Raw genomic sequence first — 66455 nt, 5'->3', positions numbered from 1 at the left:
AGAAATCTGTCCTCAGTGCAATTGGCATCTTAAAGCACCTACTGATTTATGGAGGGCGAGTGCCCCAGAAGATCAAGGTCATGCCTGGATTCCCCACCCAGCGGTGTTCAGGGGCAGGAAGTGATGGTGCTGGGGAGGGTCTCTGTTGAAAGTAGGAGAGGTTTCAGCCTCCCACCCAAGATTCGGATCCATTAACCATCTCCATCTTGGCCATAGCAACCAGGGTACCAGAAGGGACACCCTTGGGTTGGTCTTAAAAACCAGCGTCTTCCCATCGGGCTTGGTCTCCCTGCTTGGCCAGAGTGCGTCGCCACACTCCAGACCCTCCCCACCCTTGTCTGGTGCCTTGGTGTCTCTTCTCAGCTCCTGTCCCCTCATCCTGGATCCTCCTGGCACTGGGCAGTTCAGTCCTCAGGGATGTCCTGGCTCCAGCACCTCATCTGAAGGCCTGAGGGTGCTCAGTCTGCAGACCCCACAGGGAAAAGCCTTCATAGCAGCAGACCTTTCTGGGGCTCAGGGCAGTAAGAGGGTGCTTCAGCCCCCTGCTCAGATCCTTCTGTCTCCAGGGGCAGGGGTGAAGTGGGGTGAAGGTGGGGGTCGGTGAGGCCAGGTGCAGGCACACCTCAGCCCTGCCCTGCTCACACCTGCCTTCTGTGGAAAATACCAGAGAGCCTCGGGACTTCTCCCCAGGGCAGCCCCAGTGCCCACCTGCCGAGAGGGCAAAGAGCCAGATGCGAGGCTTGTGGGAGGGACACTGGGCAGGTGCCGGCCCTCCTGCGTCCACGGTGTCCCCCTGAAGGCATCGGCTCCCGGGCTTCCAGCACCAGGCAGCCCTTCCTGGGGGGCGGGCTCCACAGCAGGGCTCCGGGCTCGGGGAGGAGGCTCTGTCCTGCTCCGTGCCCCCCTCCCCCCCGCCGCCGACCCCCAGGCCTGCCTGTGCCAGAGGCCTGGGGAGGAAGCGTGGGCGCCAGCAGCCAGGCTCCGGGACATGGTCCCCGAGACCTTGACCTTGAGTGTTCTCCTGTGTCACACCAGAGCTAGGCTGTCTGGCCAGAGGAGGGTGGCGGGCGGTGGTGTGCGAATCCTGAGGCGTGGGAACGCAAAACCATTTTGGCTCTTACCTTGGCCCTCAAATCCCTTGCCCTGGGGAAGCCAGGCACCGCACGCTGAGGGAACTCAACCCCACGGCGAGACCCACGGGGAGCAGAACAGGCCTCCTGCCAAGAGCCAGGCCCGACCTGCCAGCTGTGTGAATAAATCGCTTTTGAAAGTAGATCCTCTGGGCTCGGCCAAGACTTCAGATGATTACAGCCTCACGAGGGGCTCCGAGCCAGAGCTGCTCAAATTGCTCCTGAATTCCTCACCCACGTAAACCGTGACATACACACACAGTCACTTTGAAAGCTGTGGAGTTTGGGGGCAGCTTGTTACGCAGCCCCAGTAACTACTACAGCCCCTCGGCAGCTCTGGAGGGAGTTTCTCCGCTCGGACTCTGGCTGTTGGGCTGGAAGGTTTGCTCTCCCTCCTCCCAGCACCGCCCCACCCCACCCCACCCCGGCCAGTGCTCCCTGAGCACGGCTAGAAGGGAGAGACCGCACACGTGATTCCGGATCAGCCCCAAATCAGACAGCAGTCAGCCAACATCCATTTTTGTCTCCATTTTAATTAACACTTTACAAAGTACAAAATATACTGTCTTTTTTGGGGAACATTAGGTACTTTTTTTCTCTCCGTCATACAGTACATGAATCTCGAGGGTTTTGTGTGTCTTCAACACAGAGGGTAGAAGCGTGAGGGCCTTGGGGCGTCGGGGGGGCCCCGTGCTCCCCCTCGCCCATACCTTGGGACAGATGTAAGTGCCACTGCTGCTACTGCTGGTGACCTGGGGCATGCCAGGTGAGGGCCGGACCCCAGGCGAGGCCCTGGGCAGGGCAGAGGCCCCTCAGAGCCCCATAACACACCCGACATCCACTCACCCCCATCTCAGGATAACGGAAATAATTTTGGCATAGAGCAAGAGGAGGACTTGGGATTCTGTTTGTCATCAGCCCCTTGCCGCCCCCACCGCCCCCCCAGTTTTGGAGCTAACCCTGCTCAGTTCCTCCTGGGCCATTTTCTGAATAGGTAAACTGAGGCAGAGGACAGGAAAACGCACTGGGCTTGACCTCTTATCTTGGAACCCAAACCGGGCCCTGTTTTTCATCCACCATGCTCTTTGCAGATGAGCACGAGTCGCTGGGAGGGCGCCAGCCCCCGAAACCTCTCCTGTGAATACTGTCTTCAGGACTGGATGCTTCTGAAGAGTTGGCTCGGCTGGGCTCACCCCCTGGGGCTGCCAGGCCTCTGTGTGGTACAGCAGAGACTCCGCCAGGGACACCACTGTCCCTTCAGAGCAGCTTTAACAAACTCTGGAGAGGTGGGGGGGTCCTGCGTGCGAGGCCTGCCACCCACAGTCAACCCTACTGCACGTGGCCCACAGGTGACAATAGTTATATTCAGGCTCCCGAGGCCTCAAAATACTGAACTTACACGTGTATGTGTACACAGGCTCACAGCCAAGCACGACCCCGTCCTGACTCCCAGCCTCCCCCGGCCCCGACCCCCTGGAGCCATCGGCCCAAGGACAGCAGGCTGCCTCGGCACGGCCCCCGCCTGGCCCTCCCCTCTCCCCAGGGCAGGCCTCACAGGACGGCATGGACGCCAAGGCTGAAGGCCACACAGCCCACCCCGTGGCCTCCTCCCAGCGTCCAAGGAAACGGGAGGAGGGACAAGGGCACTGGCCCTTTGATTGCCTCTAATTCGAAAACAGAAGAAAGAAGCTGGGATGAGCTCGGAGACTCGGACTAGGTAAGTAGCCAGAGGGCAGCGCCCCGGGGCCGCCGGGCCTCGCTGCCCACCGCGCTCGCTGGCCGGACGCACCCCCGCCACCCGGCCACCCGGCCGCCTCTCGGAAGCCAGGGCGCCTGCCCCTCCAGGCCGAGCCCGCCCTCAGCACAGCACTGGGGAAACCTGAAAAGCCGACGCTCGCGTTTGTGGGGGAAAGGTACGGACACCATCATCCTCCCCCGCCCTGAGCTCTGCTCCCCACGCCAAATGCCTGCTTCGTTTCCCAGTGGCCCCGGCTCACAGGGGGACACAGATCCACTGGGGGGCTTCTCTCGACCACCCCCTCAGAGTTCACTCAGGACGACACCAGGGACCCCTGGGTCAGAGCATGGGAGCGCTGTGCCGTCACCCGGGAGACCCACAGGGTCCCTCTTAGCCCTGGCTGGGCAGGGCCCAGGGCGTCCCCACGTCCAGATCCAGAGGCCCAGCGAGGTGGCCCGGGGCCTCCTCAGTCAGCCTGAGAAATGCGGCCAGGAGGGGCCGCTCGCGGTGGGCGGGCAGGTGCATCTTGGACTCTCAGGCCAGTGGGGTCCTTGGCTCGGGACCGGGGGCCGCACCCTGCCGTCCAACCAGAGCCTCCTCTCCTGACCTCCGTGTCATCCTGTCACCTCACGGGGCACAAGCCTCCCTGGACCACGTGTTTTCTTCCGGACACCATGCTGGTCACCAAGGCCTTGGCAAGGGGAGAATGCTGGTGCTTGGGAGACTCCGGACCCCCTGAATCCTGGGCCGGGGGGTCCGCACAGCTCTCCAGCTGGGATGGAAAGCATGTGCCCGGAGACCCCCGTGGACGGAGGTACAGAGCGGGCACTGCCCATCCCTGCGGGTCGGGACGGGGCGCCAAGGGAGACAGGAAGGTGCTTCTCGGGAACCAGAGGAGCCCATGCGGAGGCCTCAGCCACGGACACAGATCTTAACAACCAGGCGTGAGGTTGGAGGGGGTGGTCATGCGCCCCCCTCGCCATCCCCTCTGGAGTGCACAGGAGCGGGTGTGAGCTCTTCCCACACGGTACGGAGGCAAAGATGCACCCGCAGGGCCCAGGCAGCAGGCCCAGGGCCGCCGCTCACCCCCACCCCTCAGCCGCCTCCCTCAGGAACCCCATTTCTCTGCCCAGGCCACATGCCTCCCCAGCCAGAGCCAAGACAACCGCGGCCACGACGGTGCGTTCCTCAGGCCGCTCTGGGGGGGGGGGGGCCTGGAGACCCCCTGCACCCAGCAACACGGGGGGGGGGCATCTTGCCTAGAACCAAACCTATGACTACATTCGTCACAGACGCGCAGCGGGAGGGGAGGCTGGGGACCGGAAGACCCAGGTGGCAGCTCCCGCCCAGGCCCAGCCCTAGCCGCAGCCACTCCTGGACGTGAGGGCACGGGCTTGGGGCCTTCTCCTCCTGGTTGGATGGGGCCGATCTCCAAGAGGAGGCCTGGGAAAAGAACCTGAGGTCTCTACGCTTGCGGGTGAGAAAGATGCGGGAACAGCCACGTGGGGCTCCGGGGGCCCCGGGTGGAGAGCTGGACGGGGACCACCTGCCCAGGTCCTCGGGCTCAGGGCAACGGGAAGAGGGCCTTTCTGCTCCAGAGCAAGACGGGATTCCAACGCCCCTCCCTCTGTACCCCCGTCCGCCAGGGCAAACGAGGGTGTCCGGGAGCCTTGGCCACAGAAATGAGGCTGGATCCACTTCCAGGGGAGGCTTGGGGGGCCCTGGGGCTCTGCTCTTGGGATGCTGGTTTTTTTTCTCTCAAGTCAGGGCTTCTCTAATAATGTATTGCCTATATACTTGAATTAAAAATATATGGTGGCTCAAATGGTGCCTGCGTGCACAGCAGGCCCAGCGGGCGGAGGCCCTCACGCCCACACACGTGCACACACAGTGGGGTCTGCGTCCATGGACTGTGCACACACGCGTGTGCGTGCTCACACAGTATATATTAACATATATATTGCTCAAGTATATATGCTATTTACAGTATATATCTATATCAACATAAAACACAGGTATTTATAAGTGTGTACAATAGATACGTTTGGGGGGGTCTGGGTAGCACACGTCTCGGGTCATGGGGCCGACAGGCTGGGTCGGCAGGGAGGGAGGGCGGAGAGGTGACACCACCGGGGACCCGACAGGGAGGAGTCTGGAGGGGCACGCCACGGAAAACCCAGGCCTTCCGAGGAGACGAAGGGGACTCAGGGCTTCGGCGCTTCCCTGCCCGCTCGGCCAGCAAACAGTGGACGCGTTTTGGTTGCTTGGGAGTTTTGTGCAAAATGAGTTAACTTAAAAAAAAAAAAAAAAAAAAGTGGGTTCCTAATCAGTGCTTGGGTCCTGAGCGTCTGTGAGGATCCAGACCCGCGGCTCTTCCATCTGGTGGGTTTCCGGGGCTTGGAGGGTTGGTCCCACAACGCTGGGAGAAGGGGGGCATGGGGCTCACACAAGCCCCTCACCTACTAGGAGAACAGCCTTTCTCCTCTGAGCTTCTCAGGAACAGCGCAAGTCAGCCTGAGAAAGAGCACCAGGGGAGGCAGGAGCCGCTGGGGACCCCCCGGTCCAGCCCCAGCTGCAGAGGGCATGCGGGCTTCACCCCACGCTCCCTGCTCGGCCTCCAGGGGTACGAGACTGCCGCAGCCTGCCTGCCGCCTGGCTGCCCACCGCCCTGTGGCCTGCGGGTCCCCTCTGATGTTCAGAGAGAACCACGGCAGCCTGGGCACCTGTCCGTGGGGCTTGTATGGCTCTGGGTGGGGTGCCCTGGGGGACCCCTGTCTCGTGACGGACCTCTGCTGCCAGCTTCCTGCTCCAAGAATCTGCGACACCACCTGATTCTCCTGCTGATCCCTGCAGCCACAGGGCGCCAGCCGAATGATGCTGAGCCTCTGGGCCCCCCGAGAGAACTCAGGAGGCCCCGTCCCCTCAAACTGCCGCCGACCACAGCCTGGGCGCAAATATATTAAATAAGAAACTAAAACGTACGGTACAGTTTTCTCTATTAAGGCTCAGATAAGCTGCCCCCCAGGTCAAGTACTCATGAGTGCCACAGGCCCCAGCTGAGGGGCAGGCAGGCAGGTGAGTCGGGGGCAGAGGCCTTCCACATCCCCCACAAGTGGGGCAGGGGAGCGGGGGGGGGGGCAGGATAACAGGGGAGCCCTGTGCTGGTCTAATCAACTGCTGGGGGTGGGGGTGACCCAAGAAACCCCAGGTCCAGAATGCTGGGGAATGCCCCCACCCGGGGGAAACCAAGGCTCCGCTTGCCCAAGGAGGGTCCCGGGACAGCAAGAGGGGTCAGGAGCTTGTGCCCCAGGCTGGTGGGTTTCCTGGGAACCACCCCCAGGAGTGAGTGCTTACGGTGGGGGGCGTCTGGACAGGGTCCCCTTGGCAGTCTTGCTGGGAGTCGGGGCGCAGGCCCTGTGGATGGCAGGCGAAATTCTGGGTGGCGCGGGTCCTCCCCAGCTCAGGCCTCCCCTCCCGCCGTGCTCGGCAAAGCCTCCCCAGCACGTGGCCCGAGGGCCGCCCACTGGCCTCCACTCGGCGGGAACCAGCCCGGAGCTGATGGAACCAGAGACCAGCGACCACACGTCCAGCCCCAGGTCCTCACGGGGGCCGCCCCGGGCTCCGTGAACTCAGCCCCACTCGGCCAGTTCCCCGAGATGACACGAGAGTCAGAACACCACGGTCTGGCAGGAGGCACCTGCTTCCTTCAGCATCTGTCCCCAGGTGTGGGCAAGGCCAGATGGGAAGGCGGGCGGGCTCGCCAGCTCCCGGGGCCTCAGACATCGTTTCCTGGAGTAGGGGTGGGGCGAGGAGGAGGTTGGGGTCTTCTGGAGGGCCTGGGGCCTCCAGGAAGGCAGGAGGGCACGGGGAGGCCTCAGCTCGGGCCCCAGGCCTGGCAGGGGGAGCAACTGGGGGTGTCTCCCAGAGGCCCCTTCTTGGGGACCCTGGGGCCGATTTTCCAGTCTGTGAGAAATACTGTGAGAAGAATCTTCAGGGTGGGGGCCGGGCCCGGGTCTGGGGGGCAGGAAGGGAGGAGCGGGAGAGGCTCTCCTAATGCTTCTCTGCTTGGCTGACTTTCAGGGCGCTGATGACGGCACTAATGTTCTCCTCTGGTACCTGCGGGGGGCGGCAGGAGGCAAGACCCGTGAGCCCCGGCCCGCACCCCTCGCCCCCCGGGCCGGTGCGGGACACTCACCAGCGCGTGGTCGAACTTGAAAGTACTGATGTAGTAGGCGGGGATGTCCGCGGCGGCCAGGGGCTCGGAGATCTGGGCCACGATGCCACACTCATCTGGGAACAGAGGGGGGGACCACGCTCAGCACCCCGGCCAGCCCCCCTCCCTACGCACACAGAGCCTTTCCCAGTGCACCTGCCCCTCGCCCTGAAGGCTTGGCGCCAAGGCCCCCTCCACCCGGGAGCCTCCTCTGACCCCCGGGCTGGCGTCGCGCTCCCCTCGGCAGGGCCCAGCTCTGTCCGGCTTTGCGGGCCCCTCCGGGGCTCCCAAGCCTCCTTCTCTGCCATCTCGCGTGTTCTCTGAGACAGAGCTGGAGGCTGCGGGCCCACGGGAGGATGGGGGCTCAGGCCCTATTCCTGTTGCCCTTAGACTCTCTTCTAGCCAGAAGACTGTGGTCAAGTCACTTCCTCTCTGTGAGCATCGGTTCCCTCATCTGAGTCCCCGCCGGCTAATGACCTCGACTTGTCCTAAAAGTAGTGCCAGGCATTTTTGGGGGCCCGGATGGGGCTTCTTTTTCCCTCTAGACCCTCAAAAGCAGAGGTGCAGCCTCTCCTCACCCCTAGCTCTCTGCCTGATTTGAAGGCACTACTCAAGGCTTCCTCCTCCAGGAAGACCTCCAGGATCTGAGGACCACCCTGTGCCACCAATACAACCCCTTCAAAGTTTTCAGGTTGTTTTCCCCAAAGCCCCTCTTCTGATTTTGACGGAAATCAAAATCTTCCGATGATGACTTTTCCAACACTGTCCCTGACTGGGTGGGAGAGTACAGATCGGCTCATCAGCCACCACGCAGGGAATCCACCCGGGTTCCACCCCTGCAACGCCCCAGCGTCACTGCCATCCAGCATCTCCTCTGCTTCTTCACTCTGTCGCCCTGGTCCTGCTATTGTCAGCCGCACCTGGACCTGGGTGGTGACCCCGCAGGCCCTTTTGGTGGCTGGGCAGGCCTGGTGTCTGCACACCTGGTGACTGTGGCACCCTGTGGTGGAGACTGGCCGTCTTCTAAAATCCTTTCGCTATGGACACAGCTCTTCTGATAAAAACGGGGATAGGAGATGAGAGTCTAGAATGATCTCTCTCTAACTTGGGCTGGGGCCCACGTGTCCCATCAGTTTGGAAGGCTGGTGACCAGCACTTTATAAAATTGTACGACAGCTAAGGGAAGCCCAAATGGCACAGCGCAGAGCTCGAGCCAGGACAGTCTTGTGAAGGCGTAGCCTGAGCAGTGTGCGTGTGCACGCCGGGTTAGGATGGAAGATACGTTTACTCCAAACCACACTCAGAAGCATATAGAACCTGTGGGTCTAGAATCGTTCAGGTTCTCGGCAAGTTATTTTTCTTGCAGGGCTATTCACAGCTGTAAGGGTGGCTTTAAACCCCGCGCCGTCCTGGGGAGGCAGCTGCAGGTTGTGGTCCGCGCCCTCCCCAGGCCGCCCGCCCACAGGGCCGCCCCAAGCAGAACAGCCCGACGGCAACGTGCACACCTCCGCCCACCGAGCGACGTTCTGAATTCCATTTGCCAGCCCCTCTAGTTCTCCATCATTGGGACATTTTGTTTTTGTATTACAGAGTGTATTCTGATTAATTCGGAACCAAAGCTGGGGGTAAAGACAAGCCGCTGGGCAGGTCCTCCTCCTTGTCGCCCGAGTCTCTGGGTGGCCTTGGCTGCTTGCCTTGGCGGCCAAAGCTGTGCCAGGTTCCCCACTTTCAGGAAGACCCCTCGGTCTGGCATCAGGACTCTGCCCCGCTGCTTGTGGTGGCCCGGCTAGGTCCTATGCTTTCTACCCTTTGGACCCTGCACCCTGGGCACAGCCACCTGGAGTCACATGGGTGCCACATCATACTCTTGCTGCTAGTACTGCCCTCCCCTCCCCACCTGTCACCTTCTCTGGGAAGCCTCACCCTTCCTGACCCTCTCCGAGCCACCTGGTATATGACACGAGTGCTTACCACCCGGAGGAGGCAGCTACCATCCTCCTCATTAGGATGGCAGTCAGGGAACCGAGGTGCACCTGCCTGTGGTCACGCTTGTTCCTAACAGCCTCCTTCGTGAGGAGTTCTTCTGGCGCTCAGTCCCCACGACCCTGCACCGGGCAGCAAGTGTCAGCGGGAGACATGCTGGGGTCTGTGGCAAAGGAGGCCCTGAGAGGCAGGTGGGCCCCAGGGTCCTACCAGGAGCCTTCAGCGTACATTTCTCAGCATCCACAGAGCAGCCCACTGTCCTGCCCCCAGGATAGCTCTGGCTTTGGCTGTGATGTGGGCAGAGTTGGGGGCACTCGTCTCGTCCTGCTAGTTACTGTCCCCTGCAAGCTCATCCATAGGCAGGGGGCTGTGGCTGGCTCCCTCACTGACCCTTTGGCCTCAGGTCAAAATGCCCGGCCACCTCCATCTCCCGTCCCAGGCGTGGAGCATCTGGGGCCGACATCATGGTCCCTGGAGCAGTCTGAGCTTTACCTGGAACATTCTTCACTCTGTCTGTGGGAGATCAGGGTTCACCGATCCCACCAGGGCTTGTGGAAGATGCTTCCTGGAGACGACCAGGAGCCTCTCCCGGGTTCCAGCTTGGGGGTCTAACAGGTTTAACTGAAGCCAATCATTTCTGATGCTGCATCGCTGACAGTGGGACCAGCAGCCTCCATCAGCTCTGGGCAAATCGGTGCCACTCGGCCCTGCTAACTACCGAGAGCTCTGAACCCCGTGGGCCTGTGGAACATAATCGTGGGCAAACCTCACGCTGTTTGGGCAGCTATGGACACCGAGGCTAGAGAATCTTAGGGAATCTCTGCGGATGTCCTCCTGGGGGATCAGGTCATCGAGACCATGGAGAAGCTGCCCCTTCCCAGGACAGAAGAGGTGAGGTACGTAGGGGTGAGTGCTGGGGGTCTAAGTCTGACTGCAACTGCATTTATTTCTGTGAGGGACACTCTTTAGAACAACAGCCATTGCCTGTGAGCAGCTGGGACAAAGGAGTGATTTTTTTTTTCTAAAGTAGACCCCATGTCCAGCACGGAGCCCAAAAGCAGGGCCCAAACTCAGAACCCTAACTTCACGACCTGAGTGGAGATCGAGAGTCAGCCGCTTACTGACTGAGCCACCCAGGCACCCCTTCCTTTTCGATTTTTATCACACCCCTGATGCTGTACTAATAAACAGGTATGCAATTTCTAGGGGGACAGAAGTAAGAGTGTTTTGGTTGTAGGCGCTCCTCCCATCCTCTGGAGGCCCAAGCCTCCTGTCACTCGCTGGTCCAGGGCCCAAGGCTCCTGAAGCCTCCACCTCCCCATCTGTACCATGGGGTGAGTGAGCCCAGATGGCGATGCTAGCCCCCCCCCAACCGGTGTGGCACCCCCCAGAGCTCACCGAATCCCAGGGGCTGTCCTCCGATCCGCACCATCTTCCAGAGCTCTCCAGATGCACTTGTGAACAACAAATTACTAGGGAACCTGAATAAGGAGAGAGAGAAATACCCCAGAGGCTGACCTGGGTTGTGATCCCGTGGTAGGAACTGTGGGTGTCCTCAGGGCTCTGGTGCTGGGCCAGAGCAGGGAGCTCAGGAGGCTCCAGGCCCCCTCCTGAGCCCTCCTCATCTGGGGGGGAACAGGAAGGCAAAGCTGGGAGAGGGCTTGGGAACAAACGCCCTCCCTCTGCTGATTGGTAAAGGACGCTGTCGCCACCACCCAGCTGCAGAGAGGGGACAGCCCTGATAACCTGGGCCTTCATCTCTCTGAGTGGCTGTCATCTGTAGGATGGGGCCAGCTCAGCCACGAGGCAAGCCCTGACTGTGGACAGGGTGCGTGTGCCACGGAGCCCAGCCCACCCCAGGCCCAACTCACCTCTGCTGGGTCTGCACGTCCATCACCAGGGAGATGTAGCCCTCGATGAGGGAGAAGGAGAAGAAGCGGATGTGGCCACAGTCCTCACCGGCAGCCATGGGGTCCTTCACCCTGGGGGCCGGGGGGTGGGGTGGTGAGGGGTGCGGGGGACCCCTGCTGTACCCACCCGGCCTGCCTGCTGCTCGTCGGCCTTTGCACAGGGTGCTGAGAAGAGCAATGGCCAGGAACATGGCCCTGATCCTGTCCTGGATGACTTGCTGGGTGACCCCGAACCTCTGTCCCCACCCTCGGTCTCATTGGAGGGGCGATGAGCCCACAGAGTTCACGGAGGTGAGCACCACACATCACAGTCCCAGCCGGCCCTCTGTGCACTGTCCCTGCACTGCCCCACACCTCAGGGCACAGTCTGTGGTCACTCCAGCTCACGGGCCTCTGGTCTCACCCCACCTAGCACCTGAACTTACAATCTGCTCTGAGGAAAAATGCAAAGCCTGTTGTCTGCTGAGTGAAAACCCTCCTGGCTCCTCTATGGACTGGACCTGCCCTTGGGGCTCAGGGAACAGTGAATGGGGTATTTATCCCACTAACATATGCATGCCCCTGGGGCTTCACCATGTTTCAGGGGTTCCCAAGGAATGATGTCTCCCCTCACAGAGTGTGACTTTTGGGTAGAGCTATGATCCACCCCCACCCTCGGACCAGCTTCCAGGGCAGGTGGCAGATCTGTCTCCCCACTCAGACTGGGGCTCCCTGCGGCCTCTCACGTTCAAGGGGGACGTACCCGTTGGAGTAGAACATGACGTCCATGAGGAGCGTGGCAACTGCAGGCAGCGTGTCAGGGTCCAGGCTGGTGACACAGAACCTATTGCTTGGGCTGGACAGAGGGTGGATGACAGGCCTCTGGACTGTGAGAGCAAAAAGAGCGGGTGCTGAGGCCGGGAGGAGCGGCATGGGGCGGGAGGAGGACCCGGGAAGAGGAGTGGGGTCAGCTGACAGCTGCTCCAGGAGACCTGGTCCCTGCTCCTTCTGCAGCCTCTGGTACCACCCACAGCTCTCCTGATTCTCCAGGCTCACTTCCAGACCCCCGGGCCTTAGCACATGCCTTGCCGACTGCCTGGAGTGAATGGCCTTTCCAACCTTTTCCATCTGGCTGAGCTCCTACTTGTGCTCCAAGCTTCAGTTTGAGAGTCGCTGCCTCTGGGAGGCCCATCCTGATACCTCGGGTGGCTGAGGAGTGGCTTCTAGCCATCACCGGCCGTGTCCATGTCCCCTGCCCTTGCTAGACCTTGAGAGCAGGGTCTGACCAGGACTCTTACCCTGTGTTATGTCTGGTGCATCACAGATACTCTGAGATGTGGCTGCTCTGGGGTAGGACCTGGTAACTTCTTGAGTTCTCCCCTGCACAGAGCCTCCTCAACTCACCCATTTTGGGCTTCACGAAGCCATTGGTGATGCCGAGGTTCTCAGCCGCTACCGTCTCGCCATTGACGACTCTCAAAATGGTGAACTCTGATGACAAGGTGTGAGTGACAAAGGGCAGGTCCCGTTCACGTACCTGGGAACAGGGAGTCAAGGATGTGAGTGTCCCTCGGGCCACTGGGGGATTCTGCTCCCAGAACCAGCTTCCCCATGCTGGGGGGAACGGGCACCTGGAACCAGGTACTTGGGCCTCCCCGGGGGTGGCAGGGATGATGCAGGGGAGACAGGACTCTGCAGAGGGCTGGGGGGTATGCCCCTTCTCACCCTGCAGGGCTATGCCTAGACCTGTCCCCACCCCTCCAAGGCCCAAGCTCTGGAGGGTGGCCCCACCTGTGGGAGGACAGAATGAACGGTGTAGTGGCCAGGATCCGCCATGGGCCCTGTGACCAGACGCTCTGGCCACCCCTGTCCGCACGTGCTCCCAGCCCTCACATCCTGAGCTCTGGGTCACACCAAGCCTGGCCCGCAAAAGGCAGGTGGTGTGTGGGGCTGGTCAGAGCCCCGCAGTCCTGCCTGGGCCATGCTGACACTTGACCCATGACCCTAAGGTAGTCCTGGCCTCTGAGCGAATCGCGCAATGGGGGCCACAGCTCACCAGGATGAAGTCCGTCTGGTAGGTGGAGAGCATGAACACGGAGATGTTCTGGTCGGCCAGCGGGGCAATGACCGACTTGGCAATCTTGGTCACGCCGATGGGCTGCGAGCTGGAGAAGCTGCCCCCGCCTGACACCACGTTCAGGGCCAGCCAGGTGGCGTCCGCCACGCTCAGGTGCTCTGAGGAGGGCAGCTCTGTGGGTGGGGGAGACACACAGAAGGCAGGCCTGTGACTGAAGGGTCCCGGGTCCTCAGGGCAGGGGGCAGGGCAGGCTGCAGGGATGGGGAGAGAGGCGCGGGCCAGCTGTGGGACCCTGGCCAGCTCTGGCCCCTGGGCCCCGGCACCCTCATCTGTCAAAGGAGGACAGGATCGGAGGTCCCATCCTGGGAGGACCAGGCAGGGAAGGCCCTCAGAGGACTTTGGACGTGCCAGGCGCTTGGCAGGGCAGGAGCCTGGGTGACAAGCGGCTGATGTGTGTTGGGTTTCTATTGCCTCAGCCGTGAAACGATGGGTAGTCAGCAGTGAGTAATGATTTTGTTATTTCCAGTTTGCATTACCCTTCTGGCGGTCAGGGGCTGCGGCCACGGCCCTCATATGGGTGGAACAGGACCCATTTTACTTTTTATTTCTTTTAAGATTTACTTATTTAAGAAAGAGTGCACAGCAGGGGAGGAGGGGCAAGAGGAGAGAATGTCAAGCAGACTCCCCGCTTAGCAAGGAGCCTGGATCCTACAGCCCTGAGACCATGACCTGAGCTGAAATCAAGTCAGACGCTTAACTGACTGAGCCATCCAGGTGCACCCCCCTCACTCCCCAGTTTTCATAGAGGTTCCCGGGAACCTCTCAGGGGGTTGGGAGTGGAAGAGAAACCAGGAGACAGGGTAGGGGGGCCTGGGATTTCTCTCCTGGTTTCCCTCAGCCCTGCATTATGGGAGAACACACAGCTCCACCTCTGAAATCCTGAAGGGCTTGACCCTGGGGGGGGGGCAGCACTGTGAACCCCCCAACCCTGCCATCATCTGCACAGCCAGCCCCCGGAGCCACCAAGGGCCAGGGATCCTGATGGGCCAGCTGTGTGAGATGGTCAACCCAACACTTCCTGTGATCCTGACAGTGGGCAGCCATCATTTTAATATTTAATGATGAAATCTTGAAAATGCCCCTTCCGGGATCCCTGGGTGGCTCGGCGGTTTAGCGCCTGCCTTTGGCCCAGGGCGTGATCCTAGATCCCCAGGATCGAGTCCCACATTGGGCTCCCTGCATGGAGCCTGCTTCTCCCTCTGCCTGTGTCTCTGCCTCTCTCTGTATCTCATGAATAAATAAATAACATCTTAAAAAAAAAAAGAAAAGAAAGAAAATGCCCCTTTCATGAGAGCAGGATCCCTTTGGCCTTCTTGGGGAAATTCTGGAAGGGTCATTTATGTCTTATGTTGCCGCATGCTAATACAAGCTTTTGCGAACCAGCCCTCTGCCCCCCATTCCAGGCTTCTTCAACCCAAACCCACCCAGCGGCTCCCTGCATATCTCGGGTAAAAGCCAAAGTCCTGGGGCACGTGGGTGGCTCAGTGGTTGAGCGTCTGCCTTCAGCTCAGGGCGTGATCCCGGGGTCCTGGGATCGAGTCCCGCATTGGGCTCCCCTCAAGGAGACTGCCTCTGTCTCTGCCTCTCTCTGTCTCTCATGAATAAATTAAAAAAAAAAAAAAAAAAGCTGAAGTCCTTTCTCAAAAAGCTCTCAAGGAGCGCTGTCGTGGGAGCTTTGTGCAGGGATGGAGAGGCTCTACACCTGTGCTTGCCCAAAATGCTAGCAGCTCACACGTGGCTAGTGCAACAGAAGAAACAGGACTGTAAATTGTTTTTTAAAGATATATATTTTTTAAGATTTTATTTATTTATTCATGAGAGACACAGAGAGAGAGAGAGAGAGAGACAGAGACAGAGACAGAGACAGAGACAGAGACACAGGCAAGGAGCCTGACAGACTTGATCCCGGGTCTCCAGGATCACGCCCTGGGCTGAAGGCGGCGCTAAACTGCTGTGCCACCCGGCTGCCCTAGGACTGTAAGTTTGATTTGTGATTCCTTTCATTTCTGGTGGCTGTGCAAGGTGAGCGGCCACCGTACCTCGGCCAAGCTCTTCGAATACTCGGCCCACCCATGGGGGACGGGGCAGGACGCTGCCCGTCTGCTCGTGGACGCACGCACAGAAAGCTCTGGGCAGTCAGCCCCCCTCCAGGTGACAGTAGGTGGTGGGGGTGGAGGCGGGGACACAGGATCTCAGGTCAGTCCAGCTGTCTGGGGAGCGGGTGGGCGATGGGCTCCTGGCTCTCGGCCCTGGCTAGCACCCACCGACCGTGGTCAGCTTCAGACCAGCGATCACCCTCTGACACTGCCAGGAGGGCGCGCTTTGTCAGAGGAGCAGGGACCTCAAACGCTGCTCCGGCACTCTGCACGGGGCGAGGGAAGGCCTGTGTGGGGCCCGTCCTCACCCCCCGCCAACGCCCCCCCAGGTTGGGGCCGTGGGGATGAGCTGCCAGAAGGCTGACCAGGAGGCAGCAAGCCTGCCCTTCCCTAGAGGAAAAGTGGACCCATTCCAAGACAAAAATGGATTATTTCTGTCACCACACATAGTACAAGACCCTAAAAATAGCCTCTCAGAGCTGCGTACGCTGTGTGGTAGTAGAGGTTAACGGTGTCTTGTCACCTCCAGCCACAGAGGTGGGCGGCTCTGTGGGGGGTGGAGCCGCCCCTCCTGCCCCCTGTGCTGCCCTGCTCTCCGTACCCCCACCCCAGGCCTCCTCTGTTCCGACTGTAGGACCCTGCGGTTCCCTGAACTACACAGAAGCATGCTCCCCATTCAGCCTGTGCTTCTCAGGCTTCTCCTACCCTGCTCGCAGCAGGGTCGAGAGTCCTGGGGTCAGGCGGGAGGGTTTAATCCTGTCTGTACGACTTTGGGCAAAGTCAGCGCCCCTTAGTTTCTTAACTGTAAATGCAGAACGATGAAATCAGGATCAGCTCCAGAAGATGCTTCGAGGATTAAATGAGATAATCCCCACCAAGCGCTTAGCTAAGTGCCTGGCGTCCAAGTGCTCACCAAATGCCAGAGCCTTTCTGTTAGTACACTGCTGGTGGTGCTTTTGCTGGCTTCCCGATCACAGTTGGCCAACACATATCAGGAGTTTTTTCAACGCGCAATTTCACTGTAAAGGAGCAGTTAACACGTAGGGCAAAGACAAGACTCACGGGCAAGTGTGTGACCCAAAGGGATTTAAAACCAACACCTACCTGGGTGCTCCCTAAAATCTAACGATGGGGCCAGGCAGATGAACCAGTTTATCTACGACAGAATTCTACACATCTGCTTAAAAAACACAGTTCCCAGCTATAAAGTAAATTTTTGGATAACTGAGGAGGGGAGGACGTATGTTATACAGAGTAAATGTCTCATTCCGTAGATGTGATAAATATGATGGAGGCCGGGGCAGGGGGGAGCTGGGGTGTCATGGGAATGGCGAGGACTCTGCAGGGGGAGGCACTCAAGGCCCACCCCTCCCCTCCCCAAAATGCAATCTCAGCTCCAGGTTATTTTACATAGTGTGGGCAGAGCACGGGGGACAGTCCAAATACAAGTGGGCACCACCTCCTGTCAGTGCTCCCTGGGAGGACCGGCTTCAGGGGGACAGTCAGCACTGGCCGACTGGGACCTCCTGGCGCCTCCCGCTGGGGGCACCGCTCTGTCCCCTAGCTTTGCTGACATGGTCAAGTACAAGCCACAAGGCGGGTGGCAGGAGCTCACAGCTCTGTGGGCACAGCCCTCTGACACGCCAGCTGACACGCCAAGTGCACACGGCGACCCCTAGTGCCCGCCAAGCACGCGCATGCTGCATGGTCGCGAGTGTGCCTACAGAAGGGACAGGGGATCCTGTGTTTGGGATGAGGCCCTGGGAAGCTGAGCAGCTTGCCCAGAAATCACCAGCAGTGACATTGGCAGAGCTGGATCCGAACCTGGGTCTTCCCATCCCTGCCGGGGGTGAGGCTTCTCAAGGACTCCTCCCTCCACCTCCTGCACACTCATGCCCCCCCCAGCGCACCCTGCCCCCGTGTGGTAGGGCTCACACTGCCGGACACGATGTGCTCGCTTCGGCACATGGGACCCACAAGCACTGGGCCCCTCTAAGCCGCAAACCTCAGACTCTGCCCACCACCCAGAGGTCAGGGCAGGTACTGCTGCTCTCATTATTTTGCCTGAACCTGTCTTTCCATCTGCGTTTTGGATGTGGTTTCTGCACTTGCTCATACGTCCCCACCTGACATGCTCTCTCCCTCTTTAAAGGCAACAAAAATCGCCTCCTCCAGGAAGCCTTCTGTGACTACGTAAACTCCCCAAGAGTGTCCTCTTCTGAGCTCCCCAGAAAGGGAAATGCAGGAAGGCTCACCAGGTCTTCCAGACCCAAATACAGTGTGAGGCTCCCTGCTGGGCAGCCTTTTTTCCTGCAGCAAAAGTCCCAGGTCAATCCGGAGTTTGACTCTTTCTTGATCCCTGCTCTGTCCTCAGAGTACCAGGCTCCTTACTCGGCTCTCTCCTCCAGGCAAGCCCTTCAAGATCAGGTAAGACCCTTCACTGGCTCCCCCTGCCTCTGCCTCTCCTGGCCTTCCTCATCTGACCTCTTTCTGCTCTGTCTTCTCACCTTCAGTTCTCTGGGAGTGCCAAGCAACCCTCCATTCTGGAAGCCTCCCCGCTCCCAATTCCACAGGTTCCACCAGGTAGGCTCTGTACTCATTTAGTTGGGTTTGTCTCAAGCACTGCCTCCTCCAGGAAGTCCTCTTGGACTGCACATCTGCTGGCTGGCTGGGTGCCACTCTCTCTTGAGACTATAATTCTGGTTTCTGAGTTTCTGTCCTCCCAGAACCATAAGTACCTTAGGGGCAAAGGCGGGATTCCTGCACTTCTGACCTCCCCCGGCGAGGGCCCATGCCATGGAAGCATCCAGAGAGGACACCAACCCTGAAGCCTTGTGCAGGTTACGTACATTTCTGTGCTTCAGTTTCCTTGTCTATAAATGAAGTTAATAAGAATCTTTCCCAGGGCTCATGAGCGCAGAGTCTGCAGCCAGCAGCTGTGTCGGGGCCATGGAATAAGTCGGTGTGCGGATTCAGGGCGCTCACGTATCTGCTCTGCTATGGCACTTCCTATTTCAAGGGCTCCTCCTTGGAGGGGGGGGGGTCCTGCGCAGCAGGGTGCCGTGACTCAACCGCAATCATGACGACTCAGACTCAACAGCTGACAGTGTCGGCAGCTGGCAGGCCCCGAGGCTCGCGGGGTCAGAGGTGCCTCCTGCACCCCAGGGGGCTGGCTCTGAACAGACAGCCACACAGCTGCCGGACACCTCCCTGCTGACGATCCCTACAGACGTGGGCGTCCAGGGCTGCCACACCGGCTCCCCGGGTCCTGCGGCCTCCCTCCCTCCCTCCCTCCCTCCCTGTGCACCGAGCTGGCTCATCTGCTGACTCAAGATGGAGAGTTCAGCTTAGACAGGGTATGTGTTCCAGGGAAGAGACGCTCTGGGGCGTTCCCTCTTGTCTGAGGTGCCACACTTCTCAGCAGGGCCCGCACAAAAATGGAAATGGCTTTGGGCTGCCCAAGCATGTGACCTGCTTTGTGGTTAAGGCCAAGGTTTCTGTTTGTGGCTCCTTGGCTCAGAAAGTGTCATGCTGAATGAATGAATAAATGAATGAATGAATAAGCAGACAGCTTTGATGATGGGCAGGGGTCTCCCTTACGGCCTGCCCTGTCCCCTTAGAGGCAGGGAGGAACACTGTGCCTTTTTAGACGTGGGGGGGCCAGGTGACGGTCCCCCATACTGGCTAGGTGCTCAGGGCGGGGGTGTGTAAGGACAGAGTGCCGGGGTGAGGCTGTTCCTCTAGGGCTCCTCCATCTCACACGGTGGCCCCAACTTGTACTGAGAACCCCATCAACAGTTGGCTTCTGACCCCATAATGCTGTGTCTCCAACCCCATTTTAGGAATCAGCCTGAGTAAGAATAAAGATAACACATTTCAGGAGCTCATAAAGTTATCACCGGAGAACAGCGAAACCTGCATGGACCCTAACCAGAGGGGACGGGGCAAGAGGGCAGGCCCCATCCACGACGCTCATTGCAGGAGGCTGTGATATCACAGGAAACGTGACGTTACAGCATCAGGCGAAAATGTTTCCCTCCAGGACACTATCACACGTACACTAAAAACAGCCCGTGCACAGTAGATGTTGGAAAGAGAAAGATGGAAATGTGACCAGGAGTTGTCACTGGGGCTGGAGAGGGCTTTTATAAAAATGTTGGATTTGTTGCATTCTCTGTATGCTTTTGAGGAGGGAACTGAGGGGCTCGGAGGGAACACCAGCTCTGGGTTGGGTGTGTGTGTGTGTGTGTGTGCTCAACTTCATGGCTTGTGAGCCTGGGCGTGTGACTTCCTCTCCACTCGCTGCTCCTCGCTCTAGGGTGTAAATACCACCACCTCCTCGTGAACCCCTGGGTACGCTTAGCACAAAGGAACCCGTGCTGTGCTTTAGACCAGGACAAACACAACCCTGACTAAATAAAACTGAAAGGATGTGGGGGTGGGGAGCAACAGGGAGGGCTGCTGACAGGTACAGGGTTTGGGGTTTCTTTTTGGGGTGATGAACATGCTCTGGAATCAGATGGTGGGGATGGCTGCACAACCCCATGCATATCAAAAACCACCAGACCGGACACTTTAAAAGGGTGGATTTTATGCAAAGGAACATCGTAAAAGGAAGATCATCACCGCTTACAGGAACCACACCTGGGAACAATGGACTGAGGATGTTTTAAAGCATCTCACTCGGGGACACCTGTGTGGCTCAGTCGGTTAAATATCTGCCTTTGGTTCAGGCCATGATCCCGGGGTCCTGGGATTGAGCCCCACATCGGGCTCCATGCTTATCAGGGGAGTCTGCTCCTCCCTCTCCCTCTGCCCCTGGATGTGCGTGCGCTCTAATAAATAAATAAAATCTTAAAAAAAAAAAAAAAGCATCTCACTCGACAGTAGGTGCTCAATAAAAACAAGCCCTGGGTTCCTTCTTGGTAGCCTTTAGTTCCCAACTGGATAAGCACTGTGTCTAACTGACCCTTTTAGCTTCGGGGCCTTTCCCTGGGTGGTCTTGTGAGCAGAAAGGGAGGGGAGCAGCCAGGGCAGAGGGAGAGAAGAAAACAGATTCTGCTGACTTTCTAACCTAGCAGGAAGGAGAGGGGGGCAGAAATAAGGCAGCAGGATGGGGACAGAAATAAGAAGGTGATTGGGGCAGGAAATAAGGCGGCGGGCAGGCAGGGGGCAGAAATAAGGCGGTGGGCAGGGGGCAGAAAGAAGATGAGTAGGGGCAGAAATAAGGTGGCAGGCAGGCGGCAGAAATAAGGCGGCGTGCAGTCAGCACTGACCGCAGGCCTCAGCACTGACCGCAGGCCACAGTCCAGCCAAGCCCGGGTGACAGAAGCACTCACCTAGGAACCCCTCCTCATCAACAATGATGGTGTAATCCTCCGGCGTCTCGGTTAGGCTGAAGAACTTGCACCTGGATGGCGGAGGGACAGACAGAGGAGAGCATGTCAGTCCCACCTGGGACCTGCCAGGACCCTGTGCCAAGCTCTGCTCCCAGGCTGCTGGGTGGTGTCCAGGAAGCTGCCCCCACCCCACCCACTGCTCTCTGTCTCCGACCCAGGTCTCAGGGAGCCCGGTTGTCCTCTCCACACCCCCCAATCTTTGGGGACCTCTGAGCCCGCCGGCCTCTAGGCTCCCACAGCTCAAGGGTCTCCAATGCCACTTTTTCCCTAGGGAAGGAGCAGCTGAAGCGCAGCTCTGGCAGGGAGCACAGAGGGCACCTGTCTTACCTGTAGCGCCCCCAAATTCAGCCTTCTGGACCCCATTGCTGCCCACCCTCCCGCCCCCCGCTACGGTCCCAGCCCCTCTCCTTATCAACTTGACAGGGTTCCCAGGGTCATTTAGGACCTAATCCATGTCACCCAACCAGCAACCCAGCCTTCAGGGTACTTTCTGTCCTCACATGAGAAAGGGGTGCAGCCGTCTGTGCCACTGGGGGGTGGGGGGCACGGATCCCCGAACTGTCACTCGTCATCTTTGGTCATACTGCTTAGCCTGGGGTGTATGTTGCTCATTTGTGCCCCACACAAGAACATCAATTTCCCCAGGCCAGGGGCTGGCAATCCCTCTGCTCCTCTGTATCTTGGCTGAGTCCACGCCTGGCAGACGTGCAGGGGGCTGGGGGTGGGGGTGAATCTGTGGCTTCCTGTGGCCAGGGGTGGCTGCCCCTCAAGGCCCGTCTCCCTGGCCCTCCTCCAGCTAGAACGGCCCCCAGGACGCCCCGGGTGCAGCTGCAGGGAGAGAGGGCATGTACAAGCCGTGGCGTGCAGGAAACAGGCTGTGGTCATTTATCTGGCGTCACCGTGGCTCTCGAGTGCGAGGCCCAGGCCCGGCACGGGCTGCGTGCCCGATGTGTAAAAGCCATCTATCACGGGAAGGCCTGACAGCAGGAGGTCCAGCAATAACCCCAGCAAGGGCCGGAACAGCACTTCTACAGACTCAAACGGAAAAGAACCCTGAAGGGGACGCAGGGTTGCAGCAGATGAGGGTGGGGATGTGTGTGTGTGTGCAGGGGGATGGGGGTGCAGGGGTTGGGGGTGGGGTGTGTGTGCAGGGGGGATGGAGGTGCAGGTGTTGGGAGTAGGGGTGTATGTGTGCAGGGGGGATGGGGGCACGGAACGGGTGTGTGTGTGTGTACAACGGGATGGGGGTGCAGGGGATGAGAGTGGGGGTGTGCAGGGGATGGGGTACAGGGGATGAGGGTGGGGGTGTGTGTGTGCAGAGGGGACGGGGGTACAAGGGACGAGGGTGGGGGTATGTGTGTGCAGAGGGGATGGGGGTACAGGGGACGAGGGTGGGGGTGTGTGTGTGCAGAGGGGATGGGGGTACAGGGGATGAGGGTAGGGGTGTATATATGCAGGGGGATGGGGGTGCAAGGGACGGGTGTGGCGCATCTCCCGTCAGCTGCCCTGCGGCACCAAAGCCTAGTTTGCTTTATTCTTGAAATTTTTCCCCAGGAACCAGAGCAACTGGACTCGAGAGGAATGCAAGATGGTGCAGCTGTTTGGAGGAGCTCGGCGGCTTCTTGTCAAGTTAAACATCTGCAGACCACACGGCTGAGCAACCCCACTCTCGGGCAATCCCGAGGACGGCAACAGGACCACACAAAGACCTGCCTGCAGGTGCCTCCCATCTCTGCCCGGAGACCCCATGGCCCGTCCGCCCCTGGAAGACCGCGGGTGTCAAAAGGAAGGGGTTGGGGCGGTTAGTGCGGATGGATCTCCAGTGCATTTGCTGAAGTTAAAGGCAGACTCAAAAGGTTACGTATTATCTGATTCCGTTTATAGGACATCCGGGGAGAGCCGCAGCGCTAAGGACAGAGAACCGATTGGTGGTTGCTGGGTTGGGTCGGGGTTGGCTTTACAAGGGCGTCGGGGGGACGTTCTGGGATTACAAAGGTGCTTGGTATCTTGACTGTGGTGGTGAGATCGTACACGCTGGTAAGGGGTGAATTTTACTGATGTACCCGACTTTAAAGAAATTGCTTGTGTTGCAGTCATAAAGGAGGTGGCATGCTCCTCCCAGCTGACACTCGGCTCAAGCAACTGCACACACTCTTCAATCTCCCTCTGGCCCTTTTCTTTTCTTTTTTCTTCTTTTCCTTTCTTCTCTCCCTTCCTTCCTTCCTTTTTTCTTTTCTTTCTCTTCCTTTCTTCCTTTCTTTTTCTTTCTTTCTCTCTCTCTTTTTTTAAAAGATTTTATTTATTTATCCATGAGAGACACACAGAGAGAGGCAGAGACACAGGCAGAGGGAGACTCAATCCCAGGACCCTGGAATCACACCCTGAGCCAAAGGCAGATGCTCAATGGCTGAGCCGCCCAGGGATCCTGGCTCCTTGGTTTTCTTTCTTTCTCTTTTTCTTTCTTTTCTTTTCTTTATTTCCTTCCTTTCTTTTTCTTTCTTTCTTTCCTTTCTTTTTTTTTTTTTTAAAGATTTTATTTATTTATTCATTAGAGACACACACACAGAGAAGCAGAGACATAGGCAGAAAGAGAAGCAGGCTCCACGCAGGGAGCCCAATGTGGGACTTGATCCTGGGACTCCAGGATCATGCCCTGGGCCAAAGGCAGATGCTCAATGGCTGAGCCACCCAGGGATCCCGACTCCTTGGTTTTCAAATCGCATCACTGTCCCTGTCTGTCCCACAGCCAGTTTGCAGTATTCCCTGGACAAATGAAATCTGTGATTGCTTGGGGACAACAGCAAGTGATCATAACCTTTGTAGGTGGCAATCACTGGTCTGGCCCGGCTTCTTCTCGGGGACCCCTGTGCACTCAGAAGGAGCCCTAGGAGCCCCCCAGGCACCAGATTGTCACCAACACATACTCACTGGGTGTGGGGAGCGGCCGCCCAGCTCTCTGTGGCAGCACACAGGAATGGCACTTGCTTCCTGTGCCCTCCTGGCTGTGAGGGATGCTCCAGAAATAGACCACAGCAATCGCCCCAGAAGGCATAAACACCAGCAGAAAGCAGCAGCAGCCTCTGGGTAAATGGGGGATAAACATGTTGTTGATGTGACCTGTCCCCGGGGCCCAGTGCTCTGAGGCCCTGCTGTTGGACACCCATCTCCAGGTGTGTGCCTTAGTGCAGGCAGGCCTCCGGGAGGCTGAGCCAGCCCGAAGGACAGCAACTACTGTTCTGGTCGGACTTGGGGAGTCAGGCCCCAGGCCCCTCCTGCTCCCCGTCGCTCCACTCCACGTCTCTAGCCCCACCCCTCCTTGCCTACCGAGAGCTGCTCTCAAGTTCCTCCTCTGTTTACCACTCGCCTCCACGTGAACTCCTGCTCCGATGACTGTACCAGCCTCCTACCTCGTCTCGTCCCCCCACTCTTGGCCTGCCTTCCCAGTCTCATGCCTCTAAAGGCTGACAAATGCTCCTTCCGTTGCCTGGCCCACCCTTCCCTCTTCTTTGGCTGGAGACTTGCTGCTCACCCTCTAAGACACAGTTTCAGCATCTTCATTGGAGTAAAGTCTTTTCTGATTGGCACCGGCCACCCCATCTCCCTCACCTCCCACCAGAGGGGTGTGGTCCTCCCTCGATAGTCCACAGCCTTATACTATGTCTATGAGAGGGCATTAGGCCACCGTGGACAGCTGGGCTGCTGGTGTGTCACAATTCACTCATCTCACAGTTTATGTGAAATACGCCCTTAGAGTTGAACAGTGCACAATCTGTGCAACAGTGCATGACAGTCCTAGGTGCTTTCCACAACCTATTACAGATAATACTCCCCTGCAGACCATAAGATCTCATTGGCAAGGACTATGGGTTCTCTGCACATAACCCCTAGTACCTGACACAGGCTGGCAACAGAATCAACACTCACTGTCCAACAAACAAAATAAGCAGACAATGGCCACAAACTTTTACCCCCCAAGCCAGAGAAGCCCTGATTGGACAAACCCTGCTGGCCCCTTGTGGGGCACTGCCTCGACTTACCCCTCTCTAGGAGCCACTAAAGTCTCCAGTCCCAACCTTTTTTTTTTTTTTTTTTTTAAGATTTTTATTTATTCATGAGAGACACAGAGAGAGTGTGAGGCAGAGACACAGGCAGAGGGAGAAGCAGGCTCCATGCAGGGAGCCCAATGTGGGACTTGATCCTGGATCTCCAGGATCTCACCCTGGGCCGAAGGCAGTGCTAAACCGCTGGGCCACTGGGGCTGCCCAGTCCCAACCTTCTAATGAGCCATGGCTAGATCCTCCCTCCAGATGCCAGGGCCCCTGGTGTTTGTGGCCTTTGCACTTTGTTGATGAGGACTTGGAGAGAGGACTGAAACCCAGCAACTGGCTAGCCTCTGCTCAGTGCTGTTAGGAAACCCGAGGAGGAAGAAGAGGAGGAAGAGGAGGTTGAGGTGCCCTTTGGATGCCCTCATGGTACCCAGGAACACGAGGGAACAACAGGATAATAAAGAAACCTGGGAAGAGCATGAACTCCGTGGTCCTGGAGTGGAATCCCAACCTGGCACCTGGGGGCAGTGAGCCCTGGGCTACGTCATTCCTCTGTACAGTGAGGGACAGGTTCCCATCCAGCTCCACCTTGGGCCACATGGAACCCCACCAGCTCCACAGCAGGGAGACCTCAAGGGGCCTGGCCAGGAAGGCACAGAAAGATGATCCCAGAACCATGGAGTCTGTCTGGAAAATACTTTTTTTTTTTTTTTTTAAAGATTTTTATTTATTCATGAGACATACACACGAGAGAGGCAGAAACAGGCTCTCTGCGGGAAGCCTGATGCGGAACTGATCCCAGGACGCCGGGATCATGCCCTGAGCCAAAGGCAGATGCTCAACCACCGGAAAACACCTTCTAAGGGGAGGTAAAATCCCAACCAGCTTGGATCAGAACCCAAGGCAGATACGCTGCCCAAGACAGCTGGGCAAGTTGTGCATCACAACTCTGGGGGCAGGGCTCATTCATCTTACAGTCTCTGTGGAGAGTGCTCTCAGGGTTGGGCAGTGCACAACCCATGCAACTGTGTGAGACCATCACCCGGCAGGTTCTGCAGGAGCAATCAGGTAGGTAGACAAGACATAAAAGTCTGCAGCCCTGAGAGATCAAGTGGGAGACTGGGGAACAGGAGCTTGTGGTTCAGGACATACCCGAGGAATCACTAATTTCTCCCGCCAGGGGGTGCCAATGCATCACTGGGCTCTCTTGAACACAACAGGGGTAGTTGATGTGGGCAGCCCATACGAGGAACCCAGTGTCTGTTCAGAGCCTCATGGCCCAACACAGGGCATGCCCAGAGGGACCGACGGGACTCTAGGCTGTGTCCCTTTGGGCCTGGAGGAAGATTCCAGCCACCACCCTCACATCTCTGTGGTCACTGTGCACCCCATGATGGAAGCAGTGCTGCTGCTTATGGCTGTGTGACCTCAGGTAAGTTACTTAACCTCTCTGTGCTTCAGTCTCCTCATGTGTATAACCGGGATGATAACCCAACTTTACAGGGTTGTTACTGAAGAAACACTGGGAGTGAAGACCCAGTGTAACTCTAGTTAGCACTCAACATAAATAGCTGGCTATTTATTCTTCTTGGAGGGCAGAGGTGGCTGACAGGGAGGCCACAGGGAGGCCAGCCTGTACTCCCAATAAAGAGCAGCCCTAAAGCCAGCTTGGCTACAGAGACCAGTGGGCTGGCTGGGGAAGCGGTGGGCTGCGGGCAGGATGGGGTCTCCATGGGGAGTTCGGGCTACACCACCTCCCAGGCTCCGTGCAGGGCCGGCTCTTGCACACATGACCCTCCACACAACAAGCTTTGGCTGAAAAGTCTCCATCCACCGGGCCAGTGGCCCAGCCCCCACCAGGGAGCCAGCATGATGATTTAGGAGGGAAGCAGCTCAGCCTGAAATCCCCAGTGGCTCTGGACCAGACTTAGACCTGCAGGCCTGGACCCCACCCCAGCTTCCTGACCTTCACAGACATCCGGCGTGTCTGGGCAGGCAGACAGTCCAGATCGGGAGAGCCAGGGTGCTGGGGCCCTTTTGGGCCTCGGTCTTGTCTTCTCTGTTTACCTGCTGGCTGGCTGTGCCCCGCTCCCTGCCCCTTGTTTTCCAGACGCCACCCCTTTACATAGTCAGGGATCAGCAGAGGTTGCCTGTGTGCAGAGTCCTGAGCCTGAATCTAGGGGATGTGGGAGCCAGACCCCGCCTGGGACTGGAGCCCACTTCCTGCAGGATCATGATGCCCCGTGTTGGCCACACCCTGCTGAGGTCACCTGCTGGCTCATCACAGAACAAGTGCAGACACTGTGGGATGACAGCCAGGCCAGCCGGGGCCCATGGTGTTCAAACCCACTGGATGGGCCCTGCAAACACGGCTGAGAACAGGCATCCAGCATGTTCCAGGGACCTGTGGACACACTGTTCTCATTCTTTTGTTCCACTAGGGTCTCTGAATGCCCAGGGGCCCGTTCTGGATTTCAGCCCCGGGGAAGCCTGGAGTGTTTTTTGCAAAGGGAAGCCCTTTTGGCTTGGAGCCAGGGAGGCTGGGCCCTAACTCCCCCTGCAGCATGTCACCGTGAGGAGGGGGAAGGGGGAGGGTGGGTGCGGGCCCGGCCTCCTTCTGGCCGCCACCTGCCCCAGCCACGCTGGCCCCAGCTGACGGCACAGGAACCTTCCACGCTATGAGCCACAGAAGCGCTGGCCCCACGCTGGTCCAGGCCTTTGCTTCCCAAAGGAAAGGCAGGCGGATGGCGAGTGCCGGGCTTTGTTCTCTCAACCAGCGTGGCCTTTTTAATCTCTCTCTCCTGGGTCTTCGATAGATCTCTTGTGTTATTTACATTTCATTTCTACCATCTCTGGCGACTAGAGGCTGCCGTTTCAAGTTTTAGTTAGAAAAAAGGCCCTGTGTCGCTTCTGTGACTTGAAGGATGATCCTGAAAGGGGTTTCTTCTGTTAAGATGGGGGAAAAGAATCTGCTTCTGTCGCGGTGGCCAGGACAGAGTGTGGGTCGTGGTGCTCGCAAGTTCTAGGGCAGCACACAGAGGTGGGATGGCTAAAGGGGTGGGGGTAGGGTACCAGGAGGAAGCCCCCAGACTCAGGCAGCAGCCTAATTCAGTGGCTGGGTCATGCAGTCATTCGACAAACAGTTAATCACTTTTATGTGTCGAGCACTGTCGCAGGTGATGGGGACCCACCTCAAATAACTGGACAAGGAGAATTTACGTGGAGGGGTGGGAGAAATGGCGCATCCGACGGTGCTGTGTGCTGCAGAGCAAGTAAGAAAAGTGGAGAAGGGGTTTGTGATTGCAAGCGGAGCAGGGAGTGGTTGCCAGAGGCTGCAAGGAGGGGGAGAGGGGCAGCAGTAATTGAATGGATATAGGGTTTCAGTTTGAGATGGTGGAAAAGTTCTGGAGAGGGATGGTGGGGGTGGCTGCACAACATGAATGTACTAGATGCCACCGAGCTGTGCGCTCCCCATCGGTTAAAACGGTCAATTTTGTTCTGTCTGTGTGGCCACAAGAAGGAATATCGGGCAGGTACCGGGAAGGTCCCCCCATACCTGTGGGAGGTGGAAGGGCTGGCGTGGTGCCGTCCCGAGGAGGCCACATAAGGTGGCCACAGGCCAGCAGTGACGGAGGCCAGAGTGGCTGAGTGGTGGGGCAGGGGGAGTGACAGGCCGTGGTGACAGGACAGGTCATAAAGGGTGGGGAGGATGCCTCCTGGCCTCCGTAAGGAGTGGGTGGGGACCCTGAGATCAGCCAGGAGGCTATTCTTCAGGGAGGCTGGCAAAAGCCGATGGTGGCTTGGACCAGGCTGGCAGCGGTGGGCGTGGGTCCGTGGGCGGCCAGGAAATAAGATTCAACACCTGGAGGAGATGAGGTCAGTGAGAAACAACGAGGAACAGGGAACGAGGAGCGGGGAACAGTGGTCTGCCACGGCCCACGCTCTGGCCAGAGGCACCAGGGGGGAGGTCAGAAGGCACACTGTCCTCACCTCTGTATCTGGCCCCCTTGCTGACACCTCTACTCTTTCCTCCATGGGGAAGGTGGGGAACCTGGGACAACGGGCTGGCCTCATCCTGTCCCGAGGGCCAAAGCCACAAGCCTCTGGGAGTTGCTTCCTTATGCATGTCCCAATGGCCTGGGGCACCCAGGTGGTGGTGGTAGGGGGAAGGGTCCTGCCAGGGTAGGAACACAGTCTGGAGAAGTGTAGCCTCTTGCTTCATGAACACATACCCAAGTGCAGGGCGCATAGGAACCAACTGGGGGTTCTCCTCCTTCCCTCAAGGGCAGGGGTATCTGAGATGGAAAGGGTCCAAGTGTGCATCTCAGCTTTACCACCTACCCCAGACAAGGCTGGAATAGCTTTCTCATCTCTGAGAGAGGTTTGGCAGAGCAGTGTAGGATTTAAGGAGGTACTGAACACGCAGGCAGTGCTCAAGATCCTGCCCGATCGCGTGTGGTCAGGGGAGGAGCTGGCCAGGAGACCCAGGGGGAACCGGACCTCCCCAGAAGCATTCCCATCCAGGGAGTGCTCAGGCCCTGCAGACAGGAGAACGCCTCCCACTTGGAGGCTCTTCTCTGGTGTTAAATGATCTCTGCCCAATCCCAGATCTCCCCATTCCTATGGCCTTCGCCCCTACCCTTACCATATTAGGGTCTGTCACAAGGGGCCAGCACAGCACCCCTGGCAGGTCAAAGCCCTGGCCTATCACCTCCCAACTGATGATAATATCAGAGATTATTCACTTCCAGATCTGACTTTGCTTAGCGACACATCTGCTCCTGGGAGATGGGCTGAGTCTTACGACCAGGTCCCCCATTCCTGGCACAGGATGATGTGACGTGGTCTTGCATCATCGGCACTAACTGAATGGACGTGTAGCATAAGTAATTATTCCCATTTCACTGGCAGGAAGACTGATGCTCAGTTAGGTTAAGGCAGTTACTGCCTCGGGTCCGCTAGGCTGTGTGGTCTCTGGGGTGGGGACAGCCGGGAGGCAGGTGTGGCTGCCAGCACATTGCCTGTGATCCAGCTCTTCCCCTGGGAGGTGTCCACCCTCTCACACAGGTGTCGCGGGAGACACGGATGTGAGGATTTATAACCGCCTGTCCTCAGTAACAAAGCTGGCTACCACCCCGATGCCCCTCACTGGGCAAGGAGGAAGACCATGACAGAAGACCACTGCCCAGTCCTCCAAATGAGCAGTCTACAGTGACTTCCAAAAATATCAATGAGTCTCAACAGTAAGACAGTAGATGGAAAAGCCGGTCCCCAAACATTATGTATGGCATTCTCTATTTTGGCAGAGTTAAAAGGAGCTCTTAAAAAAAACCAAAAAAAAAAAAAAAAAAAAAAACCAAAACAAAAAACCCCACCTTTAAGACCACATATAGTTGCAAAATAACTACATAAACAGGAAGCAAGGGGATGAAGAAGACCGGACTACCTGGGATGGGCGTATGGGACGGGGGTGACCTCTGGTCAAACACAGGTCTGGATCCTTCTTTTGCTCTGGCTTGGCAGTACTAAGGGGAGTTAGGGAACTGAATACAAGTGGGCCATGCAAGGACCCACGGGGGTCAGAGTGATACCCATGAGCCGAAGTCTGCCAGGGCAAAGGTGAGGGGCTGCAGGCACGTCCTGAAGGCAGACACCATCCTCTGGAACCCGTCCGGCAGAAGGGTGTGGAGGACCCAGCCACGGATTTGCAGCCATGTGGGAAGTGCAGCTCACAGCCATCCAGGGGAGGTGGCCGGGGGGGGGGGGGGGCGGCGGTGCTAGAATCAGGCAAGAATGGACAGGGACCCATCCTAGAGCTACGACTTCCCCCAATCTGGCCATTCCGTGTGGCCTTGGCTGGTCAGTGATTTGGGGGGTTCACTTTGTCTTTATGGATGCATCTTCATGCATCTTCATGCCCCAACCCGGTCCCTACAGTCTCTCCTCCGATGGTGCTGTGTGTCACCTGCTGATGCTTGCCAAGAGCGCTGCTCTGGAGTGGAGGGGCCTGGTCTGAGTCCTGGTCGTGGTGTCAGCCTTGTGGCCTTAGGACATTTACACGGCCCTGAGTCTGTCTCCCCACTCATCAAGAGGGGCAACATCCCCACCGTCCCACCCCAATCGCCGGCACCAGAGTGAGAGGTCAGCATCCCTTTTGGATAAAAGCACCAGGTTTGCAATAGTTGCTCAGAACACACTGGTTTTCCCCTTCCTTTCTGTGGGTTTTCTGACACAACCAGAAGCTTATTCAAGATCCCTGTTCCTCCACACTGCAGCGGAGGACGCACATGCACAACCTTCTACCTACCCTTCCAGATTTTTGTCAGGATGCTGGAGACAATAGTGAGAATACTGGACCCTAAAGCAATCATAGTAGTCGTCCTCGCCACCCCGCCCCCTGTCCCCCAAGTCCTGGACACTATGAATTGGAAATGACAGTCCCTAGAGGGCTTGCTACTGCAGGGCTGTAGAGCCAAACTGGGATTGTTGTCCTGTTGCCTGGCAACTCCCTGAGCACCGCTGGCTCCCGGGTCACCCTGCCTCTCAGCTCCTGTGGCCACTCGGTTCTGTGCCATCCACTGCCGGCTTGGGGGCAGAGTGTCCTGGGCGTCCCCCGTTCAGCTGACCCCATCTTCACATGACCTCTGTCTAGCACCGACCTTCTCAGCAATGACCTCCAGCCTAAAGGTCCCCCTCCCCCGGCCTGGCTCCCATCCATCCATCCACCCTTGCAGGCTCAGCTCAGCCCTTCCTCCCCGAGCCTCCCCCCCTACCAAGGTCTGCCCCTACCCTGTACCCCCATTTTTCTAACAGTCAGGCCAGCTGGGGAGGACCCCTTCTCAAAACATCTGTTTTCTCACCCATCTCATCTCCTGTCTCTGGCCAGAGAAAACCAGCCCCAGGGTAAGCTTCCCTCTCCATTCCCACAAGTGCCTCCCTCCCTCCCTCTTGGGACTCCGCTCAGGACTCCCGCTCTTCTTGGCTTCCTGGTCTTAACTACAAACAGGCTCAAGTTTCCAACATCCTAAAAAAAAAAAGTCTCCCTCATCCCCATGTCCTCCCCAGGCCACCATCTTCCTCCCTCCCCTCCTCCACCCCCTCCCAGCTGGTCACCCCAACCCTCCAGCTATTGCCACTAGCCTCTGCCCTCTGAAGGACGCTGCTGGGCTCTGCAATGACCTCCCCTGGCCACACCCCAGCGGCCTCCTGTCCTTGCCCTAGGTCAGCTGCACCCCATGCAGCGGGCCAAGGCCTTCCCCTGGACCCTGGAACCGGCAACACGCCCCCCCTTCAACTTCTCTGACAGTGACGCCCGTGTCATTTCATTTCCCCTCTTCTCCTCCCTGATGAAAGTGGCTCCTCTGGGGGTTCCCCGATTCGGTCACTGTCAGAGTTCCTGGTGTGGTGCTCCAGGCTTCCTCCGCATGCATCCAACGTGCACCTCTCCACCTACACTGCCTTGGACTCAGGTCCCACACCCACCCCTGAGGAGAGAACTGCTGATCCCATTTCACAGATGGGAAAACCGAGGACCACCACCTCTCAGAGAGCCAGGACGGCCACACATGCCCTCATCCTGACAGCGAGGCCTAACCGCACCCCAGTCCTCAGCCCCAGAGACCTTCTGCCGTCCCCCTGGGCTCGGCCAACAGCTGGTCACCAGGGCAGAGCCGAGGCCAGGGGCTGCCCCTACCTGGGGGCCGGGAGGCTGAGTCATCTCAGAGAACGTTCTCATTTTCCACTGCTGTGGTGCCTGTTATGGAAGGCCCAGCTGACACTGGAAACTTGATCTGTTTACTCTCAGATTCCTAACCCGGCAGAGCAAGGCCCTCACCCGGGCCTCCCCTCAGGCATCCTGGCAAGCCCTGGCCAGTCGGAGCCCTGTTCCCTGTTCCGGCAACAGACCTCAAGCAGGAGGCAGGGGTGGAGTGTGTGTGTGTGTGGGTGTTGCAGCCAGGAAGGGCCATTTCCAGATTTCCAGGTAAACTTGTCTAGCAGACCCGCTCTGAGAGATCCAGTCTAGGAACCAGATCAGTGAAGGGAGCTGTGAGGGCGTCTTCAATTTGTGGGACAGTTTTTGACAGGTTCCCCACTGAAACCACAAAGCAGGGACCCTCCTGAAATCTCCCGGGCAAGAAGGAGGCGGAGCAAAGGGAGGCACAGAATCAAGCCAGGGAGGCTGCTGTGTGCCACCTCTTTCGGTAATGATCTGTACAGATGGTAGCCCAGCTCCCATTTGCATACTCCTAGGTAGGGGACGCTCACTGCTTTTTGAGGCAATTCATTCCATCCTGGGGTAGCTTATTTCTAGAAGGCTCTATCAACATGGCCTCCAGTTACCGATACCCAGCTTGTCTTAATTCGTCCCCTTCAGGGACTCATGGACATTTGCTCCAGCTGCAAAACTGTCAGGGAAGGGGTCCAGCAGGACCATCATCTCTTTCCACAGTGGGAACAGGGCTTCTGGGCAAAAACGTTGCACAAACCCCAGCTCTTCACTGCTGAAAGCACTGGAACCCACCTGTCAGGCTCTAAAAGGCACCCAGTGGGCCCGCTGAAGCCATACGGCCAAAATTGGAAAGCCAGAGAGATGGGGGGCCGGCCTCCCTTGCGAGATGCCAACACCTCCCTGGTCAAGACAGCCGGGGGCTTGGGTGGCCCAGCCTGGGCGAGTGCCTACCTGCAGGGCAGCACAGTTCACTCAAGAAGCCTCTGCTCGCCCCACCCGGGCTGCCTGTTTACGCTGGACACACACAAGGCCCATGTACTGTGTCACCAGAAGGGAGGTGACTCAGGAAACCAACTTTCTTGGTTTGCCTGGGACTGTCCCAGTTTGGGCACCAAAAATGCTTCCAAAATAGGCAGACTCACATAGAGGCAAGAGAAGTCGGGACAGTGAGTGGGCAGGACAGGGGCGTGGTCACTGGCAGGGGTGAGGGGGGTACCCTTCTGGAACGCTGGGTCTTTTATGGGTGGTGGCTCCCCAGGGGTGGCCAGGTTATAGGAATTCACTGAGCCACATGTGTCTGATTCATGGTGCCCCACGCAGCTGCCACCAAAGAGGAACAGTCATGGGGGGCGCACTGGGTGGAGGCCAGACACAGCTGCCTCTCTTCCTGGGGTCTCCCTTGGGTCTTCTTCCTGCCACGATCAAGCAGATGTGCTGAGTGGCCTGTGTGGAGGTGGCCAAGTGGCTCACACCCCTGGGTGGGCCTCCAGGATCCCCCAGAACAAAAGGGTTGAGGGGGATAGAGGCAGTGAGGAGGTGATGTGCTGATGAGGAGAAAACATTCTGAAAACCCCTTTGGTGATGTCCCTGTCACTGCCCCCGAGGTGAGCGGCAGCTCCCAAATGGCACTCATTATTTGGGGCAAGAAATACTTTTAATGAGGTCAAAGTGGAGTTTGGATCATCATTTCTTTCTTTTCTTTTTTTTTACCCTGAACTTTTTCAAAACCATGGCATAATTTTCTGCGATGAAACGTACAGATTTCAGGTGTACACTTGGATGGAGTTTTGACAAACGGACACCCCCACAGAAGCACCACCCCAAACGACATACAAATGGCCCCAGCGCTGCAGGGTGTTCTGTGTTCTCCTGTCAGTCCCTCCTACCCACACGGGTCAGTGCTTGTTGTGCTCCATCGCCGTGAAATCCCATAGTGGGTACCATTTTGTGTCTGCCTCCTTTTGTTCAATGTATTTTGAGATCAATCCATTTCCCTTGATAGAGTCTGTGACTATCTTTATTGCCAAAAATATATGTATGTTTATATATACCTACGATGTATTATGATATATTTTTATTTGTCTTTTTTATTGTTGATGACATTTGATTGTTTCCGGGTTTTTGCTATTATGGGTAAAGATACTATGAACCTCCTTATTTAAAAACAACAACAGGGCAGCCCTGGTGGCACAGCGGTTTGGCGTCGCCTGCAGCCTGGGGTGTGATCCTGGAGACCCGGGATCGGGTCCCACATTGGGCTCCCTGCATGGAGCCTGCTTCTCCCTCTGCCTGTGTCTCTGCCTCTCTCTGTGTCTATGAATAAATAAATAAAATCTTAAAAAATAAAATAAAACCTTTAAAAAATAAAATAACAACAACAACAACATCGTCTCCTGGCTGGCTTCCTATGCCCCAAAGTCCTGTAATGCCACAAAAGCAGCTCAACCTTGCCCAGAGAACTCCCTCTGCACATCCTGCCCGAGTCCTGCCCTCTCCATGGGTGAGTCTTGCAGTTGTGACACGGAAGGGTAGGGACAGGGAGCAGCGGGGCCTCCTTTGGATGGGGTGCCTGGGATGGGCTGAGGCCTGGAAGAAGAGACCCAGGCAAGGGAAACAGCACATGGAGGGACCCTGCAAGCAGAGACCCTAATGCAAGGAAGAGAAACAGTCTACCACGGTGTGGCTGAACCGTCTACACCCATGGAAATGCTGAGTTATCTCCTACATTTGGAATACATTGTTGAGCAGGGAAAAAGCAAGCCCCAGAAGACGATGCACAGCAAGATTCGCTTTTTCAGATAGATACATGCGAACCACAGGGTTTGTAGAAGTCAAGGGAAAGATAAGCGTGGGTAGACGGCATTGGGGGGTACTGTTCTTCAAACAGTAAACAAAGGTAAAGGAAAAGCAGGATCAATAAGTATGTAACAGACCAAGGATGATGAGTAATCATATTCTGTGCACCCAAGGTCCATTGAAAAAAAAAAGCTCTGAGATGTTTGAGGCAGGGTTGAAGGGGTGTGGGTGGCAATAGATCAGGTCTGTGGGGTTTTTTAAGATTTTATTTGAGAGCAACAAAGAGTAAGAGAGCACAAGCTGGAGATGGCGGGTAAGGGGCAGAGGGAGAAGCAGGTTCCCCACTGAGCAGGAAGCCCAATGCAGGGCTTGATCCTAGGAATGTGAACCGAAGTCAGATGCTTAACCTACTGAGCCACCCAGGCGCCTCTCGGGTCTGTTTTAAGTAGCTCACTCTGGCTGCATGGACAGCCATTCCTGCATCTCCCCAGCAATCTCCCTGTTCAACCTCTGCACATCCCTCTCTGCTCCTGCTTTGGGTCCCATTTTCCCTCAGGTGGGGGGAGCTGGGCTCAGTCTCCATCTGTCACAGTCCACAGTGGGCACCCTCGGGGATTCTGGGTTGCAGGACCCAGAAACAGAAGCCTGTGAGTTTGGCCACATCAGACAGGCACTGAGGCAGCTCCCAGCTCCTGTGTCCCTCCAGCTGGGAGCCCCGAAGGATGCTCAGGAGTGCTAGGAGGAGCTGTGGACAGCCACCACTGCCCTGACCAAGTCAGCAGGATCTGCCCAAGCCCCCCAAGATCAGGAGCCAGACACAGATGTACCTGCAGGGGTTCCAGGGACAGGAAACAAAAGAGTGGGAAGGAAGATAGGAGGAGGCCCTCAATCAAGGAAGAGCTTAGAAATGTCTAGAACAGAGGACATGCTCAAAGGCCCACAGGGACAGGCAGCTGAGATCCTCAGGTGAGGAGAACCCGGGGTACGATGTGCTTTGCATATTAAACATCCAGGAGCAGTCTTCATTTGAACCAAAGATACACTGGGGGTCCTCTCACTCTGTTTTTCTTCCTTGCACTTTTGGGAAAGACGAACTGAGACATATTTTTCTGTACCCAAGAAACTCACCTAATAACACGCTGACAAATGGGGCCCAGCACCTGGTCTCAGTGTGAAGGGCCCTGGGGGAGGCTCCCTCCCTGCTGGAAGGGGGTCGGCTGCAACTCAGCTCTGCTAAACTGTTACTCTATGAGTCCTGGGTCACTAGATCTTCCAATTTTTTCCAGAGGAGATGGAAATCCAGAGCTTTGTGATCTCTCTCCACGTTTAAACGTTGGTCTAATTTTTTTTAAAAACGCACTGGGCAGGCCAAAGAAAACACGTCTGGCCTCCAAATACCTCGTTTCCCTTTCCCAGACCCCTGAAAGTTCTCAAGTGTCTGGGGTTCAGGGGGAATCAATTTCCCGGATGGCAAGGGGTGCCCACGTGAGTGACCGCTTGTGGGATCTGTGCCTGGAGCACTGAGCGGGGGGGGGGGGGGGGGGGGGGCTGCTGCTGAGGTGGGGTCAGCAGTAGGTGAAGCAAAATGTAAACCAGATAAAACAGAGTGGCCTGTGCCAACCTACTGGCTCTGGACACTAAGCTTGCTGCCCCAGCTTGCCTGCCTCCCTCTGGAAGTCCCTGCTGCCCAAACCCAGAGCCCAGGCAGTCACATCTCAGGACTCATTTTCCTGCCACCTCCTGGAAGGGCCATCAGGAAGGAATGTGAGCTCTGACTCCCCAGCAAGCTGGGTGACCCTGGGTATTTCGGCTGGCACCCTGTCATGCCCCAGGTCAGAACATGTGGCCTGCCCACCACGGCTGCATGGGTCCAGTGCTGTCTGCTGGGGATGCAAATGTGATGATGTATTTATATATAAGGGGGTGGTGGTGGATGATTCAGGGAATAAGCAGAGACAGGCAACTGGTGGATGCTGGGGTGGCAGGGAGTGGAGGGGGGTGTCTGGGGCTCAGGGAAGACTTCCTGGAGGTTGTGATACCTGAGCACGAAGCTGAAAAGCTAAGTCTGTGAGTGGCTGGGGTTTCAGAATGGAACCAATTCCTGCCAGCCGTGCCAGCAAAGGCCCAGCCACGGCACCCAACACCACGCACAACTGTTTTGTCTAGAGGCCCACGGCGTGTACCCCCAGCATCTACCTTCAAGGGATGGTGAATACGGCCAGGAGCGACCCCACTCAGACCAATGTTGCATCAGGACGGCCACTGCCAAATGAACCTGCATTCACATTCATTCTCTCTCTGTCTCTCTCTCTCTGACTAAATGAATCTTCTAAACCTGTGCTGCCTGGGAGAGCTTCCGGGATAGTGGAAATGTTCTGTGCCCACACTGTCCAGTTCAATACCCACTGGCCGCATGTGGCTACTGAGCCCTTTTGAAACGCGGCCAGTGCAGCTGAAGAGTTCTTTATTTGATTTGATTTTAATTACTTTGAATTTGAATAGCCGCATGTGGCTAGAAGCTACCCATTTGGACTGGGCATAGTTCTAGAACTTCTCAGTCCCTCACTCGCTCAAATGCAAGCTGCCTCCACCTGGAGCAGGTCCCGGACCAGCCTGCGGTGGTTTTAACCCTCACGCCATCGGCCACGGGACCATTCTGGGCTTGGATTCCACCTCTGGCTCCATGATGTGGGGATCCTCGGTGTGGCCCTTAGGAGCAAAGGACCCGATGCTGGCATGATGTGGGGGGTCTGGAGTATGATGCTCACGTTACCACTACTTTTCCCACCAAAGTCCTTTTGTCTGTTCAGCTCATGGGACAGAACGACACTGAGCGTTTTTAATGAGCTCAGCCTTGACCCAGGAAGAAAGGGCAGGAAAACTGTGTGCTGAGCTCCCTGAGCCCTGACCTCCGGGCTCCCTCTTCACCCTCTCCCATTACCAAGGTGGGTACACCAAGGCTCAGGACACAATGTTGTCAGTGAAGGAAGAGGGTCTGAACAAGCCCAGAGTCGGGGCTCTTTCCTCTGGTCCTCCCTGCTGGGGGACTGGGAGGGTTGGGGTGGGTGGGGGGCACACAGGGTCCCCGAATAAAGCACCAGCCACTGAGCAGCTCGAAACATGAGATTTACCTCTCACAGTTCTGGAGGCAGATCGAGGTGCCAGCAGGGTTTCTGGAGAGATGGCTTCTCCTGGTTTGCTGTGGCCCACCGTGAGCTCCCTGGTGTCATATCTCAGGGGGACGGTAAGCCTATTGGGTCAGAGCCCCACCCTCCTGACCTCATTTGACCTTAACTGCCTCCTAATGGCCTGATCTCCAAGTACAGTCCCCATTTGGGGTTAGGGCTTTAGCACAGAAGCATCCAGCCCACAGCACCCACAAAGGCCTTGTGGGCTACTGGGAAAAGATGTCTGTGAAGGAACCGGACAGAAGCACTGTGATTAAAGGTAAAGGCTGAAATGGGGATAAACCCCTGAAAAATTGTATGGAACGGTTTCCAAGCTCAGGAAAAGGAGAGGCCGTCTGAATAGCCACATCAACGGTAAACAAGGCAGGGGAGGCTTGCCAGAGGGGACCCCTTCCATGGGGCCTCTGTGCTGTACCTGAAGGGCTAGGAGGACAGACCGGGAAGGCAGGGGTCCCCGGAAAGGGCCCAGCACAGTGTGTGAAGCTGGGAGAATCATGACTGCACACAGGGAGGGGGAGCCAAGGCTGTGCCCCCCCGCCCCCTCCCCCCTGCTATCTTGGCTATGACATCCATCCTCAATATCTTTCAGGGGACACATCTGCAAGGCTCTGGTGCTGAGGTCTGTACCCTGGGGGATTGGTGCCACCATCGTGTACTACGGCCGGGCCTTTCTTTCTGCGATCCAGTCCCAAATCCATGAAATAAAATTTGAACCCAAGAAGGCCCAACCCAGAGCAGCCAAGAGCGAGGGATTCACTGTGCTATCCTTCTCTACCAGGAAGGCAGCACTTACCCAAATGACGGGGGCAAGGCCTTGGGCAGGAGACAGGAGAGGGGTGAACGTGACCCCTCTGGCCCCAGCCCTGTACCTCCTTGCCCTGCCACACACAGCCCATTGGCATGATCTCCTCTGGCTGCCCTGGCCGGGGGGCCCCAGTCAGAGTAGGGCTCTGTTTACTCCCTGGACGGGGGTCACCAGCCCCTGAACATTCAGGCACCTGGCCTGGGGGGGTCCAGTTTCAGCTGAAACACGCCTACAGAACTCCCAGCTGAGCCACCCCACTACCCTGCGCTCTGGCTAATGGGGTCACGTTGGAGTCTAAAACCAACACAGTTCACCCCCTCACAACCGCGACGCCTACCCCTGGATGCAGCTCTGGTTGTGCTTGGTTTACGCCTGTCATCACCTCTCCGAGCTGCCCGGGGCCGCCCTGCCCCACACTGAGGAGGTCCAGGCCCTGAGGGCTGTCCCCGGGCTTTGGGCCAAAGGCTTCGCTTTTATTAAAAAACTTCTTGCTGTTGGCTATGGCCAACATCCCTGGGGCTGAGTTCAATTTGCCAAAGTCACCCAGACGAGAGAGGGAGATAGTAGTGATAGGAAAAAGGAGAGAAAGTACAGACCGTGGCAGAAAAACTGCAGCGCCGGCTGGGCCAGTGTTATCCCATCTTGCAGATGAAGCAAGCCGAGGCTTGGAGAGGTCAATGCCCTGCCAGAGGCCATGAGCTGGTCAGTGGACACAATGTGCCATGTGTGACCGGTACGTGAGGAGTGGGGAGGGGGGTCAGTAGACCCTCTGGTCCACCCCGTGCCGCCAGTGCCTTCTCTGCCTGCCAGGAGGTGGGTGACCCAGGGCTAATCCTCTTTGGCAGGAGTGAGCCCCGTGAGGATGAAGGGAGCCAGGAGCTTCCTACTCACTGGCCTGGGGTGGGAGGGTGTTTCCATAGGGGCTGGCAGCTGTCACCTCTGGAAACAGCTGTAAACTCCATGCAGGCTCTGGGGAGGGTGCTGCTCAGGGCCCAGCTGGTCCCAGAGCCTGGAGCCTCTCAATCAGTGATGTGAGCAAGAGGCTGGGATGGCTGGGGTCCTGGTACCTGGGATGATTTCCAACAGTTGTGACAGGGAGAGAGCTCAGGATCTGGGAGGGGGTGGTTCCTAGGTGGAGGGACCCAGCTTCGAGGGCTGGGCACACTGGGGATGGCTGAGTGTGGGCCTGGCACCCATAACTGCACGTCAGGGGATGGAGGGAGAGGTGGCCATGTAGATGAGCGAGCACCTACCCATGGGAGCAAATAAAATCAGGGCTTTAACTATGCTGGCTGACCTCAGGCTGGATACTCTGGGGGGGAGGGTGGGTGAGGAGACTTTAAGACCCTGCATCCCATTGGGGTCCTGCCAGCTGGCTGGACAGGGAAGATGAACAGAGGTACCCAAGCACTCTAGACCCTGCGCGCACATGCGTACGCACAAAGGCACCCCCAAAATGGGAGGTGACATAAAGGGGGGCCTTGCCCCTGCCAGGCTGTCTGATGACACAGGGGGCAGTAAGGTGGGGAGAAGCAGGCTAGGGGCACCATGGTGGCAGTGTGAATTCAAACCCCGCTCTGGAAGGACTGTGTTGTGAGGACCTCACCAACACACAGATGCTCTGACCCAGGCTCTGGCTTCCAGACCTCTGCTTGCCAACGTAGCCCAGAGCCTGCAGAGTGAGGTCTATGCCCCGAATGGTAACGTTACAGCATTAACTGTCAACAACAACAAAAGAGGGCCGGGAACCAATGTGCACCAGCGGGTGACAGGTCAGAGATATGACAGTCACCTGTTCCGTGGCTCATGGTGCAACAGTTCAAATGAAGGACAGGAATCTCTGGGAGGAATCTATGCTAAGATGAATGTCAGCTGAAAAGGCCGGTGTGGAACGGGAAGCAGCGAGTGTGGTTTAATACCCATTTATGTTAACAGAAAAAGGGGGGGGGGGTGTTAATAATAAACATGCAATTTTACATACATTAATCTCCCTAAGAATCCACACAACTCTTGTCTGTGGGGACAGGAACACAGACTGGGCACCTTTGTGTATCTCTGGAATTATTAAAGCATTGTGAATTTATTATCCACTCAAAAATTGAAAGTGAGAAAAGATGACAAAACAGGTCAGGAGGCCTTCCTGTAGGAGGAGGTGGGACTGGGGCAAACTGCAAAGGGAGAGAGTAAGAGTGGGGGGTGCTGAGAAGGTGCTGGAAGGAGAATGTGGGGGTTGGGGGCATGGCATCAGGAGCCAGCCATTTACTTACACTGTGATGCAGTCACTTCCGGCCCAAAGCCCAGGGCCATCCCAGCCATTGGCTGATGCCAAGAGAGCGGATAGGGCTCCCTGCCTCTCCTAGGCTGGGGTGCAGCACCTCTCTCTCATCTATGACCCGCTGGTCAGGGGGACTCAGACATCCCTAACAGGTGTGACCTGTCATTCTAAAGCTGACCCTGGTGCTTTTTTGCTTTCTCTCCCTGCCAGGGTCCCAGTAGAAGTTGCTGGGTGTCCCTCCTTGGTAAGCTTGGGCCCTGCAGGGGTAAACCATAAATCTGAGGTCTCTAGACTGAGTGTGAAGACAAACAGCCCACACAAGCCTTTCTGGGGCCTAGCTAGTGCTCAGCCCCCTGTGTCAAGACCAGAGCACCAGGCCCGGTAGGAAACGCCCCAGGACACTGCCTATGGGGAGGAGGGGGATAAGCTTCCTCCCAAGCTCCAGACGTTCTGGGGAGCACCCAAGGGTTATGGGGTCTGGCAAAGGCTCAAGAAAGCCTCACTGGTGATGGTCGATGCTGGCTGAGTCCCTGCTGGCTGCTGGGCCCTCGACACACACAATACATGGGATCCTCACCAAACCCTGGGCGGGGGGTGGGGTGGGTCAGCAGATCACCCTCATCTTCCAGAGAAGAAAACACAGATTTATGTGAAATAAGTCTCCAGACAGAATGAGCCTTCCCCAACTGGCAGCCTTTGGCTTCCCCGGCCACTGTCCAAAAGGCCCAATGCCCCTTCAGGGTGACAGCCAAGCCCTTGGGAGGCTAGAGAACAGGCTTCCCCAACTGCACGCTCATCCGAGCTACTCCCATGGGGCCTCCTTCTGTCCCTGCCTTTCCAGGGACAAGGGACAAGGCTGTGGAAGAAACCTGTGCTCTCGGGACAGACAGATGGCTGTGTGTGGGGAGGGGGTAACGCAAGAACCTTCCTTCTACGGGAGGACGCAGGGGTCCTGGCTTTTGGGGACAAGCGCTCCTCAGGGTGTTAACACAAGGCATCTTTCCAATGACCTGACTTGCCCGGGACGTTCTCTCTAGTGGCACTATGGGCGTGCAAGGCAGGCCCACAGCACAGGCAGATGCAGTGGGATCTGACAAGTGCCACCATCTCTAGGCCCCATGACCGTGACTGCGCCAGCCTCAGAGCAGGCCCCATGGGAGCCCTTGGCTTGTGTGATGTCAGAGGGAGCCCCACGAACAGCCCCAGGATGTGGGTGCTGGTGCCTTCTCGGTCTTTCAGCAGAGCCGGACCAGAGGCAGTTAAACCAGACTCATTTGGACTGAAGAGCTGCGGGGGGGGGGGGGGGGGGAGGGTTGGCCAGAGGGACGCTGACGGGGGGGGGGGGGGGGGGGGGGGGGGGGAAATCACTCTGAATAGCTCTACTCTGAAGAGTATTTAGAAAAGAACAGATAAAAAAAGAAACACAGTTTCACCGCCTTCAAGCGCGGGTACTCCCGACATCTGGGCCACCCACTGGGGGCCCTCAGAGGCCGGCTCCAGGAACTGAGGGGGCCACCCTGTCATTTACTGGTGACCCTTGTAACCCCCTGACCCCCTCACTCCCAATTGCGACACTCCACATGGATGATGACCTGTCCCCAAAGGATCACTCAGTGGGGGTTGGGGGGGGATGGGGCTGGGTCCAGCCTGGGGGGGTGCCAATGAGTTCTCCCAGGCAGTGCACCATAGAGGTACCCTCCCCTCTCCAGAGCTGCACCTACCTGGTGCTAAGCATCAGAGATAGTTCCCAGCTCTTGGCTGGGAGGCCCAGGGGCATCTCCTGTCCCCCAGTGTCTTGCCCTGGTCTCACCCAAGGTGGTTAAGGGCGGTAGAGTCCAAAGAGCCTTCCGAACCTCCCACCCCCACTGGGGCTGAACCTTCTAGGCCATGTAGAACATGACTGCCTTGTGCTACCACTGACCCGTCTTTCAGAAGAGGAACCCAGGGCCAGGCAGGGGGGTGGCAGGTGGCAGATACACGCAGGGCAGACTAGAGGTTGTCCTGGACCTGGAGAACAGGGTGCTTCTGGGGGATAGGCAGCGTGAATGAAGCAGCAAGGAGGCCTCTGGAGGCCAAGTGCAGAGGCCAGGGCCTCTGGGGGGCCACACTCAGCCCCAGGGCAGGCGACACACGTGCAGGAAGGGATCAGGTCGCTGTGCAGCCACCCACTTGCCGACACTGGCAGTCCAGCCCAGGGCCCTTCGGTCCTCAACAAACATTCATTGAGTTCCTTCGAATACCTGGCTTGCCTTGTGTGGGCACCTAAGTCCTTGGCATAACATTTCCCTGTGATCCTCACCACAACTCAGAGAGGCTGATACCATGCTGCCCGTTTTATATTTCTTAAAATTTTATTTATTTGTTAGAGAACAAGAGAGAGAAAGAGAACACAAGCATGTGGAGTGGCAGGCGGAGGGACAGGGAGAGGGATCATGATCTGAGCCCACTGCGCCCATGCTGCCCATTTTAAAGATGAGGACAGGTTGCTAACAGCTTGCTTGTGGTCACACTGCTGGAAAGCGGTGGGCTTGGACTGACCGCGACAGGCACACCCCTGAGAAATGGCCATTCACATAAGGTCTTCCATCTGGAGTTAAAGGGGGGGGGGGGAGTGGATTGGGGTCCAGGTAGAGGAGGGCTGGGAGTAGGGGAACTGGCGTAAGCCCCAATTTGCTACATGTCTGCTGTGTGACCTAGGGCAAGTTACCCCCTCCTTCCCACAGAGCCTCGGTAAGGGTAAATGGTGGAAAGCTTGCAGAGTCGGCTCTTGAGAAAGATCTTTGAGGTTAAGCTTTGTCTGCTGTAAGTTCACCATTATCGGTTACTGCATCAGTGACTTTTGAGCTCTGAAGGAAAAAGACTGAACTTTGAGAAGAAATTTCCACCCATTGTCTTTCTTATTCGAGAAAGGGAGTCAACCCTGGGGTAGGGAGGGATCAGCAGGAAGGCAGAGGCCCTAAGGGTGGAGGGGAAAGTCCAGGGGAGCGTCCAGGAGGCCTGGCCTGGTTTCAGTGGAGAGCAAGCCTTTGAGGGAAAATTCACCCTACCTTGAAAATAAGCACCTGGGGCACCCGGGTGGCTCAGTGGTTGAGTGTCTGCCTTCAGCTCAGGTTGTGATCCCTGAGGGGTCCTGGGATTGAGTCCCGTATCGGGCTCCCTACTGGGAGCCTACTTCTCCCTCTGCCTATGTCTCTCTGCCTCTCTCTCTCTGTGTCTCTCATGAATAAATAAAATCTAAAAAAAAGAAAAAAGAAAAGAAAAGAAAAAAGAAAAGAAAAGAATGAAAAGAAAAAAAAAGAAAAGAAAAGAAAAGAAAAGAAAAGAAAAGAAAAGAAAAGAAAAGAAAAGAAAAAAGAAAAAAGGAAAGGAGCACCTAGTTCTAGGTCCAGGACACAGCCGGCCTATCAGCAGCCTCCTCCTGGGCTCCCTCCCTCCCTCCCTGCCAGGGCTGCTCAGGTCCAGTAGTTCCAGCCTCATCCATGTACACCTCACCAGGGCCTCCAGGTGAGGCCTCCTCAGTACCGATGTACCCTCCTGAAGCCTACCACTCCAGCACCCACCTACTGAAGACCCCTGACAATCAGCAGGTATGTGGGAGCAATCTCGGAGGGCCCCAGGGGGCATGGGAGCCCACAGGGGACACCCTCGCCTCCCCTCACAGGTGTACCTGCGTAGGTGGCACCAAATTCCCACAAGCTCAGGACCAGGAGTCCTCCGGGAAAGGCCCGCCCTGGGCTATGTGCTGATGTAGGCCATTGTTTCCCCATAATCCTGTTTGCCCACAAAGCAACAAGGTGTTCCTGAAGCTCAGCTGCCCAGGCTGTGGTCACCCAGTAAGCGCTTCCAGGCTCCTCCCCATACGAAGCTAATGTGGTAGCTTAAGACTGTAGCAGTGTAGCCAGTGGCCCCAGGTTCAAATCCCTCCACCTCAGGTATGTGAAATGCTAGGTTAAATGGTACACCTGGTGTAGCACACAGCCTGGCGCTTCCTTGAAATGTTACGTGCAGAGTCACCATGTGACCCCATGTGATCCCCACTCCATTCCTCGGAATACACACAGCCAGGAGAAATGAAAACATACAGCCACGCCAACACTTGCGCACAGATGTCCCCGGCAGCATGATTCATGACAGCTAAAACGTGGAAGCAATCCAAATGACCATCAGTGGATGAATGAACAAAAGGCAGTATACTCCACACAATGGAGTATTATTCAGTCGTAAAAAGGAATGACGTCTGGACACATGTCACAGTATGGAGGAACCCTGAAAACATGATGCTGAGTGAAAGAAGCCGGTCACAAAGAACCATATGGTATGACTGCATTTAAATGGAATGTCCAGAAGGGGCAAATCCACAGACAGAAGGTAGACTGGTGTTGCCAGGGCCCGGGGTGGACTGCTTAGTGTGTATGGTTTCTTTTGGGTGATGAAAATGTTCTGGAAGTAGACACGGGTGATGGTTGCACAGCTCTGTGAATATACCAGATGCTTCTGAAGCGCAAACTTGAAGACAGCAAACTGTATGGTATGTGAATTATATCTCAATAAAGCTGTTATAAAAAAAAAACAAAAAACCCTACTCTTCCCTTACTGGGTTTTTGGGATCTTGGACAAGGAACTGAACAGTGTAGTACCTCAACGTTCTCTCTGTGAAATGGGGCTGGTCACTGCACACACATGGTAAGGGCTGTGGCGAGGACCAAGTGAGCTAAAATAGAACTGCTCCAAGTGGTTATCTCTCTAGGTGCCAGCTTTTTCCCTTGGCTTGAATCTGCCACTGGGCTGCCCAGGCTCACTACCTTTCCACCGCCACATTGCCCTTTGGTTTCCACATGCTCTCTAAGTTTATAGGGGCCTTTCTTTTCTTTTAATTTTTTTTTGTAAAACATACATATATAAAACTTACCAACTTAACCATTTTTTTTTTCAAAAAAGATTTGAGAGAGATAGAACCTGTGAAAGTACGAATAGCAGGGAAGACAGAGAGGGGAAGGGAGAAGCAGGCTCCTTCCTCTGATCGATGTGGGGCTCGATCCCAGGACCTGAGATAATGACCTGAGCCAAAGGCAGGTGCTTAACTGACTGAGCCACCCAAGTGCCTCCCATCTTAAACATTTCTAAGTGTACAGTTCCGTAGTGTTAAGTATATTATATGCTGTCATGCAGCTGATCTCCAGAACTCTTCCCATTTTGCAAAACAGAAACTCAGTACCCACTAAACAACAACATCTCCACTCAGTTCCCCTCTCTCCAGTCCTGGCAATCACCATTCTGCTTTCTGTGTCTACAAATCTACTTGAAATACTTCACTGAGTGGAATCATGAAGTATTTGTCCTTTTGTGACTGGCTTATTATTCCACTTGGTGAAATGTACTTCCTTTTGAAGGTTGAGTAATATTTCACTGTACATATGTACCATGCTTGGCCCTGGAAAGAGACAACCAGAGGTGCTTTCACCTTTGGGCTACTTTGAATACCACAGCCATAAATACGGGTGAACAGGTAAAACCCCAGGCTTTTTTTTTTCTTTTGTAAAATATTTTATTTATTTATTCATGAGAGAGAGAGAGAGAGAGAGAGAGAGAATGGCAGAGACATAGGCAGAGGGAGAAGCAGGCTCCATGCAGGGAGCTCGATTCAGGACTCGATCCCTGGACTCCAGGATCACGCCCTGGGCCAAAGGCAGGCGCTGAACCGCTGAGCCACCCAGGGATTCCCTTTTTTTTTCTTTTTAAAGATTTTATTTACTTACTCATGACAGACATAGAGAGGCAGAGACACAGGCAGAGGGAGAAGCAGGCTCCATGCAGGAAGCCTGATGCGGGACTCGATCCTGGGACTCTGGGATCACGCCCTGAGCCGAAGGCAGACGCTGAACCATGCCCTGAGCCGAAGGCAGACGCTGAACAACTGAGCCACTCAGGCATCCCAAGACCCCAAGCTTTTAAGCACAGATCTCAGGGATTGGTGTGTGTCCAACAGATTCTATTTATGGCAAAGATGAGTAGAAGACAGATGCCTCTAGAGGGGCATGCCCCCTTAAAGGTTTAATTGAACACACTCCCAAAAAACACACTCCCAACAAACTGGTGCATTGTCAGCTGCTGGATATCTCGGTGGGCCTGCCTGGATGCTGGACAACCAGAGTCTGACTGTCCCAGACACCGGTAGGACCGAGCTGGTGCATCCGGGGCTGGTTCCTTGTACCAGAGGTCATGCTAAGAAAAAAGACCTTGCCAGCCATGTGCAGTCTCTAGAAAGACCAGTTCACTCCTTTACAACTGCCTCTCTGGTCTGACAGGAGATGGATCAGTACCACATAGCACTGGTCCTAAGGCCCGGACACGCATGTGGAGTGAGGACAGAGGGGACCAGTCCTCCTAAACTATATCCCGGGATACAAGTGATACTCACACTCAGCCCCAGGGTGGCTTCCTGGAGGAGGTGATGCTTGAGCCAGCTCCAAGTGAACTCCGTGTTAGGTCTGAACACTGTGAAGGCTGTCAGATGGGGCTAAAGCTGTAGCGATCACATGTTCTGGTTTGCCCTGTTGTCCAGGGTAATTATCTTTAGCGTTCCCTGTGATTCTCAGAGGTGTCCCCATGTGAATGATAAATTACATAGTCACTGTGTTAGTTACCTATTGCATAACAAATTGCCCCAAAACTCAGTGGCTTGAAAGAACAAACTTTTCTCTCTCTTCCAGTTCCTGGTTAGGAATTTGGGTGCGGCTCCACTGGGTGCTGGGAGCTGAGGATCTCTCAGGAGGTCATGGTCAAGGTGCTGGCTAAGGCTGCGGTCACTGGAAGGCTTGCCTGGGGCGGCAGGATCTGTTTTCCAGGTGGCTCACGCACAGGCTGGCTGTCGGTGGGAGGCCTTGATCCCTCTCCACAAGGCCACTGCCATGTCCTTGTGACATGGCAGCTGCCCCCACCGAGCAAGGGATCTGAGAAAGCCAGGGAGACAGAAGACAGAGAGGTACAGCCAGACAGAAGCTATCCACTTAGGCCCAGGTTCTGAGGCTTACACCTTGCTTCTGCCACCTTCTGCTCGTTGGAAGTCACTAGTCCAGACCCCACCTGAAGGTGGGGGGAAAGATGTCAAGGGATCTGGGATATTTTACAACTGTCACTTCTGAAATAGGGCATGTGTGGCGTGGAGACAGGACAGAACCAGGGAGGACAGAAGAAATCAGATTAAGGAACAGTCGCAGCACCAGGTGAGAAATAGGATAGTCTGAGAAGGGTTTTGAGTGGAGTGAACCATGACATCTGCCCCTGCACCAAACTCCAGTGGGGCCACACGGCCTCCGCTCGGCCCCACATGACCAGCGGGCCCCTCCCTCTGGGTCTTTGGGGCCCTCGCCTTCTATCTTTGTCGGAAAATGCACCTTTTCTTCCCACTGGACAGAAGCTCTGTTTGTGTTTCCCGGGGGGGCCTGTACACAGCAGGTGCACGCCACAGGGTTTCTGCACGAACAAAACAGCAATGTGCACCGACCCCAAGCTGTGGTCATGCCGGCCCCAAACCAGAGCCTGCAACCTGGGCACACCTCTCCTTCTAGTCTCTGGGCCTTTGCTCGTGCTGTGTCCCCTGCCCAGCATGCTCTGGCAGTGCTCATCACTTGCACTGCCCTGGAGGCAGAGGGGCTGGTGGGAAAGCTGTTCGGTGAATTCTGGGGAGAGATGAGGGGGATTGGCCATGGCAGAGGCAGTGGGCGCAGACAAGGAAAGGGCAGACCATGCTGAGCTGCTGGATGTGGGGTAGGCCAAGAACGATGCCGTGCCTTCCCGCCTGGTGCCAGCCCCCTCCTCTGGGGCAGTGGCAGGCCATGGCTGCCCCGGCAGGTGTGTGAAATGGCTCTGGGGCTCACCTTGGTGTTTTCCACCCACACCCTCCCTTGACCCATCTGTGCCCACCACTCCTGCTGCCTGCCTGACCTGTCTTCTTTCATCCTCGTCACTTCCACCTGCTGATGTCTTCCCATTCTGCCCAGACTCGGCTCAAATGGTGCTACCTCCTCCGGGAAGCCTTACTTGCTTGCAGCCCTGGGGTCCCAGAGCATTTTGGTTGCCACTTGCAGAGGCCCCAAGTGACATACGTCCCCAGGTAGGCTCCTGGAAGGCACTAAGAATCTCCACTTGCTAGAATCAGAGTGTATGCAGGCACAGAGCCATAAAAAGTCTCCTAACCCTAAAAAAAAAAAAAAAAAGGTCTCCTAACCTTTTAAACTCCACCCTGGCACTGGCCAGCTTAACCATGGCACTTCCTCTCAGCTAACTATTATTGGAGCTTCTAGTGGACCAGGCTCTACTGTAGTGCTTGTCATGTCCCATTAAGTCCCCACAACAGGCTAGGCAGTGAGCTCGATCATTATTCCTATTTCAGGGGTAAGAAACTGACAGCACAGCTAAGTCAAACAACTGGCCCAAGGTTGCACTGCCAGGAAGCCACAGTGCTAGGATTCCGCCTGAGGGTTCCTGGGCCCTCACATCGCTGCCAGCCTGTCTTTCCCTAAACTGCAATCAAAAGGTGGCCTCAGCCCAATGCACTCAGGAAACCAGTAAGGGTTTTGGAAGGACCGTTTGCAATTTTGAGCTTTTCTCCTATAAATGCCTCTGAAGTCTTGAGCGCTCGCTAGGGCTTGTTGGCAAGATTTCCAGCAGGCAGCAACATGAATGAACACACGCAGGCCAAAACACACCAGAGATCTGCAGGCTGTGGATCAGGCCCAGGTGGCCAGCGCAGGTCTCTGGGTACACGCTTACCTCATACTCACCTAGGTGCTTTTTTTCCCCCCCAATCAAATGAGATGGACTTTGGGTGGAATTTAAAGATGAGAGTATTTTACTGGCCCCCCCCAAAAAAAGTCACAGTGTCTGGCCACCTGAATGAACGCACTTCAGGATAATAACCTTGCCCGTGTCCCCTCTTATGGCTAGGGCCTCTCAGCAACACCTCTAAGTGGCCCCTGAGCATGGGGCAGCCAAGCTGGTGGGCTCTTAGGCTTGGCCAAGTGGTCATCAGGCCAGGTTTTACCGCCTTACTCTCTGGGTTCAAACCCCAGCTCTGCCATCTGTGTGTGTCTTGGGGCACTCAAGCTCCTTGCTTTCCTTATCTGTAAAATGGGAACAACTCTGACTTGGAGTTGTCAACATTTTTACTACAGACTTATTAGTTGACCCTCGTTTTGCCGTAAGGGGTCCGCAGAGAGCAAATTTTTTTTTTTTTTTTTTTTTTTTTTTTTGCACACAGCAAATCTGAATACCACAAGAGCTGCAGGAGCTTCGGCCTCCCCCTGCCCCCCCCCCCACGCCACCCACAGCAGACACGCCCCTCTGGTCACGGCGGATCCTGATTGGTCTGTGATGGTCTCATCCCCTGTCCCAGGGATTCGTGCAGGCCTGTTCACGTGACCCAGTTCTGCTCAATGGGATGAAGTCTGTGCAAGAGCGGGGTGAAGAGCTTTCTCAGAAACCTGGAGAGGTTTCTGAGACTTTCGGGAGGCAAGGAGCCTTTCCCAACCTTGGGTTTCCTCCTGACTGCCAATAAAGCCTACAGCCATGCCAAGGATGGCCAAATACAAAGGCAGGAAGACCTGGGTCCTTCAAGACATCACCAAGCCTTAAAGTTACCACCCGTGGAGCAGCCGGTCTTGCAAACTCTTATCACACAAACCTATCATTGTTTAGGCCAGCTGAGTCAAGGCTTTTTGTTATTTGCAACCCAAAGCATCCTGCTGATATCCCGTGGTTGATCACATTTCATCTTCTTGAGAATAAGCCCATCATACCAGAAGGGTCTAAGCTTGGCTTGTGCACTCAGGGAAGGCTTCCTGGAGGAGGTGAGGCCAAAATGGGATCCAAAAGAATGAGCAGGCAGATAAAAAGAGTAGGGCAAAGGGTAACATTCCAGACAGACAGAAGAACAAAGGCCTGAGGTTGGAGATGCCATAGTGTGTGTACACGCGCGTGCATGCAGGAGCAACAGTCTGTGTGGCTGGGAGCCCGCAGAGGTGAGGCTGGAGAAAGAGAAGTAGGTGGGCTGCAGCGGGCCCTCAGCCAGGCTACAGAACCTCAGTTTATCACAAGAGCGGAGGAGAGGCTCTGTGGATGGCTCTGATTTTGTTCACCCAGGGTCTCGCTCTCCCTCTTTGCGCCTGGAATAAGTGCATGCCGCCGGTCCAGCCACCCCCAGATGCTGCCCTGAACCTCGGCAGGGGGCAGGGGCGCTGGGCCTCGCTTCTCCAGGTGTGCTTCTGCCTGCTTCGCCTCTTCCAGCCCCCAGGGCACTCATAAGAGACTGGCTGAAATCTGGGTCACTCTGTGCACGAGTCGGACATCCATCAAACAGGCAGTTACTAAGTGCCGACAAAGCAGTGTGCTAAGCACAGTGGAGAAAGGACCTGGTTCAAATCCCAATTCTGTCTCTTCCCAGCTGCGTGACCTTGAGCGAGCCACTTTCCTTCTCCAAACCCAGCATCTTTACCTTTTTGTAAGGGAGAGTGAAATTAATGGTTGGCCCTCTTCTCTCTGGTACTGGCTGGGAGTCGGGGGTAGGTAAAACTACTCAAAAAGCTTCCTGGGGATAAGGTTTAGCATCGGGGTGGGACAAGAAACCCAACAGCATGCTGTGATGGACAACTGTGGAGCAGGGATGAAAGGTTCTGGGGAGGGAGCACCTGATCAGGGCGGCGAGGAAGTACAAAATGTAGTTGGTAGGTGAGGCAGGATGGGTCCAGGAGAGAAAGGTCCGCAGAAGCAGGACAGAAGGGATCCAGGAAGCCTACACCTTCCACTCTGTGCCCCCCAAAACCTTTAGGACCATGTGCTGCTAACAGAAGAGCTGGACATAACAGCTGAACACGGGTGCAAACAATGCACCTGTAAGAGCAAATCTCTGAGCTTAAGTCAGTAAGATGCAGATTCAAAAATCTCATCTCTACCACTTACCGTGTGACCTTGAGCAAGTCACTTAACCTTTGAGCCTCAGACTCCTTTGCAAAGTGGGTGTAAAACCCAATTCACAGAGCTGTACGATGGTGTGTGCAGGATCTGGGCCTGGGATCCCCTTTCCCACCTAGCTAATTCCTATTTCAAAGCCTTAAGATCCAGTGCCACCTCCTACAAGGAGCATCCCAGGCCTGTCGGCTTCCCCAGCTGATCCCCTTCCCTGACTCCACTCTACTGTAATTGTGTCCTCCTTCCCCTCCATCAGGCTCTAGGCTTGGAACAAGGAGGAGCAGAGTATCTTAACAACTCTTAGATGCAGCTGTACCCCCTCCCCCCAGCGAGTATCTACCAATGGCAAGTCCTCTTCCAAGGTTCCACCCAGGTGGAAACAAGAGGGAAAAAGTGATTAAGTCCGCTGGGGGCAAAGGGAAGGGGGGAGGTGGTTCAAGAAAGGTTCAGGGTGAGATCACTAGATGTTGAGGGGTGAACAGAAATTTACCAGGAAAGGGGCGTGTTTGCAGGCTGAATGGGAAGTAGGAAAGCACAGAGGTGTGAAGGGAAGGGTAAGTCAATCATCGGTCACCAGAGTATCTGCCTGAGTGGCTAAAGGTGAGGATTCTAGATCTGGATGCCAGGGGCCTCTAATTCCATGCCAAGGATACGGCCCTATAGAAAGTGGCTGAAAACTTGTGACTGGGCAGCACAGCGACACTGTGGTGTGTGTGTGTGTGTGTGTGTGTGTGTGTGTGTGTCTGTACCCCCAGCCGCACTAGTTTGAGCTAAACTTAGGTCGGGGGTGGGGTAAGTGACAGGGCTGTGGGCCACCACTGGGGGTAGGTGCTGGTGGAAGAATCAAAAGGGGAGAAAAGTTCGCCCTGGAGGACTGATTATTGAAATAGCTTCAGGAATATATCCACACCCAACTACCCATTCTACTTGTGAAAGAAGCCAGCATCCACGATCATTACATGCCACACACAGCAGCTCTGTGACAATGGGGGGTGGGGGGTGTCTTCATTACAGGAGGACACAGTGAGAACCCGGGGAGGAAAGGGACCCTGCCCTGGGCACGGGGCTGACCACAGCCTGAAGCCATCATCCCAGCCCCCGAGTGCAAGGGAAGGCAGGCCTTCAGCTATCTGGCAATTGTACTCAGCACCTTCTAGCACCAGACCCAGGAGACAAGGATGTGACCTTTGACCTCTGAGTCATCTTGAGCTTGGACTGGACACCTGGGCCACAGACCAGCGGCCTCCAGCAGCGGACAGAGCAAGGGCCACTCAATGAGGGGTGATTTCCATGGTCAGACAGCTCAGCAGGGGTCTTGAGCCTCCCATGTCTACCTGTGAATTCTCAAAACTGGACCGGGATAGAGGCTGGAAGAGGGCGGGTCCCTACACAAAGGGTGAGGGGCAGAGGGAGTGGCTCTTTGCTGCCTTCCTAAGAAGCCCCCAGATGCCCCCTCCTCCCAGCACCCACCCAGGCCCCGCTCAGCCGCAGCCTGAGTCATCATCCTGGTTTGAATGGTAGCCTACAAATCAGCCAGGGGGCTGCCTGGGGCTGAGGGCCACGGTTTGGAAAAACAAGGCTAGTCTCTCTTACCTCCAGCCTCGGAAGCTCAAGACAGGCTGAGGGTGGGGACAGAGAGTAGGTACAGGAGGGATGGGGGGGGGTGTCAACAGCCAGAGGGGGGCGGAGGGGAGGTGGTGGTGGTGAAAGGTTTAGAATTGGAGCTGTTGGCTTTTGTTTTCAAATGACCTGTTTAATAATTACCTTTGGAATCAAAGGAGTCTCTGCTCCGGGACGGAGAGGATTTCAACCCTCCATACCCCCACCGAGCAGAGAGCAGAGCAGAGCAGAGCAGAGCAGAGCAGAGCAGAGCAGCCGGAGAAGAAAGTAAACAAGATGCCACCAGCGGATCTCGCTCCATCTCGCAAACAATGGCGGGACTGAGCTGCCCGCTCAGACACACACACATCAAAGTGAGATTTCCAGGCAAGAACTTTACCAGGCAGATAAGAAGCTCGGACTGAATTATTTTCCTGCATCCCCAGAGCTTCCCTGAGCTCAGGGCCGAGGGGGGCAGCTTTAGGGGCCGTCCTTGCCACGTTAACCTTGACCTGTGATGCATTCATTCATTTTGCAGCCGGGGAGAACGACCTCCGCCCCAACCCCTAAAAACCCAACCGGCAACAACTTCATCGCTTTGAACAGTCACAATGGTGGACAAACAAGGCATTTAAGTTACAGCGGCCAGCTCGAGCTCACACTCCACTGGGCTCGGGCTCCTTAAAAAAAAAAAACAACACGCCCCAGTCCAAACGCCCACCGGGGCCGCGGGGTCGGACCTCGACCTGGTGGAGGGAAAAATCCAACTTGGGTTTTCTGTTGTTGTTTCTTCCCCAACCTCCCGAGGCCTTCAACTATTTTTCCCCCTGCAGCATCCAAGCCCAGCCTGGCGGCTGAGCCATAAACACGCCTGCTCCTCCCCCTTGCACGGTTCGGCCACAGCCCCCCCAGCCCTCCCGGGCCCGGGGGAGGACGCGGCGCGCGACCCTCGCCCGCAGCCCCGCCCGCGCCCTCCCGCGCCCTCCCGCGCCCTCCCGCGCCGCCGGGCCCCGCAGGCACCTCGGGGTGAACCCCCACTCGTGATTTTAGGGTTTTCTGCGCCGGGCGGCCGCGCTCAGCACAGTCCCTCCGCGGCCCCGCCGCCGGGCCGGCCCCGCCGAGGGCTGGGGGATGGGGGGTTAGTGTGTGTTTTCCGCGGTCGCGTCCCCACACCTGTTTTTCATTCATTCGTTCGTTGGTTCGTTCGTTCGTTCACGGATTCGTCACCGCAGCCTCCAGGCCCTCCGGATCTCGGGCAGGGGCCGCGACGGGGGCGGCGGGGGAGGCGGCGGCGGGGGCACTCGGGGCGGGAGGACCCTGCCCGGGGGCAGCTCGGCGGCGGCGGCGGCGGCGGGGGGGGCGGCGGGGGGGGCGGCGGCGGCGGGGGGCGGGGGCGCTCCCCGCGCTCCAAGTTGTTTTCCGAGGCGCCGCGGCGAGCACGGCCGCCCGGGTGCGCTTCTTTGTCTGTGCCCGGCCGGCGCCGCGTCCCCGCGCGCTCACCTGGTCTTGGAGGACAGGAAGGCAAGTTTGATGAGGCCGTAGGTGAAGAGCGGGATGCTCTCCTTGGCGACGCTGGCAACTTGCAGCCGGTGCTCCAGGATGTGGAGTTCCATCGTCCGCCCGCGCGCCGCGGCGGCTCATCGGCGGGGGGCGAGCCGCGGCCCCCGCCCCCTGCGCGCCCCGCCGGCACCGAGCGCCGCGGGCGGCCGGCCGGGCCCGGAGCTGGGCGCCGGGCGGCCCGGGGCGGACAAAGGGGAGGCCCGCCGAGCCGCGAGGGGGCGGCGGGCGGCGGGCGGCGGCGGCGGCGGCGGCGGCGGCGGCGGCGGGCGAGGGCGGCAGCGCTGGCGGAGCGGCGGCGCGCGGCGCCCGGCGCGGAGAGCAGCTGGTGTTCGCTGTAACAAACAACTTGCCACTCAAACGCCGGCCCGCTGGGCATGCGCGGCCGCCGCGGGGCGTGCCGGGACTTGTAGTCGCGCGCGGCCGGGGCGCCGGGGCTGTCGGGGGCTGCAGGGCGGGAGCGCGGGCGGCGGGGAGCGCGGGCGGCGGGGAGGGCGGGCCGGCCCGGGCCCAGCCACTGCGGGCCCCGGCGCTCCCGCGGCACGGCTCCCCCCCTCCTCCGCGGCGGCGCCGGAGGAGGCCCGGGTCGGGGAGGGGAGCGACCCGCAGAAATCGGTGCGCACAGCGCAGAGCAGCCAAAGAGGCCTGGGTGCTGCGGACCGAGGTGCGGACCGAGCAGGGGAGCCAGCGGGGCCTGGGGGAAGGGGCATCCCGGCCGGGTTCTGCGGGATGAGTCGGAGCTCGCCGGGGACGGGGGCGGGGGCGGGGCTCGGGGCTCGGGGCTCGGGGCTCGGGGCTGGAGGCCCGAGGCCTTCCAGGCAGAAGGAACAGCGTGTCCGGAGCACAGAAGCGTGAAAGCCCCCACTGCGCTGTGTTTGGCTTTGCTGGAGCGGAAAATGCGAGGGAGGAGAGGCGAGAGATAAGGCAGGCGTAGCACCAGGAGTCCGGTCGAGAGGGGTCATGTGTGCAGATCTAATGAGGGGGCCGCGGAGCCCGCGCAAGCGAGCGAGGGTGGCGGGGACTGCGACTGGCCATTTAGGGAACAGTCTGAAATAGTCCCAAGGGCTTTCCACCCCGCAGCCGGGGGCGGGGGGCCGTGGCCTGCCACGGATCCCCTACGTGGCTGCCTGGTTGCTGATGGTCTAGGTGAAAGTTGCTGGTGCGTCGCTCTCTGGGAGAGTAATCCGGGGGCAGGGTAGGTCAGGTTTACCTGGTGGGGCAGTCCGGGAGGGCTCTTCTTGGGGAAAACCGGCTCTGCCCTCCCACATTCTCTCTCTGAGTCCTCCTGTGTTCTGTGTTAGGTAGGAACATATGAGGCTCCCTTATTTCCAGAAAGGGGTGTGAAGCCTGCAATCTGGCAGCTCTTCAAGCAGGCCGAACCCCTTCCCACTTTGTTTTCACTAAACAATAAACCACCCTCTAATAAAGAATAGATTTACTTTTTTTTTTTTCCTCTGTCTGCCTCCTGTAGAATCTGAGCTCCATGAAGGCAGTGATTTCTGTCTGTTTTCTGCTGTATTACCGGTGCCTGCAACGTGACATGTGAGAGACAGGCATTCGATATTCATGGAGTGCATAAATGCAAACCCTGTTCTTTTAAAGTCTGGGGATCTAGAAGGCCCAAACAGAAATGCATTCAGGGTCCAGGCAAGTAACAGAGATGTGTGAACACAATGGGTATCAGACCGTCAAAAGTGGAACAGGAAAAGGGAGGCCTGCTTGAAGGCATCATATTCAATTAAAAAAACACAACACAAAACTACCAACAGGTGAAACCAAGCAAACGAGACTAAAGGTAGGGCTCGGTCAGCGTGCTGACTTCTGCACCAAATGGCCTCAGTATTTTTTAATATCTGGGCCATGACCTGTGAGCGGATGGTGAAATCAGTTTAGCAGGGCTGACTAGCACTAAAAACAAAACAAAACATGGACACCTGGGTGGCTCAGTGGTTGAGCATCTGCCTTTGGCTCAGGTCGTGATCCTAGCGTCCTGCGATCGAGTCCCACATCAGGCTCCCTGCAGCAAGCCTGCTTCTCCCTCTGCCTACGTCTCTGTCTCTCTCTCTGTCTCTCATGAATAAATAAGATTTTTTAAAAAGATTTTATTTATTTATTCAGAGAGACAGAGAGAGAGGCAGAGACACAGGCAGAGGGAGAAGCAGGCATCACACAGAGAGCCTGACGTGGGACTTGATCCAGGGTCTCCAGGATCACACACTGGGCTGCAGGCAGCGCTAAACCGCTGTGCCACCAGGGCTACCCAGTGAATAAAATCTTAAAACCAAAACAAGAGTAAGACATGGCACAGAGCTTTGCATGTAGCAAGGGTACGTTACCACTATGTGTTCTAAGTTGCAGGACGCTTGAATTTTGGCATGCGTGTCAGTGTGTGTCCGCAGGCGTGTGTGTATACATGTGCATGTGCTGGATCTTGATGCAAAGGTGTTTCTTACTGTAGTCCCCATCGAAAGCATTTGACAGCCCTGTGGGTTTTCTATTAGTCAAGCCAGGCCATCATAAAGTTTGCAGATGCCGATGGTATTGCAGAATTGCTTTCATTGAGCTGTATTTGGTGATTATGATTTTTGTGAAACTAATACAGAAATGAATATTGAGGTGTTAAAGAGACTGACCTGTGGGCTGCCCAATCCAGAAGATGGTTCCAGGCTGGGGCCAGGGTGAGACATGCACTCTGGAGGTCACGCAAATGCTGGCGTGGTACTTTCCCAGGGGAATTCACTCCTCCCCCTTGATTCCTTAGGACTCCATCTTTCTGGTCCTCCTCTGGTTCTTCCATCTTGCCATCTGTGGTTCTTCTCTGCATGGAGGCCCACTTGGTATTCCTTCCTGTAGTGCATTTTTACGGTAATGGCTGCCAGTGTATCCGGCCTCCTGGTAAGGCATCCCACGTTGACTTTGTGTTTGGCCATAGGACGTTTTTGGCCAATGAGGTATTAGCAGATGTGCTTAATAAGTCCTGTACACTGGGAGTCGCCCACTTAGAATGCTTCCCTGAGACCCCCACACTGTGGAGAAGCCCGGATGAAAGACCACAGGGAAAGAGGGGCCCAAGTGTTCCAGCTGTTCCAGCTGTTGCCTGCCGACATGAGGGTCACAGCCTCTTGGCCCTTCCAGCTCACCATCCAGATGAATGCAGCCACATGAGTGAGCCAGGTGAAACCAGTAGAGCAACTGTCTGGCCAACCTGTCAAAACATCATAAATAGTTGTTTTTAGCTACCGAGATTTGGAGTGGCTTATTATATAGTAATGGGTAACTCTCATCTTCTCTCACTCTCTGGGTGTGCTTAGTCTCTGGCTTCTAATGTGTCGATGCTCCCCAGATTGACAGTTCCCCGTCAGAACATGTTCCCGAGGCTCTGACTCACACATCCAACTTCCTAGCATCTGGCTACCTCCATCTAAATGTAGACAGGCTCTGCCAACCCAACCTGTTCGAACCTTCTTACCTCACTGTCTAACCCACCTCCGACGTTCTCCCCTTCCTCCTGGAATCTCTGCCTTGGTTAAGCGCACCATGCCTGTTGCCTCAAGTTGCCAACCCGGTGTGGCATGCTGGGTTTTTCCAAGATGGTGACAATAGGTCTTCCTCCATCCTCCATGTTCTTCTTGTAATTCGCTAATCACCCTGTTAGGAGGTGAGTCTATATGTTCCCTTCCCTTGAATTTGAGCAGGCCTGTGACTTCTGAAACAAGGTCATAACAGGTGACAGGGTTTGCACCAGGTCCTCTTGGGATGCTCTCTCTTGGAACCATTCTGCTGTGTGGAAGCAAGGGCCACACAGACCACAGGTAAGCGTTTGTACTGGTTGGTTAGGGCCGTGTAATAAACTACGGCAGACTGGGGAGCTTAACCAGCAAAGATGTATTGTTTGACAGACCTCAGGCTCAAAGTCTGAGATGAGGATGTCAGCAAGTTTGGTTCCTCTGAGGCTTCTCTCCTTGGCTTATAGATTTCTCTTTTCTTCCTTCACATGGTCTTGCCTCTATGTGTATCTCTGTATCCTAATCTCTTCTTATGAGGACACCCGTCATATTGATTACAGCCCACCCTAATGATCCCACTTGAAATTAACCACCCCTTTAGAGGGCTTGCCTCCAATATGGTCACAGTCTGAGATTCTGGGGGTTAGGACTTCAACATATAATAACTCTGGGGATACTAGACACGATTTGGCCCATAGCAGTATTCACTGAGGTTCCAGCCGACAGCCAGCATCACTACCAGATGTGTGAGGAAGACTTTGTATGACACAAATGCATGAGAGACCCCCAAGCAAGACCCGCTCTTCTAGGCCCGGCCTCTAGAACTCTGAGAGGTAATAATAAAATATGTATTGTTGCTTTAAGTCACTACATTTTGAGATGGTTTGCTAAGTAGCAATTGGTAACTAGAACACCCTGGAATCAACTTGAGGGTGGGGAATGGAGGAAGTTGATTGGGGAATCATCCTAGATTGCTACCTCTTGCTTCCTGTTCCCCCAACCCTATATCTTTATTTACTTATTTTTTTAATGTGGGGAAGGCCAGAGAGGGAGAGGGAGAGAGAGAGAGAGAGAGAGAGAGAGAATCTTAAGCAGACTCCAGCGCGGGCGGCCGATGCGGGGCTCCATCTCATGACCCTGAGATCATGACCTGATCATGACCAGAGTTAAACACTTAATCGGTGAGCCACCCAGGTGCACCAGCCCCCCCATACCTCTATCTATCTGATCAGTCACCAAGTCCTCGTTGATTTTATATACCGTATATCTCTAATCCAGCCTCTTTCTCCACCTTGACCGTCGTGATCCCAAGTCAGATCATAATTCCTCTGTCCTAGAGCTCCTAGTGCCCATTCTGTCTACCTCGTGTTGCCAGGGTAGCTGTTCTACTCTGTGACTGTTCTTCGCTGCCTAACACCCTTTAAGGCAGGGTGGAAACCACAGCTCTCTTAAGAAAACCAAGCTTAGATCCTTCACATGTGTAAAAGGGAAGGTTTCTAGATGCATGCTTTTCAATACTGTAGCCATTAACCACTGGCTATTGAGCAGTTGAAATGTGGCTAGCACCATGAGAAACCAGTCTTTTTTTTTTTTTTTTTTATGAGAAACCAGTCTTAATTTCACTTCATTTTAATTTAAATTTAAAAACTGCTACTGGATTCCGTTATTCGAAAATGTTCCAGGGGCTCCTGGCTGACTCAGTGGGAAGAGTGTGTGACTCTCGATCTTGGGGTTGTGAGTTTGAGCCCCACCTTGGGTGTAGAGATTACTTAAATAAACATCTAAAAAATTGAAAAAAGACATTCAAGTATGTTTTGGAATAGCATGATTAACTGTCCTGGTTTTTCTGGGACTGAGGAGGATTTCAGGACTTGGGGCTTTGGGTTTTAAAGCCAGGACTGGGGTAAACCAGGACATGTTGATCACACTACTTGGAAACCACTTCGTTATGGAAATCTATGAAATCTAAAACCCACATGAAGTATTGTAGGTGAAAGTTAAGCATCTGGATGGTGATGTGCAATAAATGTAAAGTACACCCTGGGTTTCAAAGACTCGGTACAGAAAAAATAATGCAAAATATCTCATAATTTTTTACATTGATTACATGTCAAAATGATAATATTTTAGATAGTGGGTTAAATAAAATATATTATTACAATTAATTTCATCTGTTTCTTTTTACTTTTTAAAACTTCCAAATGCCATATGGGCTTACGTTATATTTTCTTGGACAATCCTTTTCTAGAATAGCAGTTATTAAGCTGTGGTTGGTGTCAGAATCACCGGAGGTAGAAATACCCAGGCCCAGGCCTTTTCCTGCTTAGATGAGCCTGGGCCTCTGTTCTCTATTGATCCCCAGGCCTCAGTCGCCCCTCTGTGATGGGGTGGGGTATAGGAGTATGGATGCCAGGAACCCCTTGTCCACTTAAGTCTAGAGTCTCTGGACCCAAGAAAGGGTCTCATTCTGCCTGGCTGAGGCCTAGCATGGCCTTTACCTTGAGGAGGCCACCTCCTCTCCAGAAGATGAACACCTATAATGTCCACCCACTTCAGAGAAGGTTCTGGCCCCTTTCCCCTTGCTCACTTGGGCTGCTTTTGATTCTGTTGATCTGGAATGGGATCAGGCTTTCCCCCTTCCCCAGTTCCCGTGTTTACAAATGTGCAGCCAGGGTTAAAAACCACCACCCCGAAGCCTCCACACCCACTTCTCAAATTCCATGTGAGCAGCAGCAGCAGCAGTGGCACCTGGGTACTTGTTAGAAATGCAAACTTGGGACTCCTGGGTGGCTCAGTGGTTGAGCCTCTACCTTTGACTCAGGGTGTGATCCTTGGGGTCCCGGAATCGAGTCCTGCATCGGGCTCCCTGCGTGGAGCCTGCTTCTCCCTCTGCCTGTGTCTCTGCCTCTCTTTCCATGTCTCTCATGAATAAATAAATAAAATCTTAAAAAAAAAAAAAAAAGAAAGAAAGAAAGAAATGCAAACTCTCAGGCCCCATCCTGAACCTGCTCAGTCAGAAACCAGGGAATGGGGCCCTCAGGTATCTGGGTAACAAGCCATTCAGTAGATGCTGACATAATCTCAAGTTGGAGAGCTACGCCCTTAAAAGAAGAGTGAAGTTAGCACAGGAACAGTATGGCAGGGTCTGGAGTCTTTGTAGACGTTACGGAGAAGGGATCAGGTCATGTCTGTCGCTGGCTACCCTTAGCCTAAGCTCCTCGGCTGGACCTAGTGGTCGTCTGTCCGTAGTGGCCACCCAACCTGTCTTTTGATGGTTTCCTGTGTTATGAGTCCTATCTTCACAAAGTAGAGCTTCCACATCCTCCCTCATGGCCGCGGTGCGGCACATCAGACCAGGTAAGACTCGGGCCCAGAAACCCAACAGATGTGTGCACAGCTGCAGGAAGGCAGTGGGGTTTGTCCTGGTGACTACTGGTATGTAACACACAGCCCACCCTTATTAGAGGAAAACAATTATTTTATGAATTCATAAATTCTGCAGGTTGGCAATTCAGACAGGGCTTGTGGGGGCAGTTAGGCTTGGCTCCATGGTATCTAGCTGAACTTCACCTGGAGGACTTGGATCCTGGGAGGGACCTGAAGGCCTGGGGACAGGAATCATCTGGAGGTTTGCTCCCTCACGTGTCTAGTGCCTGGATGGGCTGAGGTGGGATGGTCACCTGGAGCACTCCTTTGTGTGGCCTGGGCCTCTCAGGGCGTGGAAGCTAGACTCCCAGAGGGAGCGTCTCCAGGGGCAGTGCACCACGAGAGTGAGGTAGAAACCATATGCCTTTTTTTTTTTTTTAAAGATTTTATTATTTGAGAAGAGTGAGAGAGAGAATGAGTGGTAGGGAGAGGCAGAGGGAGAGGGAGGGAGGGAGGGAGGGAGAAGCAGATTCCATGCTGAGTAGGGAGCCCAACATGAGGACCCTGAGATCATGACCTGAGCTGAAGGCAGACGCTTAACCCACTGAGGCACCCAGGCGCCTCCTATATGACCTTTTTTTAACCTCACATGTCACATGGCGTCACTTTCGTGGTATCCTCTTGGTCAAAACAGGAACAAGCCCATCTTGAGTCTAGGTGAAGGGTCATAGGGTCCACCTCTTGATGGAGGGGTGACAAAGTCACCTTGAAGAGCGGGTCAGATGGAATATTAGTGCAGCCATTAAAAAAAAAAAAAGATTTTATTTACTTACTTACTTATTTATTCATTCCTTTAGAGGATGAGCCAGGGGAGGGGCTGAGGGAGATGAAGAGTGCACAGCCTGATATTGGGCTCAACCTCATCACTCTGAAATCATGACCTGAGCTGAATTCAAGAGTCAGATGCTTAATTGAGCACCCCAGGTACCCCAATGCAGCCATTTTTGGAAATACTCCCCACTGAGTAAGGTGAGGTCCCCAGGAGAAGGTGTGCCTTGTGGGAGTCCTGCCCCATGGCACTGATGAGGGTCTGCTAGTTCAGGCTAGACCCTGTTTCTCTGGCTCCTCCAAAGATTCTGTTCTTAATCTTTTTTTTTTTTTTTTAAGATTTTATTTTTAAGTAATCTCTATACTCAATGTGGGGCTTGAATTCACAACCCCAAGATCAGGGTTGTAGACTCTTCCGTTGAAGCCAGCCAGGTGCCCCTGCTCTGAATTTTTTTAATTAAGTTTTTTATCTTGAGAGAATTGTCAATTCATATGCAGTTGTAAGAAATCATATGGGGAGGGAGCACTTGGGTGGCTCAGTTGGGAAAGCTTAGGACTCTTGGTCTTGGCTCAGGTCATGATCTCAAGGTTGTAAGATCAAGCCTTGGGTTGGGCTCTGAGCTCAATGAGGAGTCTGCTTGAGATTCTCTCTCCCTCTCCCTCTGCCCCCCCCCCCCCCGCTCTCTTTCTCTCTCTGAAATAAATAATCTTAAATAGAAAAAAAGAAATATTATGAGGAGGTCCCCTGTATCCTCCACCCAGTTTCTACCAATGGTCCTATCTTCTAAAAACAACAGTACAATTTCACACCCAGGAAATTGACACTGGTACAATTCACTCAACTTGTTCAGATTTCCACAATTTTACATGTAATCGTGTGTGTTTAGTTCTATGCAATTTATTCAATATTTCCAAATGTACTCTTTTCCCCTGAAAAAAAAATTTTAAGTGGATTCCCGCCCAGTGTGGAACCCAGTGCAGATCAAGATCTGAGCTGAGATCAAGAGTTGTATGCTCAACCAACTGAGCCACCCAGGTGCCCATTTACCCTAGTTTTATTGAGATAGAGTTGATGTACAGAGAGGTATATATGTTTCAGGTGTACAGCATAATAATTGAACTTACATATATTGTGAAATGATTGCTCCGATAAGTTTAGTTAACATGGAGCATCTCCTATAGATACAAAAAGAGAAAAGGAGAAAGAATGTTATTTCCCTTGTGATCAGAACTCTTTGGATTTATTATTAACTCCCCTATGTATCACACAGCGGTGGTGTACACATCATGTTGCGCATTAAATCCCTCATATTTGTCTTATAACCAGAAGTTTGTACCTTTGGACCCCCTTCATTTAAAATTTAAAATCATACTCTTCATTTTATTTTTTTTTAAAGAATTTTTTTTAAAAGATTTTATTTATTTAGTCATAGACACACACAGAGAGAGGCAGAGACACAGGCAGAGGGAGAAGCAGGCTCCATGCAGGGAGCCCGATGTGGGACTCGATCCCAGGTCTCCAGGATCACACCCCAGGCTGCAGGCGGCGCCAAACCGCTGCGCCACCGGGGCTGCCCCATACTCTTCATTTTAGAACAGTTTTGAAATAACAGGAGAATTGTGAAGATAGCACTTGGATTCCTGTGTACTCTGCACACAGGATGTTGTTAACATCTTACGTTTGTACAGTGTATTTGTTAAAACTGATGAACCAATATTGATACACTACCATTAACTAAAGCTCATGCTTTATTTAGACTTTACTAGTTTTTTTTTTTTTTTTTTTTTTAAGATTTTATTTTGAAGGGGACGCCTGGGTGGCTCAGTGGTTGGGCATCTGCCTTCAGCTCAGGTAGTGATCCTGGGGTCCTGGGATTGAGTCTTGCATCAGGCTCCCCGCAGGAAGCCTGCTTCTCCCTCTGCCTATGTCTCTGCCTCTCTCTGTGTGTCTCTCATGAATAAATAAATAAAATCTTAAAAAAAAAAAAAAAGATTTCAAAATGGCCAGAGTAGAGCCTGACACCAAGCAAGTGACTGCATAGGTCCCGAGCCCCCGGGGCTGGCTCTGCTGACATGGGACACAGTGCCACTGGCCCTGGGGCTCTGCCCGGGTTACCCAGCTTTGCCTTCTCCCTGTCCCTACCCTGCACCCACCCCTTCCTTTCACACGTGCCCAAGCCCTGAGAGGAGAAGGTGACCTTTTCATTGCCCATCAACCCATTCAACCTATTTCTTCATCCCTGGCTCAGGGCTGGGGATGTGGGATTTGTCTGCCTGGCTTGGGGCTGTGTCCCCAGGGCCAAGAACACTAGGTCCTGGCCCCACTAAGTGTTTATTGAATGAACGAAGTCATGAATGAATGGAGGTGAGGAGAAGCATTGCTGGTGGGGGTGGGGCAGGACTCAGTTTCTCCATCTGTAAATGGAAGGGAGAGGCCTGGAAGATCTTACGCCCTCCTTTCAGGTCTGCCATCCCATGCTGCCATTGCTCAAAGCAGACCTGAGCTTTGGGGATTTGTCCTCAGAGGGGGAAATGGCCTCTGACTTTTCCCCGTCTGTGACTTGGATTGTGAAACAGACAACAAAATGTTCTGCACATCTGCTGGTGTGGTAGAGAAGCAAATCTGTGCCCTTGGACTTTAGAGTTCTCTTTGTCGGTGGGGCGCCTCCAGGGCGTCAGCTCCCATGTCTCTGAGATGGGGACAGTTGTGCCACCCCAAAGAGCTGGGGTAACATTCCTGGAAAGGGGTGCTGGCAGGAGCCCTTGTAACCCGTGCACATCTGCTTAGTGCAAAGGCATGTGGCCACCCCGGTTAGTGACACAAGAGGTGACCCATCGACAAGGCCCTCTTCAGGTGTGTCTGCTCCTCTGACAAAGCTGGCTGCTGTCCAGGGCAAGTCCTGGGCCGAGGCCCTGCCGGGGACTCTCAGATGAGTAGGACACATGGTTTGGTTGGGAGGGGGAGGTCACTGTCAAGAAACAAGGAAGGATGCACAGGCTCTCTGGAGACGGTACACCAGTATGATACGACGCAGATGGCATGCTCTGAGGTCGGGACGCGCAGCCCCTCCACCCCCACAAAGGTCTGGAAGAAGAGCCCACAGGAAGAATGCAGGGCGAACCCGTGGGCCTAGAGGTCGGGGCCTGGCTACCTTCTGAGGCAGGGAGTCCCCACAGCCGGAAGGATGCCACATGAGCCGGGAGATGGCC

General features: G+C 55.6%; 1 protein-coding gene across 1 annotated transcript; it reads right to left on the bottom strand.

The window, feature by feature from the left end:
• Positions 1–5847: 5847 nt before the first annotated feature.
• On the bottom strand, positions 5848–55685 carry CASTOR2 (cytosolic arginine sensor for mTORC1 subunit 2). The gene is made up of 9 exons (XM_026017503.2): positions 55489–55685; positions 20526–20596; positions 13010–13203; positions 12358–12490; positions 11717–11840; positions 10936–11046; positions 10463–10545; positions 7064–7158; positions 5848–6984 (listed from the first exon to the last, which is right to left on the bottom strand). Exons 1-9 carry the CDS (start codon positions 55599–55601, stop codon positions 6919–6921), a joined length of 990 nt encoding a protein of 329 aa, XP_025873288.1. The 5' UTR covers positions 55602–55685; the 3' UTR covers positions 5848–6918.
• Positions 55686–66455: the final 10770 nt, after the last annotated feature.

Source organism: Vulpes vulpes, chromosome 3 (assembly GCF_048418805.1).
Source record: "Vulpes vulpes isolate BD-2025 chromosome 3, VulVul3, whole genome shotgun sequence".
Taxonomy (NCBI): domain Eukaryota; kingdom Metazoa; phylum Chordata; class Mammalia; order Carnivora; family Canidae; genus Vulpes; species Vulpes vulpes.
The sequence above is the reverse complement of the archived record's forward strand: the minus strand, read 5'-3'. Positions and strand labels throughout refer to the sequence as shown.

Bases quoted from the DNA above. Each gene is read 5' to 3' on its own strand.
- CASTOR2 (XM_026017503.2), bottom strand. From the start codon at position 55,601: ATGGAACTCCACATCCTGGAGCACCGGCTGCAAGTTGCCAGCGTCGCC. The intron at 13,204-20,525 runs GTGAGTGCTTCT...CCCCACCCACAG, and splicing joins TGATGAGGAGGGGTTCCTAG to AGCTGCCCTCCTCAGAGCAC. The intron at 6,985-7,063 runs GTGAGTGTCCCG...CGCCCCCCGCAG, and splicing joins TCAAGTTCGACCACGCGCTG to GTACCAGAGGAGAACATTAG.